Below are 72089 nucleotides of genomic sequence, written 5' to 3'. Positions count from 1 at the left end.
CCGTCTGCAACATGACGTACAATAAAGTGACGTGAAGTTCCTAACAATAGTCACGTGAGGAATATTCATGCTGAGGAATATTCATGCGAAAGTGAACATAAGAGTACATCTCCCTAAAAATTGTTCATAGCAATATGACTTAACACAATTAAGCAGGATAAAACAACTTAAAAATAAGAAAAATGATAATAAATATTATTACTGTTTAAACCATAAGCATCAAAACAAATGCATAACATTGGTAAAAATAAATATAAAAAATATTTAAGTCAATTCATAGTTAGATCAACAAAGAGAAATTTTATTTTAGCTACAATTAAATAATTATAAATTAGTATAAATATGTACTATATATATATGAGAGAATCATAATATTGTTACAAATCCTGTAAATAGTAATTATTGTAGTAACGTAACCTGTAAATAGGTTCCCGTAATGAATATACAACCCCTTTTCATTCGGCTAAAGTATACGACCCCCTATTTTCTTTTCTTTTCATTGATAAAATTTGATAACGGTCTACGCATTTCGAGAAGCAGTAAGAATGTTGTAGAAAGTTCTTCGATGTTTATAAAAGCGTTCTGCATGATAAAAAGTGGAGTTTCGATTGAGATTTCGAACTGAGAGCGTATTTGCTCTGTTTATTGCGAGGCATTTCGCTGTGTTGTTTTCGTATTTGGAAGTAAATACGTGTGTAAACGTTGAGTTTACGGTGTTGTGTGATAATTGCTTAATTGCTGATGAATAATTTAGCAGTTGTTGACGATCTTTCCTGTACATAGTGTAAATAAATTTCCTGTGTTTTTATCAAGAACTGTGTCTTCATTTCAAGAAAGTGGAAGTCGCACCTATTCCGTTACAATTTGGCGCCCAACGTGGGGCTACTTTAGGACTTTCTTGGAGTAAGTGTGACTTTGGACATTTTTTCATAAAAACTTTTTGAATTTGGACTTTTAATTTTATGGTGATTACTCGCGCAATGGATGAACAATTAAAATAACTTCTTGATGCAATCAACTCTGTTAAAAATGAATTGACGGCTAATCAAGACCAATTAAAAAGTGATTTAACTCAAGTTTTACTGCAAATCAAGAACAATTAAAAAATGATATGGCGGCTAATCAAGAACTCGCTCCATTTACGGAACGGCGTGCTACACCGAAAATGGGAATCTGATGACGGCAAAGCATCTAGGTGGCAGTTACTACTTCCCCGATCAAGGATTTCAGATGTTCTGAAAGAAATACATAGTAGTGCGACTGGAGGACATTTTGGTGTCTTGAAAACCCTTAATAAAGTTCGGGAGCGCTTCTTCTGGAGCAAGGTGAAGGATGACGTGGAGAAGTGGTGCCATTCTTGTGACGCCTGGGCTGCTCGTAAAGGACCGAAGAAAAGAAGCAGAGGGAAGCTTCATCTGTACAACGTTGGAGCTCCTTTGGAACGAATTGAGATCGACATCCTGGGTCCTCTACCAAGAACTGCTGATGGGAACAAATACATTCTTGTTTCCATCGACTATTTCACCAAATGGCCCGAAGCGTATCCCATTCCAGATCAAGAAGCTACCACCGTAGCAGAGACTCTAGTCCAACATTGGATCTCGAGATACGGAACACCTTTGCAGATTCATTCCGATCAAGGGAGGAATTTCATCTCTGCTGTGTTTAAGGGCCTATGTCAAATTTTCGGAATTGAGAAAACTAGTACAACACCACTACACCCACAATCGGACGGCATGGTGGATAGATTTAACCGCACAATCCTGAATAATCTCTCGCTTATGGTCTCCAGAAATCAACAGGATTGGGACAAGAAGCTACCTTTGTTCCTGCTGGCCTACCGCAGTGCTGTCCACGAGACTACTGGATTTGCCCCATCTCAGATGCTCTTCGGACGAGAGCTTCGGCTACCTTGTGATCTCGTCTTCGGTCGTCCTCCGGATGCGCCTGCATCGCCTGAGGAGTACATCCAGGATCTCCAGGACCGGTTGGAAGACGTTCATAACTTCGCACGAGAGCGAATCAACATCGCGGCGGAGAAGATGAAGACCCGATACGACACAAGGTCTACTGGACATGAATTCAACGAAGGCGACAGGGTTTGGTTATGGAATCCCATCCGATGGAAAGGTCTGTCACCCAAATTGCAGTCGCATTGGGATGGACCCTACAAAGTTCTTAAGCGACTAAATGACGTCGTAGTGAGGATCCAAAAATCACCAAATTGTAACAGATTCGGTGCGACTCCCACTTTCTTGAAATGAAGACACAGTTCTTGATAAAAACACAGGAAATTTATTTACACTATGTACAGGAAAGATCGTCAACAACTGCTAAATTATTCATCAGCAATTAAGCAATTATCACACAACACCGTAAACTCAACGTTTACACACGTATTTACTTCCAAATACGAAAACAACACAGCGAAATGCCTCGCAATAAACAGAACAAATACGCTCTCAGTTCGAAATCTCAATCGAAACTCCACTTTTTATCACGCTGGATGCTTTTATAAACATCGAAGAACTTTCCACAACATTCTTACTGCTTCTCGAAATGCGTAGACCGTTATCAAATTTTATCAATGAAAAGAAAAGAAAATAGGGGGTCGTATACTTTAGCCGAATGAAAAGGGGTTGTATATTCATTACGGGAAACTATTTACAGGTTACGTTACTACAATAATTACTATTTACAGGATTTGTAACAATATTTAGAGGCAAAATAGAAAATAAATTTAGTTAATAAATTAATGTATGAAAAAAGTTGTATTGAAAGTATATCCACTACAAAGTTAAGAAAAAAATATATTTAAACTTTAGTTTATGAATAAAAAGTATAATATTAACGATTGAAAATTTGGACTATATAAATATGCATAGTGAAAAAGTGAACTATTAGTAGGAATTTAAAAAAAAAAGATGATTTTAAGATTTTTATGGGAGGAGGAAAGTTTAATTGATAAAAGTAAAACTGTAACATTTAAGATATGTAAAAAAAATGAAAATGATAAAATAGTTAACTATTTTAAATTTTTTAACTTACTATTTTAATCGATTATTGTGAGAAACATTCACGTTTTGACCATGATACTCGAATGTTATTTTATAATACTAATTTTATCTACAATATATTTCAAACACTCAAACAAAAGATAATGTTCTAAATATTTCTCTCAATTTCACTTACAGTAGAATATTTTTAACACACATCCTTAACTGAAACGAACAAAACATTAAAAAAGTGATGTAATCTTTCCTGGAGTTATGGAGAATTAAAAAAATATATATATATTCAATTTAATAGCCAACACACGTCTTCATTTTAAAATTGAAAAACATTTTGTAATCAGAGTTCTTAAAACGTCAAAAACTGCTAGGATTTTCATTAAACTGGAATAAAACTTTGAGCATCAGTTTTAGTTGGATTACAATTGTTATTCGTGAACTACTTTGCTTTATTCTTTTACGAGGTGGATGAAATATCACAAAAAAAAAGTATTTGAAGTTATTTGCATTTGAAATCATTCCTTATTTTCATCGTTTGCATGTTCAAATTAAATTATAAGACAATAATTTTCTTAAATATCTCTTAGCACTCGATTTCTGTCTGCAAAGAAAGAATATTTTTGGCAAATTCGTATACAGTCGAGACCCCACTTACGCAACGGATGCGTTCCAAGACTCCTCGCGTAAGTCGAAATTTCGCGTTGTGGAAAAATATATGTATAAAATTTTTTTAAAGCATACCAAACTCTTTTAGACTTTTATAAACACTTCTCAGTATACTTTAAAGCATTCCTCAACTATTCACTACAGTTTTTTACATAAAGAACTAAAATTTTAGTGAATTTAAAAAATAAAAAACTGTTTTATTCAGCATGAAATACTTTAAGATGCACAAAATGAATGATCAACGGGAGAGAATGACATAAAATAAAACAACACCGTACGCACAGTATGTATAGTAATAGTAAACTGCTGCACTATAATAGTATTTGTGCAGTAAATACAGTAACATATTTATGAGTTAAAAAAAGAAGATAATAGTGATTTATGCTCGATGATCAGATCGTTATTCTTATGTTATACATTTTTAAATGCGGTTGCTTCGCCCTTTCTTTTATAACTTTTCAATTTGTGGCAACAGATCCTCTTCCTGTTCTCTTAAATCCATAATATAAGAGCAGCTTCCATTTTCATAATGTGTACTTTTCAAGACTGCTCTGCAAGCTTAAATATTGAAAATAAGTTCTAAGTCTTTACGAATATCTTTTTGTTTTGACTTTTTATTGTACGCATTTAAGATTCAATCATATTTATTGTCGCACTACCGTCGACGTTTTGTAGTTAAATCATCTCGCGAATCTTAGCTTTTTTTAACACGCTTTTATTAGCTTCACCTGTATGTATGTATTTTGTAACGGAATTTTGCAGCGCAAATTTCGCCCACTTCCTGCGATCGGATTCTTTTTGAAATTTGGCACGCGACCTCGGACCCGATGACAATGCAATATTCTATAATCAAATTAATTAATTAACTCTTTTAATTGTTAGTTTCCTGCAATTTTAATCAATATTTTGGCATAAATTCAACAATGTAAAAAAGGAAAAATTTAAAAAAATACATTTAAAAATGCTCGCAAAAATTTATTCCAATGATCCAAGATAATTAGAACAGGAAATATAATTGTTTTTAGCTAATTTCATGCCAAAATTTAGGTGAGCCTTCAATTTGAATTTCATTGCTGATCAGACCATTGTTGAACAAAAATGTTATTCAAATGCATCTCAAATTTTCAAAGTCATGTAGATATGATTTCCGCACACATACATCGATGACTGAGATGGATAGCTGGATTAGACAATTACTCCATAGGCAATTTAACAGCGAAGTTGAATGTTTTTAGAGCTCGGCTATTACACTTTAAGGGGTACAGTTGCTCTTTTTGGAGTTCGAGAGACCACGTTTCGAATGCCACCCGAGACCTTTAGTCGCTTTTTTTTTGGGCGAATTTCATGAATATAAAAGATTTTGAACATTGTTTAAATGAATATTTTTTCGTAAAACAAGTTAAACTAAAAAGAAGAAAATAAAATAATAGTTTAAAAAACTAATAAAACACGCTTTCGTAGCAAAATGAACTAAAAAGTGAAAAATAATCTTTGGATGATAGTAGTTGACTAATCACTTAATTTTAATGTACTACAAAAAAGCGTGGGGGACTTCTTATCAGTTGTCTTGAATTTCTTCCATTTGTTGTCCATGCAAAAATGTAAATAGACAGCACCCCACGTTTTTTTGTATTACATTAAAATTAAGTGATTGATCAACTACTATCATCCTAAGATTATTTTTCACTTTTTAGTTCATTTTGCTACGAAAGCGTGTTTTTTTAGTTTTTTAAACTATTATTTTATTTAATCAGAAACTTTCATTTTCTTCCTATCTTCACAAAGTTTAAATGAAGATACCACCAAGATACCAATATATTTCATCAACTTTAATATTTAGAATTAAAAAATAAATAAAATAAGGATGCTGAATGGTTATTTGGTGCACTAACAATTCGATGCGTAGATTAGTTTGATGTGGGAATTTCCGCTCTCAGTGATGCTTAGAGGAATGTAATGACATTCACGAAATATATATTTAGTAGCCAACAACAAAGCCGATACTTCCTTCTGAAAAATTCGTGTTGTGAACGAAAAATTCGCGTTAGAGCTCTAAAATTCGTAACCCGTGAAAAATTCGCGTAAGTCGATCGCGTTGTAGCGCGAGTCGACTGCACATAGAATGTACTCAAGTGAGTTCTTGACCAATGCTTTCTGACCCACATAGGTTACTCACATAACTGGGTAATAACGCCACGTAACAAAAATATTAAATAAGTTGAAATTAATAACATGCACTATCCAATCACGGATTGTATGGAATTGTCGAATGTCTAGTTAAGACGAGTCTATCTGAATGAAGGGGAAAATAAAAATTTGATGCACGTGTTCCACTTATTTGAATGAGACTTGGCTTAATTTTGATGCTGACATACATCTGCAAACCGCTGACATCCCCAAAAACTAATAGATGCGTCCATTTCCGCCTGTAAAACGGATGTTTGCCTTTCCATACAATCCGTGGTCAAACAGTAAATTGTCCAGTTTTAAAAACTTAAACTCACCTTCAGTAAACATCGATTAAATGCTCTATCGATTAATGCATTTTAAGGATGCATCAATAAGCACCTAATTTTTAATCCTCTGACATGAAAAAATTAATAGCATTTAGGGCATAAAATTTTGACTGATTCTTTTTGGTGAAGCCAACACATTTCATGAACATATCGTCGCCTCAGAGCAACAGTAAGACATCTTTAAAAAGACAAAAATGAGCTTATAGTCTTAATATTACCAAATGTGCCTTTATTTCGTGGAGTGTTCGAAATTTTTTTATTCATACAAATCTTTTGTGTGCAAATCATAACTTTGTGTTACAGAAGTTCCAAAATTCATCGTAGTTTAGGGCAACACTAGGTTAAATCAGATACCCTTATGTTTCACTAAAATATGAGCACCAAAATATTAAATTTGCTAATGTTGCTGTAACATATTACCGCACACTAATTTTAGTTTCTTTTTTTTTTTCATGATTTAATAGTTTTTTTTTTTTTTTTTTTTTTGCAGCAGGCAGGTGATAATTTTATTTCAACTATAAAACGCTCTTCTCTGTTTGAAGTTTTTCAATATTGTTCCTCTGTTAGGCATGATAGTAGTTAATGCCGATCTGCAGCAGAAAAAATTCTATTTGATCGAAAAAGTGTCACAATTTAAAGCAAAAAGTGTATTTGAATTTTATTTTCTATCTACAACTTCTGTTGCGTTCTAAAATTAGGAGTGAAAGAAATGCGGAGTTGGTGACACCATTATCAAAAGGTAAATATTTAGTCCAATTATAGCATTATTATAGAGTTCTATACTGCCATGGGAAGGTAAAGAGCAGTATCTGCAAATTTTTCATTTTTTTTTTCTTCATGTTTGTCATCTATCGTACTTGAGCCTTACTTTACAAGCTTGCTGATTTGGTTTCCACTAAACTAAAGCACGGAAAAAAAACGTCGAATTCTAACATTTCCCTATTGTTAGTATGGAGTTCCAAACACGTTTCTTCAAATATCTCAAAACCTCATTTTTGCAGATGCTCTGCTTTACCTTGCCACGGCAGTATAAAAAATCTATATATTTTTTAAAAGAAAGTGCTGTAGAAAAGTTTTCTATAGAACTCTATAGACGATTTTATAGAATAAATTCTTTGGAAAAGTTGTCAACAGAATTAATTCTATTCACAATTTTATGGAAATGTATTCTTTTACTGATAGAAAAAAAAAGTAATATTTTATTTTATATAGGGATTTTCATTTATTTTTGTGTGTGTTTGTTTAGTGGATATTTTATTTAAAATGATACTGTTTAGTAAAAGAAATGCGGAACACTTTTTCTGGCTATTTTTATATGCATAATATATTCTATTAAAATATGTGGGCATCTGTTTTTGTGTCTCTCTGTCTTTCTGTCTGTTTGTCAGTGTCTGTTTATATCCTCTTCTTCTAGTGTTATAACTGTAAAGGTGAACAAATAGCTGAAATTATATTGTAGCGCTCATTAGTTCTAATTTTGTTTTTTCGCAGGCGATAGAAAAAAGGATTTCATTTTTTTTTTCATTCTTTTTCGCGAATTCTGGATTTATGTATGTTTTAAAACGAATTTTAATTCTTTAGGATTTATATCTGGAATTGCATTTTACAGACGATCCAAAAAAGGGCGCTATCTTGAACGGGTTTATTTTAATGTCAGTTTCCTTTCACTCTTCATTTTCCCTTATTATTCTTTTTTCTCTTTTTGTTTCGTGATTCAATGTTTTTTCAGATGTAGGCAGACGACAATTTGGTTTTTACATTATTGACATTTACGATGATCGTAGTCCTTGATCTAATTTTCATAAGGACTGTTAGCTCTATTTATGAGGGTTTCACGGAACTGCTGTTCATATTCTAATCGAAGTTTTGGGGAAATATTATCTGAATTCGAATTTCGCTTTATTTGGGGGGGGGGGGCATTGTTTGAAATTTGATGATTTTTTTAATGAAAACCTGTTGACGTGATTTTCGAAGTTTTTTTAATCTGAATAAGATTTTTTTAGAACTATTTTACTAATCCTGTTCAGAAGAGACTCCCGAATTCAATATTTAACAAGACTTCTTTTCCTGAAAAAAGAGTATAATGCTCGTATAATTGACGTAAGAAGGAAAACTCAAGCAAAAAGAGAACACGTTCTACCGAATTCAGTTAATAGAGAAAAACCATCCCTTCCAGTCAAAAAGTAGAATGATCTGGTTTCCGTGAAAAATATGATTCCAAAGAAGCATTACTTCTTTACGTCTCTAAAGGGATCCACGACTAATGACAATGATAATAATTGTGATTCCGAATAATATCTAGTTTGGGTGTGCTTCCAATAAAAATATTTAATAGCATTAGACTTTTTTTAAATTTCTAAACACAACCACAAAAACCGCTTATTTTCAATGAAGATTACTGATGAGTTGGAAGCAGCAAAACAACAACTCTACATTTATCTTAGCCAGGCCTGCAGAGTCGGAGTCGGGCTCATTTTGTGGTAAATTAGTTGAAGGTTTTAAATTCAAAGTCTCAGAGTCAGGTCATTTTGCCTCAAAGTCCGCAACTCTACCAGTGCTGTCGGAGTCGATGGCTCTAAAACTCAAGGAGTTGGAGTCGGTCCTTTTCTCTCCGACTTCGCAGCCCTGATCTTAGCAGTGTCTTAATTAAAAATGATTTTTTTAGGTAAAACACTAGGATATGTTGCTATTCGCTTTTATATCCTAGTTGTCTTCAGAAACATTAAGAGCAACAGTAGGACAAGGGAATTTAATTATCTTCCAACAAGATTAATTGAATATTTCAGTACACCCCTTAAGATGTACTCAAAAGCTAGCGCAATTCCCAATTTTTTTTTTTTTAAATCAATGAATTACAACCTCAGATACTCAGCATTAAAAAAAAACATCAAACTTTCAAATTAATTTTACTAGAAACTCCCTTTTGCACATGTCTCACTCTTGCTCTGGGGCGATGATATATCAACTTCGTATTATACGTTTATCCATACCCGGTAATTTTTTCTCAGCAAACAGATGATAACCAAGCCCGTCATTCAGGAGACGGTTGATTTAGGGGGGTCAAGAGGAGGGTTATTTGACTTCCCTGTGACTTTCGAAAATTAATACATTAACATGTAAATGTTTTTTGCTGTTTTTCGGTACACTGTAAAAAAATTCGGAAGCGTTTTTTGGTATAACAGAAAGGTTTCCAAAATAGTAAAATCCATCATCCAATAGAGATTTTCTTATCTATTAAGAAAGCTTTTTGTTATTTTAAAAAATCTATGAAGCGGAAGTGTTGACGCAGTGCTTCGAAGCGTATTTTATCTTTCCAACACTGGCGCCATGACGTCAGAAATAACGAGAACATATTTTTCCTTTATCCATAATTGTTGCTGTCAGCAACTGTTTAGCATTGGATTGCTTGTTGTTTCATGTCTAGAGAGCAGTAATATTTGTAGAAACTATTTTAAGCCTTTGCATTTACGCTTTGATTTTTTAGACGATGTCTGTAACTATTATGTTAGTTAATTACGGTTAGCTTCTTTACAATATCCAGTGCAGCCGTGATCAGACATATTGTGTGCACAAGCGTGAATAATTTCAACATCCGTGTAAATACTTTATAAAACAAAACCGTTTGGATTACTTGTGCAGTTGTAATGGAGATACTTATATTTTATTCCATTGATGTTCACTTGTAAGTATTAATGGATATTTTAAAATATGTTATTATATAAATTTATATTTCTTGTTGTTATGCATTTGACGGAGTTCCAATTGCAACGATTTTTGTATTTCTCGAATTACTTTAAAGTTATCTTTGCTGTAACCAATTGAAACTGATAAATTACGCAACAGAAAAGTTAGGATTTATATTTTAAAAGCAATCACATAAAAGTTATTCCGAAATACTTGGAAACGGTTTGGATATACATACATTTATTCTAAAAACAATTTTAATTCTTTAGTTCATTAAAAAGATGGTAATACAAATGTTTACTGGTATTGTAATGTGCTTCATAAAAATGTACCAGTATTTTTTTATCATTATTTATTATTATTTGTTCATTCTCATTTAAAAATATTTACACCATTAGAAAGTACCTCAGTTATCTATTAATAAGCAACATAGTTATGCAATTATATTCATCTGCTTATTCATTTTATTAATGTGGTTAACAGTAAAAAATTGCTTAGCATTAGTTTTACCGTAAATAACATTTTCTTTGTGGATATGCTAGTTTAATATGGGACAGTCAGGAGGAATGAATCAGTGGCAAAAATGGAACAGCTGCATTTACATGCCGAAATAAAAAGAAAAAAATTATTTCAAGCTTGTCCCCTACAGTCATTGCTTTTAAAGTGATCATTTTTTAAATATTATGTTATTAATATGCAATGTACATATGGGAAGAAGACGATAGGGTTCACCACGCCGACTGTGCCATTAACATTTTTTAGGGTTTGCTTTTGTAAAGGAGGGGGGCTTCATAGCATTTTATGGGTGCACTATCACCCTAGTGGTGGTGGGGGGGGGATTCTCTGATATATGAAATGGAGATGATCATGTAAAACCTATTTTGATATTGATTTTTTTTCTTATCCAAAAATAAAACATTTTCGAAAATAAATCTATTTTTCTATAACTTATTCTTATTTGAATTGTTTATTGATCACCTGTTATAAATATGAATAGGACCATCCATAGCAACCAGTAGCCATGAATGGACCACATGCTAAAATATTTATTTTTAATTTTCATTCTTTATTGTGTATATTTATCATGAAAGTGAATATTATTATTAAAAGAGAAATATGCCGATAAATTGTTCCTATAAGTAACGTGAAATTTGAGTTAGATTTCCTTTTTAAAAAAATCGAAAACTGTTATGTGGTTCATTGACGGCAACCTTCCCCTAATATACACTAGTAATATGCATATAAATTGTAATAAAATAATTATTTACAAAAAAACAGCTGGTGAAATTAAATGTTTCAAAATTTACGGTATTTTGTATGCTAATGCTAATGTTAAATTAAGGGGTCGTTGAGCACCCTCTTAAAATTTGAGTATGAAGCTAAACAGAAGTAGTAAGTTGAGTATGAAGCTTTTGAAGCTTTTACATCATAATCCTATTAGTAAGTCTAAAAAAAAATAAAGGGCGTCCTGTGCTCCAGCTGAAAAAAGTTTCTTTGAACCACCCTAATATATAGAGAGAGGTGCGGTAATTTTGCAAACAAATATTTGCTCACGAAGTTGATGTGATTAGCGATTGGTGTATTAAATAAAACAATTAAAGACTACGTTATTAATTGGAGTAATCGAGGAAAATATCCAAACGTTTTACATACTCAATCCGTCAAACCCATTTTCGGTTCTCATCCGTACCGGATTAAATCTCTTAGAATTTCACTACAACAATCAGCAACAAATTCCGCTGTCAAAGGCAAAAACTGTGATTTGAAATTAACCCTTTGTCCAAAATATTACACGAGGTGCTTTAATGGTATATCTTTGCCAGACGCAATGCAATGACCTCTTAATACGAAAACTCCCATTTACCAGTAGCCTGTTTTGGTTTTTCATCATGGGTCCGGGTCGTGATCTTGGATTATGATTATTTTCGTGTTGAAAATGAATAACTCCAATAATCGTGAAGTGAGTATCTTCAAAAACTGATTTATCCTGCGGACAAGATAAGGTTTTTCTTCTTCTTGTAGTTGGTTCATGTTACTTCTTGTGCTTGCTTTCTCCACCCTCATATGTTTAGGATTAACTTTCGGTGCACGTGCTGATGCCATTTTGCTTCGATCATTATGATGTTGTGGATTTTAATACACGTAAAATACTGCTGAGCCATACTTTTAAATTAACGATTTATTCCGAGTCGCATTTTGAAAACGATTTCTAAAATATGGTACGTTTTTACTTGAAATTATTACAGTTCACGTCAAAAGTGTTTACATGCACGATAATGAATGTTGGCATGATACTTTTTAAATGGATTAATTGTTTTTTTTTTTGTAATACTTTTAAAACGTTTTGAGAATATCGTGCTTAAAAGTAAAATTGAGCATGCAATTTAATACATATCTGCTCCATTAATATTTAAATTGAGTAACTATAAATATATATAGAGACATTAATTCGGTGTTGCCTGAAAGTTCTTAATTTGAATATTTTGAGCACTTTTTTTTTTTAAAGGTTTAAGGGAACAATTTCCCGTCAGTATATAAACACATTGGGAATGATTTTAAATGCTGCATGACAGTGTATTTGAATGATGAATTATTTGTCTATCGTATTTCAACAAATCTTTCAGATGATACATTGGAAATCAGGTCATTAACTCAAGTTCCAGGTTTAAGTCTCATATTAAAAAAAAAGTCTGATGACATCTTACATACGTAGTACGTAAAATACATATTTTTACGAGAAATTTGCTGCGAAATCACTATTTGACAACAAAGAACCCCCATTCAAACTTAACTAACCAGATCTGCCACGGTTGCCTTTTTTTTCAATAATCACCATCTGGTTGGTGATTAAAATACTGGGTGAATGGCATGGGTGCCATTTTCAGGCATTTTCCCCTAATTTTTTCTTACCGTATGATAATTGACTTGAATTATGCTATTAATTTTGACAAAATATGACACAGAACAAATACGACCGATTCAGGAAAAAAAATCTCTTTCTACTATTTAGTAACTTCAGCATTTTCTGCCACAAAAATTTGTGTAAGATTATGTAATAGTTAGCTTGCGTTTTAAATAATGAAAGTTAATGAATTACAAATTCAACAAAATGTTTGGACTTGATTTTTTTCAGTAAAAACATGAAAACTTGCAAAAATATAAAAAAATAATTTAAATGTTTGTAGCATCGATAGCTCTTTTTTTACGCCATAAAAGCAAAATTACAACTAAAAGATATTTCACCGCGGGTTAAAACTAAATTTAGAAGAAAAATACTTAAAAAAAATTCAAGGAGAAATAACATTTTTACATAAAACAATGAGTTGGGAAAAATGCTATATTTTCGTAAATTGAATTGCATTTTACTTAAACAACTCACCCGAAACAGTTTACCTTGCAATTTCAGAAGAAAAAAAAATTTAATAAGTCCATACTGAACAATGAAATCACCGAAACGAAATATGCATTTAATGTTTATTTTACTGAAAGATATTTTGAAAATGTTCGCTAGATGAAATCAAAATACAAATTTAAAGAAAAAATGCAAACGATTTTTGTTGCGTTCAAGTGGTTCTTTTGTTTGAATAGAATTATTTGCGGACGTAGTAAATAACATTTATTATATTTGAAGCGCATGCATATTTCTACGAAATTATAGATGTGCTTAAATCCCTGAACAATTGTTGAGTAATATCATTTAAAATTCACAACATCAAGCGTATGATGTTGTTAACTAAAAATTTTATAAACAAGATCCACACAGGACCGGTTCTAGTAGTTCTGCAGTCCCAAGCGATATTGGAAAGTGCCCCCCCCCCCCCATTGAACAATGATAATAATAATAATATAAAATAATAACATATTAATCAAATAAAAATAATAGTAAAGTGCTTAAAATTAAAGTAAGTTTCTAGTTAAATTCCAAACTAGATTTTGTTTATCTAAGCACTGGTACATACTTCAAATTATCTTTTTTTACATTAAAATAGTGCATCTTTTTGCACTAAACCATATATTAATAATTTCACGATTGTATTGCAAAAAATTGACAAACACATTCTGAATGATATATACGATACGATAATCGGTTGTGATGGTTACAAAAAAGTGTTTCCCGGTGAAATTAAAAAAAAAAGTGTTAGAATAGCATTTATTGAAAAAGACTAATTCATGAATTCAAGAGCCACTTAAAGGGCATATTTTTTAATCGTATGTTACTCATGACAAATTGTATTAATATCCTCTCTGATTCCCAGATACATTGAAGATTGACAGCTAGTCAAAAAAGGAAAGAAAATGACAAATGAGCTTATATACAGTTTAAAAGTAAGGCTTAGTTTTTTCGCCATTAAAATTTTTTTTACTTGAAAATTTCATGAAAAACAAGTACTGAGAAGTGAACTACAAATGTTCTGGAAATATTACTTTGACAGAATGTTTGAGTTACATGACCAATATTTTTGAAATCATATTCTAATGGAAGAAATATTGTTTGGAGTTTAGATTTCAGTAAACATTGAACATCAAGATTTTTCTTTCAGAAATGTTTACATCCTTGAAAGTTCACCAAATTTTAGTTCTAAATTATTTTCAGGCAAATTTGAAAATGAAACGGTGTAATTACTTTTAGCATATTTATAGATGATGAGGGACCTTGAAAAAAGTTATTTAGATATATTTCAACAGGAAAGAGAATCCATTTTTCAAAACAAAATGTACCAAACCAACCAATTAGCCATTTCCTTGCAAACTTCTGCATTTCTATTACACCAATAATTAAGGGTATGTAAAGGATCTTTTTTACTTCGATACAACATTTTGCTATGCTTTTTAAACAGATAAAACGTATCATACATTGAAAAAGGAAGCTGAAGCATTTTAGATCATTGAGTTATGTTTAATTAAACATCTTGGACGCAATTTCCTCCATTTAATACTTGTGTTTTTACATCTAGCCTACTGGAATTCAAACAGTGGACATCTTCAAACAGAATCCTAACAAAGGAAATAACGATCAGAAATGCTATATATAAGGGAACAAGATAAAGGTGATGGACAAACGAAGAAGCAAGAAAAGAAAAGGGGTTGAATTCAGAAAATAGGTATTCTATAGAGTAATGTCCATTTAATAGAATTGGAGAAGTCCATTTATTGTGTTTAAACAAAATTTTAAGACGCATTTCCTAAGAGATTTCTCTACTCAAATAAACATAAAATACTTTGAACTTCACATATTTCCGGTCATTAATAACTCATCCGTAAAAGAAATGTACCTAAGCCTATAAATAATATAATATTACAATTCACGATTTTCCTTAAAATTAGATTTTTTCCCATTAAGCTTTAACACAAAATTTAATTCTTTTAGTATCAATAATTTCAACTAAGAGTCTAACTTATTTTAGTGAATGAAATTACGAATATTATGCACATAGATTGCAAAAAATGCACACGCATACACACGCGCGCGAATGTATAGAGTGTCCACGCTTTAGCTACGAGACCTCTACCTTTGCTACCATTAATCCAAGATGCATACTTCCAATTGCAAAAACTCTCAAAATAAGATGCAAAGTTAAGATATGCAAACTTTGAAGTGAAAAAAAAATAAGAAGGAAAAAAATGAAGGTCCAACTTTTTATATGGTCCCCAAGTCTCCTACCCTACTTTCAGGGAAACTAAAAACATGAAAAAATAATTCGAACACAAAAAGTTTCACAATAATATTCACCGATAAATGAAACACAGTGATTTTTGACTTACCTCTTTTTACACTCGCAGTTAATAACACCTTTGGGAGGGAATATAGTGAGTAACAAGAGTTTAAAATTAAATATGTGCATACATAGTGTGTGGATTTTTTTACTAGTTCGAACTTTTGTAATGTGATTATGTATCATGGCATAACATTTGTATTTATTTTTTAATAGCTATGAAAAAATGAATATTTTGTTTTTTGATTTCGACAATCTGCATTTCTTCTAAAAGGGCGACCAATTCTAATCTCGTCTCTTGCATGCTACCTTAACAGTTTGAACTTAAAAGTAGCTCTTAGAGTTTTGATCACAAATGTTTCCAACTCTTTTGGTTGGAATTATTTTTCAATGAAGATTCTTTCTCTAAATATAAGTTAGGATACCTGAGATTTGTATATAAAAAAATTTGTATGTTTTCACTAATTTTTAATTTTGCTTCAAACTTTCAATATCTTAACTCTGCACCTTATTTTGACGATTTTTGCAGTTGGAAGTATGCATCTGGGATTTCATTTTGCGAAAACAGAAGCCGTTCAGTTTAAACTCCAGTAACTGTATTTACTCTGATCAAAAGTTGTTTAAAATTTAATATCTTCTCGATATTTTCTATATGTGATTTCATGCAAATATAATTAGGAATGTTAAATTCCCTAAAGGTTATAAAATATTAAAAAATTCTATCGATTCTTGCAATCTAATTGAAGTAATTTTGATCGACAAAAATAAACAAATTCATTTGTGATGTTTTCTAAGTTTTTAAGTGAGATATACAATTCCCACTGAAATCTAAGGCAAAATGTATGAACAGAAAAAAATATTTGAGGAAAAAGAAATGTGAGGAAGTTATTACTTTACAATACACAAATTTTGAATAAAAAAATTATAAATGAAAAAAGTGAGTTCTTACTACGTATTTGTTCAAGAAACAGCATATTTAGCAAGCACCTTGACATCCTTTTAATGTCGAGGTAGAATTTTCTTGCAGAATAGTAGTTGATAAAAAAAATCAAGTTTTGAAGAAGCGTAAAGTACAGAATGATGATTTGAAATAAAACATCGGAAAAATGATAAGGCTCCATTTTCAATTAATTGTTTTTTTTAATTAATATTGTTTCGAATACATTTTTTAAATTTTCACGCAACAGTAGTTTTCTACAGCAGTGGAAAATAAAAGTAATCCACAGTTGAGGTGCGTGGGTGGAAGAGAAGGAGGAGATTCCTCAGAAATATTAAATAAAATACCATACAAAGCCGTTTAATATGTCACATATTTCTATAGGTTTTTTAATTCAGCTACAGTAAATAACCTCAACGCTTAGCATTTTTAAAATAGAAATTACATTTAGGAAAAAAACATTCTTTTTGAAAACATCTCTCGAATCTTCCGTGTAGAGTTCCTTCTACCGTGAAAAAATTATAATCTGCTCATATATTGTTAAATTTTGGAGTGATGAATAATTGATTTCGCGAAATATCATTTTTGTGTTTGGCAACAGCGTTCATTCATTTCGGATCCATAAATTTTCCCCTTTGCCTGCTTGAACTAATGAGATCAAGAGAAAAAAGAGGAAACACAAAAGAAAATTTCTCATTTCAAAAGAAAGATGGTTTTACAGAAAGAAGTAATATTTACTTTTGATGTATTTTTTGACTTCGGAACGTTAAAGATTTTGTTGAATGCGCGCCTTTAATTAGAAGCTATCGATATTTTTCTTGCAATCATTATGATGAACACTGAAATTTCGTTTATAACTTGACCGATGTTAAGAACAGACAAGAAGTTTCATCAAGAACTAAGAGAGCATACTTTCCGGCGTACTAACATTTATTTTCGGGCATCAGACTAATATTCTCTATAGAATGCGAAGTGTTTCAAATATGCATACAAATAAATGAACAAACAACTAAAATGAAGAAGACGCATATTTTTAACAATACAAAAGCAACTCCTCTGTAAAAAAGTGTTAGTCGTTTGCAGAAAAGGGGGGGGGGGGATTTGAAACATCAAAGTAAATATTTTTTTTTAAATCTAAAACAAGATCGTTTTCAGTTTTTTCTTTTGTGCAAAAAATGAAGTACTTCAAATTTGTCTTTCCTGCTGCTAAATTTTTTTTAAAAAACCCTCAACAGTTTGCCTAAGTAAATAAATCTCATTAAAAATATTCAAAAAAAAAATCTGCTTCTAACTTTTGGGTAAAAAATAAAGCACTCCAAATTTCCTTTCATTTTTCATGCCTAAAAATAAAATTTTAACTAAAACTTTAAAATAAAAAATATAAATAATTGAAGTTAAAGTTACCATTACATATTTCATTTCCTAAAAATTTCGAGAAATATTCCGCAATAAAAGCCATTGTGCTTGAGTTCACTTTGTTTTGATTCATCTTTATCTCTAACTTACGTTACTACTTCAGTGTTAAATCTACGGGCATATTTCTATTTTTAATTATAACTCTTTCTCTTTTTTTGAATCCAAAAATCAAGAATGTCCAGAATCTGTACACTTATCTTGATTATTTAATGCTAAAAAATTAATTTTTAGTACTTTTGACTTCTTAGATAAAAAGGTTTGAAATTCCCCTGTAGTCGTTAATCTTACTTTTTTTTTAATTCTTAAAATATAACCTGAAAATATTCAAATTCAAAACTTTTTTTTTTTGGGCATGTTCTTAATCAAGAGATCAATTAAGAGAACTTTAGAGATCCATGTTAATTCCAACAAAGTTTGTTTGAAGGAAACCCACATTTATGTTTGTGAATATTTGCCTTAATATCCCTCGTTAATACAAATGTTATTATTATTTTTTAGCTATTCAAAGTTAAACAAAAAATTGTCCAAATCAAAAAATGAAATATGGGATTGAGGTACTATCGCCGAGATTTTTCGAAAAAAAAAGAATTTTTTTTCGAATCGGAATTTTTTTTTTCAATAGTAATTTGGAAACTGAGAGGGGGGGATCAACAGACCGACAGATCAATAGACACACATTTTCTATATTCCAAAACTAATGGCTATTTTACTAAATAGCTATTCAAAATAACGAAAAATTTCTCCAATTAAAAATGTACTAATGTGGGATTGAGGTGTAGCTGAGATCACCCGGAGAAAAAGATTGTACAGGACTATTTTCTTAAAAGCAATTAATGGGAGGGGAGAGGGTTCTTGTTTTGTTTGGCAACAAATGAAAGTTAAAACTGCTTTTTAGATAAAGTAAAATGATAGATTTTTTATATTCCTCTCAAAAAAATTTAAGAACCACATCTTTCCATGGGAAGGTTAAGCGCAATACCAACTATTTTTTATTTTTCCTTTTTTGCATTTTTTGTCATCTATTATACTTTTGTTTGATTGTACTAACTTGCTTATTTGATTCTACAGATACTGCACTTTACCTTCGCACGGCAATATTATAGTTAAGCCAAATCTCGTTTTAGCAAAAATCTTTCTAGGAAAAACTTTGCTCTAACGAAGGCTTCTAAGATCTCTAACCTATATTAACATAGAGTCTTACTAATTTCGGTATAATGAAGTTTAGTCACAATGAAACGTCTTCTCTGGTCTTTTCAACTTTATAAAACGGGATTCGACTGTAATCTTAAAGAAAGAAAGAAACAAAAAACAGTTCCCCACCCCTTTTTATTTATTCCGTGTTACAGAAAAGTGTGTACTTGATTTAAAACATATTAAAAACATTGATGGTAAGCCATTCTTAAAATAGAATGCTTAGCAGTTTTAGGGAATATATCTGTCAATATTTACATAACAGGTAATATTTATTTATTTATTTTATTTCTTTTTTCTTTCTTTCTTTTCTTTTTTTTTTTTTTTTTGAGAGGGAGAGAGAAAGATAGGTTGCTAGTTTTACAAACGCGATACTTTTCACTGTAAGTTAGGTTGTATCAGCTCTGGGTGAACTTCTTGTTCAGTAGTTGAGTCAAAGCACTACTAAATCCTCACACAAGTTTGCTACTGTTTGCTTTTTTCCTTCTAAATTTCTCTTTTTAATACTTGTTAAAATTTCAGTTAGGTATGTAGAGAGTGCTGTAGTTGAAAAAAGAAGAAAACAAAATTAAGGGATTTACCCTTGAGTTTGGAGGGACTCATAAAAAGAAAAGGTGATTTAAAACAATTTTCTGTTTCATTCGCATTAATTTTACAATATAAAAAAAAAATATTTCGGGGAGGAGCGGACGTCCCTAAACGTCTCTCCGCAATACAGCGAAGCATGTCGAGATGATTGCATATCAATAAAAGGGCGCATCGGAAAACAAAAAGTTTTTTTTTGCTTTGTCTTATAAATCGAGAGAAAAGAAAATCAAAACAGATTTTTTTTTTTTTTTTTTGAAAAGATTCGAAGCAGAAAACTCGAATCCCAAAATGAGGCTGTTTATTCCATTGTGACAGCAACACATTTAGAACGCCAAAGTTGGCGAGAACCTTCCTTCATCCGCTCCAGCAACCCTTCTCATTGGAACGAACCATGTGCTTTTCCAGAAAAACAGGGTTGTATTCGGCCAGTGCCTTCAGTAGTAACTCGAACACAGAGGTGGCAAGATAAGTTGTGAATTTTTGCTTGCAATTCTGACAGGTTTCCTTACGTAATCGTCCGTGGGATTGTTTGAAAATCTCTAGGCGCAACCAGCGTGAAATTCCACGCCGCAATGTGTTTCCGAATTGAAAAGATGAAATTGAAACATAAGATTCATTAATTTTTTGTGAATTTTGAGAAATTCTAAGAAAAAGTTGAATTATTTGGAGTGTTTTGCGTTTTTCGCCCCTACGAAGTTTTGCGGGAAAATAGTCTTTTGATAGCTGAATTTAGAGAATTAGTGATACAAAATGCCGAGGATTATTACTCAGTGTGTGCTAGTCATTGCCTTTTCAGGTAAGATACTTTTTTTAACCTTTTGTTTTAATATTTTTGCAATGAAGACATATCATGCAAAAGGGCGATTCACGAAAAAATGGTCCGTGCGTAACGCTAAGTTTTTTTATTTTATTCAAGTAACTATTAATTAAATATGGGATCAGCTGTTATGCTTTGATAGTGTATTAAAGCATGTATTATTAATCAACAGCATTATTTTTCAAAGGCTTTGGTTAGCTGGAAAAAATAAAAACTTATCGTTACGCACGGGGCATTTTTTCGAGAATCGCCCAAAAGTGTAAATGAAACTCTTCTCATCATCATTCAACAAATTAATAAACCAACAAATAATAAATGCATAAAAATGATTAGTTTTCGGCCATTAAAACACCTATCACTAAAAAAGCTGGTTTAATATGGTTGATTGTTTGTCTTTTTCTATCTTTTTAAAAAGTACGTCAAAAAAGTTGCGATATCATTGCAAAGGAGAACTTATACAAATACAAATGTGACGACCAGCAACAGGCTCTGGGCCCAGCTAGGCTGGTCCTAGTCAATTAATTAGTCCCCAATGAAGATCAATGGCCCTCTTAAAGCTATCCACTCCCTTGCTCATTACCGCCTCTTCCGGTAAGCTATTCCAAGTGCCCACGACCCTGCTAAAGTAGTAGTTTTTCCTGATTTCAAAGTTAGCCTGAGATTTAAATAGCTTAAAACAATGACCCCTTGTCCTGCTTTCCCCGGAAAAATTTAATCCATTTACATCTTTCATTTTGATAAATTTAAATAACTGACTCATGTCCCCTCTGACTCTCCTTTGCTCCAGGCTATACATGTTAAGCCTATTAAGTCTGGTATCATAATCTAAATCTGAGAGTCCCCTTACTAATTTAGTTACCCTTCTTTGAATCCTTTCCAATACAAAAATATCTTTCTTCAGATAAGGCGACCAAAACTGAACAGCATAAACTTGAAAAAGCTAATAATTGCTTTTCCATTTATCTTTTTTACTGAATAGAATTCAATGCAAGAAAAATTCTAGGGTTTGAGTAGAAGCAATAAGCTACTGTTTTGAGTCAAAGACAGAATTTGTCGAGGAAAGTACAATGTTTTTAAGGAACCAAATGAAACATAACAGTGTCAGACACATGTAAGATTATAAATATTCAGGATTAACATTCGCGTTTGTAACGAAATAATCCGTCTGTAATACTTGGAGAATTTCCGAACTTCGTAGGTGTTCACTACTCAAGTTTTCACTTACCGTTGCTGCTGTGACTTCACTGCCAAACTTTTGTAGCTGGGGGAGAAAAAACTTATTGATACAAATTAAATGACTTGAATTGATTAAAAAAATAATACATTGTGCAAATTATTTTAATGGTCGAAGCTTTCATCTTCATTCCAGGTTAAAATGTAACGTGACATTATTAAAATGTCATGGATAATGAAAGCATAAAACAATTTTGAAGCAATGCGCTGCAGCATTCCCCAATATTGTGAAACCTGAATCATTCATTCCGAATGTTCGGACACATACCACAAATAAAAATTTAAATCAAGTAATTAATATTAAAATAAGCAATATTTTTACAAAAAAATTTTTATTCGTCAGTCATATGTGCGTGAACTTACATTTTACTTACAACTCAACTCTTATTGTGTCGATTGTTTTTTCTAAGTTATATAATTTGTTTGAATACTAAAAATCCTTACATAGTGGTTATTAAGTCATCGCAAAAGAGGTCAGTGGGAGCTCAGGGGGTATTCACTGGATACGACCTTGAATTGACGTAACTTACAGATACAACTCCAATCGGTCACAACTTGCATCTTTTCACTATAAACATGGTACTTTTGCTACGGTGCATTCGCAAGGTTGGGGCGAAAAAAAGTTTTTTTTTTTTTTTAATTTTGGTGATGGGTAGTGCGGAAGAGATGTTATTGGTGGGAAAAAAAATGTATATTTAATAAAAGTTGAACTTTTTTTGGACAATTTCTTAATCCGCTGCAATTGCGTTAAAGTTTCGACCAAACGCTGCTTTTTGTTAGTTTTTGCAAAATTAGTAAAAAAAAACTGTATGCTGTATTTTTCCATCTTTGATAATGGTTAGTGCGTAAAATAGCGACAAGGGGCATTAAATTCCCATGAAAATTTTGAGGTAATTCCTTCCTTTTCCAAAAATTTGTAGAAATTTTAGCAATTTTCTGATTTTTAATTTTTAAATAAATTTTGTCAAATCATGAAAGTTCTGTATGTGACATACATGCTTGAAATAAGTAAATAGATTGTCACAGATGATGCATTTTTAGATGCTTTGGGTGTTGTAAATGACTACTTATTGCTTGCTTATAAATTTTAACATTTGAAATATGCTTTTAGAAAACTTTGTGCAACTATGTTTGCTTTGCGTTCAAAGCCAACAGGAACAACTTGGAACTCACTCCTAATCACTGGTAGATCTTTTTAAATAAGAACAAAGTTACTGTGAAATCTCCTTATGCACCGGTCAAAGGGACCAGCAGAAAAACGTTCATAAAAAAGGGCGACGCATAAGTGAAAAAGTCTATTCAAATGTCTAAACGCAACAGAAGTTATAGTGCGAGAAACATGAGTTCTACATAAGAATGCTTTTTTTAATAATAAAATCGGTCGATATCAATAATGGTTTGGCAATAACAAATAATAAAGAGAAAACAAAATACATAACATATTTTTTTAAGTTTACTTTCTCTCAAAATAATCCATAATATACATTGTTGTTTAGATTGTTGTTTTTGCTGATGGATTTCGAAAACCGTTTTTATAGATCATACACCTAAGAGAGGAGAATTTCAGTAGCTGAATTAAATTGAAAATAGTCCCGAATAGTATTTCTAGTTTTTATAGCTTTCATGTAATTTGGAAACAATTTGTTAGTCCCCGTTCAAGTTTCTTCAATTTTCTTCATAATAACGCTCACTTACGCAGAATTTCGCTATTTTCTCAGTTGAGAGACAACTCTTAAATGTCGCACAAATAAAAGGTTGCTGAATTGTAAAAGCCACAAGGAAAGACGAAACAAAGCTGCAACCAAGTTTTCTAATAGCATATGTCAAATTTTAAAACTTATGAGTAGTTAACTTATAACACACCGAGCATCTAAAATTCATCATGTGGGACCAGCTATATGATAATTTCAGATGAATAAGGCGAAAACAGCATGGGGTGACGTTCGAACAAATAAAAACTTACGTTAAAATCAGGAAGTTTTCAAGCTTCTACGCATTCGTAGCAAAGAAAGGAATTGTTCCTCAATTTACCTTGTTCACCACCTTCAGCAATTATTTTAAACCATATCTCAGGGTTATCAGGATTTTTTTTAATATCAAACATTTTATTCGGGTTTTCTTGGTATGAATAGCAACAGTGAAAATAAAAAAGCACATCTCGACTTTTTGACAGTCAATAAAGTTTCCAAAATCAATAGTTAGGGGCCATTCATTAATTACGGAAGGATGATTTTAGCAATTGTTGACCCCTCCTCTTCCCATGTAAGGGTACCCAAGATTTTTAAAACCCCTCCCCCCTATTCTTACGTAAGATTTCACTTCATTTTTTAAAAATAATAAATACGAATCTTATATCACTGGAATCAAAATTAAGTTTTTACTAAAAAGTTGGAATCTAGACTGTTATTCTAATTCTATGTGTTATTCTAGACATTTCTTGTACATGATGTGCAACTAATTAAAAATAAAACATACCAAACAAAGTTAGATTCTTTTATTATATTTTACCCTATTCATTTTTTGTAAAACAAATAAAAGACAGCTCATTCTGATAGGATTTTTACCTACCAGACGCAAATGAAATATAATCCCTGTCAAACCACTCGACCGCACAATTTTCTAATGAGAAATATCTACTTGGAAAATATTACGCAAGAATGGGTTTGGACGCCCCTCCCCAAGTAAGGGCATATAAAGATTTTTACAACCCCCTCCCCCTCGGGACCCTTACGTGATTAATGAATGGCCCCTTAGTACATCTTAAGCGTCAATCTTAGTATATTGAATTTTCGATATTTGACTCAGTACGAATCTGTAATAGCTTTCTTCAGGGAAACATTAACCGTTTTAGAACCGTAACTATTGTACATCTCCAGACTTAAAAAGTAATTGTGGAAAGTAATTAAAGAAGTAGTTTTTGTGAAGAGTTAGATAAGGTACAAGAACAAAAAGTTTCCTAAATCAACAAAAAATAATCTTCTCCTTTTTTATATTTAGAAAAAGTTTCTGAATGAAATAAATTCTTCTTTAATTACAAATTAATTTATTGCTAAAATAATTAATTTTGATTGATGTTTCAAAAACGACCATTTATCTTTTAACAAAACCCAAGCGACTTCCCTATTGAACATTGATTTTTGTTTCTGTTAATATTTTGTATTTGGGAAGAAAAGTTTCTTCAAAGCAACACAGTGGTTTGAAAAGTTTTCGAAATTGTTTGCTAGTATAGTAATTCTAAAACCTATTGAAAATAACTACTGTAATCGAATTTTCCAATACTTTCTCAAGTACCGTTCCACTTAGCGAAATTTCGAGAAAACAATTACGAATTGGAGACCACAAATTGATTCGTTTTTCGTTCTTATATTTTTGTATCCTCTTGTTGTCCTGAGTCCTGCTGAAAATAAAATGAGGTACAAACCTTAAATGCAGTAATACTGTTTGGAATTTCCTCTCTCTCTGTGTACAATTTCAATGTGTCAAAATTCCTTTTATCCGAATAATGGGTGTCGAAACTATAGTCGAAACTTATAAGCAGAGTTGCTGAGTCGCGGGATAATGAGACTCCGGCAATTTTAGAGTATTCGACTCCAACTCCTGTACCCCAAAATCAGGCCCGACTCGGACTCCGCAAGCTCTTGCAGAGTTGCGAACTTTAAGGAAAAATAATCGACTCAGACTCTTGTAATGTTAAACCTTCGATTCCCGACTCCTTTCCCCACAAAATCAGTTTGACTTAGACTCCATTTCTGCAGCCCCGTTTATAACTTTTGTGAAGCACAATGTATCTGTGGGTGTGATGGAAGTATATATCGTATGATTTTTTTTACCCCCCCCCCTGAAAAATCTCTTGTACTACTGATCGAATCACAACTTTTTCTATTTTACTCAGCCTAATGTGAACAATTGCGTCTAATGTTTGGAAATGTATGCGGTCGGAAGTGCAGATGCACTGTTCCGGTGCTTTTCTGCATGGTAGAACGCTGTTCCGGAATTTTTTTTTTTTAAAGTCGAAATGTTTTTAAAATGAAAGTCTCTAAAATGAGCATTTTAAAAAATATCTTCAACCCAACAAAAATAACGTCATTTCAAAATGCGTAAGATGATCGTAGAGTACGAGTAGGAATAGATGCAAAACTTTGCTACTTGTTGATTTTGTAGGCATGCCATTTCAATACTGTTCAATTTGTAACCAAAACGTAACATAATTTTTATGCATCTTTTGAGTGTGCATTTAAAATAATTAGGTAAAAATAACTTTGTGCAATTGCATAGGATTTCGTCCTTTTGCTGTAGGCTCCCCCTCGATCGACGAAGAAGATCCAACAGCCAACAACAACGTTGGCTAAATTAAAAAGAAATAATAATCATCAGCCTTGCGTGCCAGTCAAAAAAAAAAAAAAAAGCACTATTTCACTGCTGATGAGAACCACAAAGTTTAATATCATTTCAAAACCTTCTTTTAACCTAATCACCAAAAAATATTTGTTCAGTACCTATTTTATTCATTCTTTATAAACACACAAAAAAAAAAAAAAAAAAAAAGAAACCTAAATGTGTGAACGAAAAATGTCATCGCCATTTTCGAGTTCAAGGAAAAAGAAAAGTCTTTCATTCGCAGATGAAATATCGGCTTTTCCGTTCTGTTAAACGGATCTATGAATAAACAATAAAAAGGGGAAAATACAGTATCGTGTTTCCAAACTAATAATTTATCACCGAATGAAAGAAAAATCGCTCTACACAAGCATGTGTGAAGATAGGTACTTCCTTTTTGTACGCGTTACCGCTTAGTCGATCATACGTAAAGAATTGGTTTTCGGAAAATGGGGGGGGGGGATTTGGACGAAATTTGTCGCATTTGCATACACGATAAGTTTTGAGAATGGGAAATTGTGTTGAATATTTATGATGAAGCTTTATTGAGAAACACGTAAAATGACGAATGGTTTAATCATTTGAATTTAGTAAAGATTACATCATTTTTATTGTTCGTTTATCTTTGAAATTATGAAATAGAATATTTCACTGATTGTTTTGACGAGATATGAATAAGTTTTACGGTAATGAGTAAAGTAGTCGAATGCAAACCTTTTCTACTTGTAAAAAGTAGGCTTTGTCCTTCTTTAAAAAAATATTTCTATTTTGAGCGTGTGTGAATTTTTCCCGAATTTTTAATTTTGCTTTTCAACATGCATAAAAAAAAAATTCCATTAATAATTTTGAAGGGGGACAGTATAATTTCAAATGTTTTCTGATGAAGCATTCCTTTAAAAGATAAGTTTCAGACTTTTAACCATTGAGAAACTTTTCACCCGGGTAAACAGTTGTACTCTGTCAAGTTTGATTTCACCAATTACGTAATATCAGACTGTTTGTCGCAGAAATGCAGTTTTACGTCAAATAAGGCAAAATGATGGAATTGCTATTGATTCTGAAAATATTTATCGCTTAATGTACTACACCCAATGTGTTAAAAGAAAATCATTATTATTCATTTTTAGTTTCTCTTGAAACAAAATTTTGTAAATCTTTTTTTCGACGCTTTTTTTTTTTTTTTTTTTTTGGCCATTTTTCTGTAAGAAGTATTAAACAATTAAACTGCTTTTTAGAATCATATATAGTAATTTATATAATGCAAATAAATAATTATTTCAAGCTATTACAAGATTTAAATTTCCACGTAAATGTGCTTTGACTATTCTATCACACATCCACTGAGTATTTAGCTTTATTCACCGTTACTAATTCCTATCCCTATAACAATCTTCAAATTTGCTTCTGAATATGCTGCTGATTACCTTATGGAACTTTCATTACTTTGCCGCTTAGGCACAAAAGATCCTCATCTTGTTCCAGCATCCACACAAACGCCGCCTTCGCAGATCCCCTCTTGATTGCAGACTAAGCCAAGAATAAAGACTTTTCTTTGTCCAAGATCTTCTGCCAGGGCCCAATGAGGTTTAATGCCTGACATATAAAGTGGACTGCCCGTCAATTCCGCCCCTAGAATGTGGATTAGCGTGAAATTAAGAAACAGGAGACGGTATGGATGGAGCGGTTTCTGAATCTTGGATTAATTCTTATTCAAAAAATTTCGCCTCGCCGTCAGAATATGCATAATTTTCTGGGAAATTAATTTGAATTTTTAGCGATTTTCATCTCGTGTGTCCTCCACAATTAAGATCTCGGCGACGAGGAAGAGATTTTGCAGATCGTCTTGCGTTAAAGTTCACAAATATGCTGAATAGTGTTAATATACTAGGTTTTGAATATTTCGTCTCCCGATAAAAGGTAACTGAATATTTTGAAATTAGAGAATATTGGCAAAATATTGTTGCATTAAGTTGTACTTTATGTTCTCATTCAAGTTCTACTCAGGATTATTTTCCCACTTATATTCCTTGACTCGATTCTATTCATTCTAGTTTCTATTCCTTCAAGTTCAGTTTAAGTTATATTCATTAACATTGAAAATTTGGTTTTTATTCTTGAGACCTGAGTGTTTAATATTAATGAAATGTTAGCAATCATGGTTTACTTTTCTTTCGTTACTTCTGAAATTGCTCTTTTATTTAAAACCTTCTTTCGAAGCAAGTTACTGGAAAAAAAAACTGACTCCAACTGCCTCTCTTTTTGTATTTCCGGGAGCACAGACAACATTAGAAATTTACGTTTAGGCATTCAAGCTTTCTTTTTTATATATTTAATTAAAACTAAAAGTGTGTCCTTTTCTCAAAATTTAAACAGGAAGAAAAAGAAATATGTGTTTAAGTAATTATTAGGTTAAGAAAGATACTAATGTGTTTCTTGAATAAGAGGCATAATTTTGCCTAATAAAAGCTGCTTATATTCGAAACTGTTTCTTACCATTTTTGAATGAACGTAATTCCGTTGTTTGGGCCTAATTATTACATCGCAATTGGGTCAAGTTGATATCGTGTTATAATTTACCTCACAAATTAAGTGTTTTTTCTTGTTTCGAAAATGTTGGATTGGTTCGAAAATGGATCAAATGAAGGATATTTCCATTGAAAAGTTTAAAAGAGCGTATTTCGAAGAGAAGATAAGAATATTGATGTTTGTATCAACTGGGAAGTAAATTTACGTTCATTAACTAACTCGAATTAAGGCTTTAAACATTTTTTTAAGACTCTTCTTTAAAAACAACTCTGAAAAACTTAACTTCATTGCTCATTATGTCAGCACGATAGTTTATTAATTAGTGTATCAACTTCTCCCACGTTTGGTATAATTTATACACATAAAAAAATTAACATTTTTTTTTTAATTTGGGAAAACAAAAGTAATCAAAGATGTTTAATAAGAAAAAAGCAATAGTTCTACAGTAACTTTTATTTTGGTACGTAATATTGATAACAAAAGCTATAAAAAGGCAAATATAAAATATATATCAACTATTCCCTGTCCCTCTCTCTCTCCCTATATAGTCCTTCTTATAGAGGCTTTCATTATTTTCGTCGCACATGTGTACATTTAACCATCTATGTCAGGTTTAGTTTATCTGACACGTATCAGCGACAAAATCCACACACAGTTGACGTATGCAAACACAAATAAGGAAGATGAATTGTATAGAATTCTGGCTATGGCAAATAGAGGGTTTGCAGTCCACGCAAGAAAACGATTCAAATCGTGAAAACGTAAAAGTATTCTTTATGTTACCCCATGTTATATGTTTTATGAATTTTAGTTAAGCTTCAATTTGTTGTGAGATTTACTAGTAATAAAGCTGAAAGTCTCTCTGTCTGGATGTCTGGATCATCCATTATTTGAAAATGTACAGAAGAACCAAATGGCCTAATAATTTTCTACGGGCAAAGCCGTGCGGGTATCGCTAATTTATAATATGAGAGGGCTGAATGCTGTAGTTGGCAAATTGAAAAGCTCCCTAGTGTGAAGTAAACGTAGTTTTTTTTTTTTTTTTATATTGGTGCTTTTCTTAGAAAAAGTATGTTTTCCCTTCTGTTTGAAGACATTATTTTTTCTATTGCTTCAACTCTAAATTTATTAATTTATAAACTCTTAAAGAAGTTATATATCATTCTGTTTGCAACGACTGCACAATTGATGATTTCCAATTTAAGAATTGAATACCTTTGTGCTTTAAATTAAAAAAAAATAATTAAAGCAACTTAAACACACATGTGCCCGCGATAGGGACACATGTGAACAATTGAAGACATTTTGTATTTAAATACCATAAAGCAAAGATATATATTGTTTTTTAATCTCAAAGCTTTCAATGACACAAAGGAAAGATGATTCAGCCGTGGTGACATTTTTACGCTGAGAGACTGATAACATGTTTGAAAAATAAAGAAAGGAAAAAAAAATCACTTATGCTCCCCTTTCCCCTACATTAAATTTTACTCAGTTTGGATTTTTAAATGCCAATGTATGTTAAAAAAGAAAAACCACTGCTTTGAAATATCTTACTTTAAGTAAGCAATAAATACCTTTGTGCCGAGGAATAGCAGGAAATATCCAAAAGTTTCATGTCATTTCTAATTTGTTTTGCTTGAGCTTCACCATAAGAGTTCAACATAGAAAGAAAACCAAAAATTAGAATTTTCTTACGCTCCAACGTTCAATTTTTTGCAATAATTAAGAAACTCTTCGTTAACCCCAAAACACATTCTTGCACTTTTATTCAATTTAGAATTTTTTTACAATGATTTTCTTACTCGTTATAATTTATTGGTTGATTAAAACTACAACATACTCGAAAATCAACCTGCTTGAAAAAGAAGTTATTTTCGCATTTAACTTGTTTCCTAAATTCATTGTTTCACTTTTTCTGTTAACGAGTGGGGATAAATTTACTGATTTTACTTGCGAGATCTTCCTAACTTACACTTGATAAAGAAGAAAAAAAAAAACTTCACTAATTAAGTACAGCTACGTTTTTTGACGCCGTAAAGGAAAACCCCATGAGAAGAGTTCAACTCTGAATCTAGGATTCATTATCTTCCCAAAACCTCACATCAATTACCTGAAACTGATAGCCTAATCGCGTAGATGTTGAAGCTTCACTGTTTTTCACTTCACTTTTTTTCTCATCTATCCCAGTTAAATTAGACAAACACGGCTCTCAAGTTCCACTCCATTTAGCTCAGACAAGTCTGACACCAAAAATTCTTTGGGCAACTTTACATTTTTTTTTTTTTTGAACATAATCCTTAACAAGTTACGGTTACTGAGAGATGCCAAAAAAAAAAGAAAACACAGGAAAAAACTTTCTTTTCCTTATCCTTTCAACGCTTGTTGATCGAAGGGGCGGAAGTACTTGAAGTGTTACATCTTACCTGATACTTGAGCGAGGTGTATCAGGTGTTCTGCATCACTTGAGGGGAAAATAGTGGAAAAAGAAAATTATTTTTAGTGATGAAAAAAAGTCTTAAGCATGTTGTTTTTCATTCCATTACAAATTTACATGAATTTCATGTTACTTATAAGAAAACCACCTTCATAATTTGTGATTATTTTCTGTGGAAAAGAAAATAATATAGTTGGAGTGTTTGATAAAAGAATTAATTTAGAGAAAACATTCGGGGCTAAACAATACAGATAGGAGGCGATCACGCGTCAATGTGTTTGATGCCAACGGCGAAAAATAGCATGCTTGCAAATAAAAATATTATTGTTTACTCGAAAAAAAGTCTTATTTTATAGGTTGGTCTTCGTTGCAGAAACATTTAGAGATATGTTTCTTTTGCACGCACAGCGAATAAAAATCGGATTTCAAACACTTTAAGCGGATTGCGCATTGATCCTACAGATGATAGTTAATCATTTCTCTCGTTTCATTCTATTCTTTTTTTACCAGCAGTTATCTAACATTTACAGTGCGGGTTGCGCGCCAAGAAATATGATGATTGAACTAATAGAAACATTAATATATTTATTAAAGGACATATAGAATAGGGAGGAAAGCAGAAAAGACAAACTGCAATTTCTGAAAAAAATATACTTATGTCTATTGGAAGTGAAAGGATAAATTAGTTTTGTAGCACAAGTTCAAAAGTATTTGTTTTATTTTGTAATAAAAAACACAACTTTAGTGATTTTGTTCACAAAATGATTCTTTTGTTGAAATTGTCATGTATTTATGTTTTAAGTTTTAGCAGATTGGCAACATCGAGAGAACAAAGCACGTAACTTGATATTGGAAAAGATTAATTTTAAAATTGTACTGATCAGAATTGTTGGTAATAAAATCATGATACAATACTTAACATTTATCGCAGAAATAGATTTTACATTCGTCCAGACAAATCAGAACACTATAGTTCTTCACAAACAAGATCAGTGGAAGATTTTTATCCTTCGACTTTGGCTAAGGGATCAAATCGAGAAATAAATAAAGAACATTCAAGCATGCCAGAACAAATAGTTCACAAAACAAATGTCCAGCAAGCATCCGCGGAAAACCCGGTAAGAAGATCGTCAAGAGCTATTGTCAAGCCTCAGCGATATGGATACACTTGAACTGAATTCAATTATTTATTTATTACTGTAGAAAATATTTTAATCCTTTTTATTTCCTTTAAAAAGGGCATGTCATGTATTTATGTTTTAAGTTTTAGCAGATTGGCAACATCGAGAGAACAAAGCACGTAACTTGATATTGGAAAAGATTAATTTTAAAATTGTACTGATCAGAATTGTTGGTAATAAAATCATGATACAATACTTAACAGAAATCATTAGTTTTCTAAGGATGGATAAATTTCAGAGCTCTGAAATCTAAAGAGAGGGGATTTTTTTTAAGTTACTCTTTTTAAGAAATGAGTAAATAACTATGTACTAAAAAGTTTAAAAAAATCTAATCAAAAGCGTTAAAAAAAGCACATAATGTTAAAAAAACATTACAGACATGTGCTAGAACTAAAAAGAACTCTTCTTTTTCTCTGCAAAAGATGTGAGCAGGAGCGCTCTGAATTTTGATTTCGGGAGGGGAGGGAGATATTTCTAAGTTTACCAAATAAACTCGAATTTCTGATTAATGAAATACAAGCAAATACATTGCACACATACGTGCATCTAATGAAAAAAGCATTAGGTATCAGATTTGTTAAATCGACAGAAAAAAATTTGCCAAAGAAGGTCACTGTGACCTTCCGGCGGGACGCTCCTGGACTTAAACTTTTATGGCAGACAATACATTTGATAGAAACTTTAAAAAAAAAAGAATAATAATGTGTTACACTTAAATTGGAAACAGTATCGGTTGAAATTCTAAATGGTAATCTGATAAGAAGTTTCACGTACTTTGTACGTTTCAATCTCAGTGTGGATTTCCAAGGGGACTTTCAAAAAAAAATGTACTCTGTAGAAGGGAAAAAAATCGTTAACTGAATAATGCGAAATAACCATGTCTGTTGTTCATTGTACCATTTTTACGTTGTCATAATATAGTTGCTGAAATTCTAGCTAAGTGTTTACTTTTAAGATTGTTAAGTTTTTAAATTTTATTTATAATTGGCAGCAGAAGCAAATATAACTTTTAGTTTTATGTTCCAAAGATTTTAAAATTAACGAAGCAAGAAGCTACGAATTACGTTATGTTGGATAAATTAATTTCGATATCCAACTTGCGACATTTATAACCACACATTTGTATAGACTCATGTATAAATATCGAGGTTGATATATGTTTTCAGTATTAAAATTAGTATTAACAAATAAGTTTAACGAGTCTCAACAATTAATAGTAGTATACTAATATTTGGGATTTCGGAATTAAGAATAAAAAACTCCTCTTTTATGTATTCTTTATCACATTTTTACTTCCTTTTACAAAAAACGAAATATTGTATTCGCGAAAAAATTTTCACTCGAAAATCGACCTTAATTTCCATTATACTCACCCCCGAATGAATGATGATGTTTTTCCGACTCGACCACACGTGGCTTAGTGCCTAAGAACGTATAGACACGCGAAATATCCATTTTGACGATTCCCGAATAAATTAAGAGTTTTCTCGTGACGTCTGTATGTGCGGATGTGTGTATGTCGCATAACTCAAGAAGCTAGTGGGGTCTAGTTGTGCACCTCCCCTTTTGGTTGCATTCAGGTGTTTCTAAAGGGGTCTTTTGCGCCTTTTTGGGGATAAATTATTGTTAATTTTGATGTAAACTCAAGTGGTGTTATAATTTGGCGGACACTTGCGACATATCGCCAGTCTTTTGGTCGCCAAGTTTTGTCGCCAACTTGGCGAAACATTTGGCGATTTTTTTTTTAAATCTGGTTTTAATTTGGCCACTGTTGGTGATATTTAGAGATTAAACTATCGAATCACATTAAAATTGCCAGTAATGGGGAAATGACATTAAATTGGGGTAAAAGGAAGTCATGTGATGCACACATCAGCTCGTTTATTCATGGTTATTTGTGAACTTTGAATTGTTGTTTCGAATACTTATGCAGAAATCTAATCCTTTAACAAAACGTTTATTGTGAAGCATATTCTTCAACATGCTCACTATGTGTAGGTTTTTCTGTTAATTGAAGTATTGCATTCTGTAAAAAATAGCATTTTAGTGTTATTTTTTTTGTTTGACTGTAACGAATTCCAAAAATCCAAGCGAATCATGTTTTCGGGGAAGATTCCATTTGTTTTTAAAATATGCAGATAAAGTTGTAGAAGGAACCATAGGGTGAAACACAAATTACAAAAAAGTAAAAAAATTGACTCTGTTAGCAAGCACACGCTGCAAAAAGTATGCTGCATATAATATTTTATGGATGCATCCTTAGCATTTCAGAACGAAGAGTGTTTACCTACCTTTCAAAAGAAGTTTTCCTCCTGCGTAAGAAAACGAATAGAATTTCTTTGCGAAAGCTTTCTAAATCCAATTTTATTTCAGAATCGTATGACATTGCGAACTTGTCTAGCAGAGGATGAGCTTTCAAAGAATTAAACAAAAATTTGAAATGCAGAAAAGAATATTTAGCTCATCTCGTTTTCTAGAAAAAAAAAACAAACACGTGCGCTCAAGAGCTCCGACAAATATTTGATAAAGGAAATATGAGAATTTAAAAAAAAAATTAGGAAGTCTTGGGCGATTTAATTTGCTTTCAAAATATTTTCTTGGTACTTGTGAGAAGAAAAGCCTGTTTCAAAAACTTTTTTTCGAACAATTTTAACAAGAACGCTGTTACACATTCTGTAATAGCAAATACTGGAGTTAGCTGAGGATTTTTCATTAAAAAAAAAAGTAGCATTTAACAATATTTAAGGTGAGATTAAATCATATATTCTACAGGCAAATGCGATGAAACAACCTTCTTACGTTGTAAATTTCAATTATTTCAGTCTGTATCATGGAGCCCATATCTACCCAAGTTCAATGGTGCAAATTACCCTCCCTTCCTCCCCCAGTTTTTCTCAACCCTCTTTCCTTCCTTTATTTTTAGCTATCTTTTTTATTTTTTTTGATTTCAAAAAGTATTATTTTTTATTTATTTTTTAAAAATATTATTTAATTATTAATTTTTAATTGTTATTTTATTTTATTAGAAAAGTTCTGTGTTACGCCTATAACACACTACATACACACTAGGGTTTCCAACCCCGCACCGAATTCAGTCCCGCGGGATTTCGGGATTTTAAGGAGTCAATCCCGCTGGATCTCGAGATCCCGTGGGATTTACTTTATTCGCCTAAAAATTAAATTTTAATGTCAGATAGAAAAAGTTGTGCTTTTTAGGAAAGATTGCTTTAAATTACTTTAATGAGTAGTCTTCGTGAATTCCGTACACCAATTGTAGACCACAACAAAGTCAGATCCTAGTAAGCAATTATCGCTTGGTAAGCATGAGTGTGTCGCTCGAATGGGATAGGAAAGGATTTTTTCTCTAAAAATAATGCTCTTGATAAATACACGTGTTGTGGCTTCACTGCAGTTGGTTTTACTGAACTTAAATAATCGTGGACATTTAGAAAAAGATCCTCATTAACTTCATCACCTTCTGAACTAGGTTTTTCTTTTCTCATGCTTGGTTTTTGCTCAAGAACTTCAAATCTCGGACAACAACGATGTCCATTGGATATGTGTCTTGCTGTTCTCAGTTTAACTTGTATTCATACCCTTGTTCCTTCATTAACTTTGGTCATTGTATCAGTGCATTTGATTCATTGCAGCAAGTGGTGAAAGCTGCTTGGTTTCACCAAGTCGCAGTCTTAGTAAAAGGTTTTGGATAACTTCGCTAATTTTACCTCTCACTTTAAAGATACATTCAAAAACATGAGCAGCTTAACGTACTGCACTGTCATTTGAGTCATCCTGTGTTTCATACAAGTGTCTGTCGCCCCTTTAAAAGTCGTGCCGAATATATATCAGGTTTTTCATTGCTTTCTTCTTTGGAGTGCACTTTTTGAAATTTAAAGGTATTGAGTGCATTTCCTTAAGCTTACAGAAGTGCTCCAACACTGCATTCAGGCAACCCCGACGGGTTTCGGAATCTGTAATGCGCTTTCTCTATTTTTTCTAAAGCGTAATTTATTAGATTTTAAATTTTAGTGTTTTGGTTTTCGAAAATGCGTATAAATTTTAAGCGTTTTCGCAATTGCTGAACGAATGAAAATTGTAACCTCGAAGGAGAATACCATTACCAATTCATTCTCAGGAAAATGTACTCTATTTTTGTTATGTTCTTAAATGCTAAATCCGCCATCGATCCTACGAGAGACAAAGTTTTTCTTGATCTTCTTGCTGATATACGAGGAAGGTGATTCGAACTTCAGATGATGATTGTGAAAATAGTCGTATTATGAGTGGCAAAAGCTGGAAAATTCTTGCATGGAAAAAATTTCCGGTATTAGAAATCCCGCGGGATTGAGAGAAAAATCCCGCGGGATCAATCCCGCTTTCAAGTTTCCCTTGTTTCTTTCCCTCCCTCTCAACCACCATGGTACCCTTCACCGGTTAAGCTAGAAATGGCAGGTACGAAGGTATCATTGGTTTAAAATAAAAATAAAATAAAAAATATCCTGCGGGGATCAGGATTTCGGGGCTGGAAACCCTAATACACACGCAGACAAACTAAAATACTAAATGAAATAAAATATAAACTAATAAATATAATAAATAACTTAATTCAGAATAAATCAATAAATAAATTTAAAAAAATTAAAACAATTCCTGCCAAAAATATTGATGGCGCAACTTGTACCATCCCCCCCCCCTGTGGGCACCCCTGATCTGTGTAATTTATAAACGTTAATACTGAAAATGAAACTTAACAGAAATGGTGGGATGTCTTACACCCTAGAAGATTTCGAATTTGGAATTGAAACGTTCATAATCACAACCCTACTTGACTACAAACTTTAAGTAACTTTGAGTTCTAACTCCACTAATTTTGGTTTAAATAACTTCAAAAAATTACAAGGTGTACTTCAAAAGATGAAAAAAATATCCTCTAATTTTAAAGAAATTCTGATTATTTCTTTCTTGTTAAAAACAACCACGAGAAACACAAAAAGTGTAGGCTTCTAAACTAGTTTCCCTCTTAACCCCCTCCCCCCCCCCCCAAATTAAGAAATTTGAATTCGATTCAAATTGCTTGGTGGATTTTTTAATAACGCATTTCCAATACATCATAATCAAAACCGCATAGATGCCTTAGGAGTTTTTTTTTTAGTGCATTCAAGTTTTACTTTTTAGTATTTATTAAAAAAAATTATTTAACAAAAAGATTTTTTCTTTTCTTTTTCTTTCTTTCTTTCTTTCTTTTTTTTTTTTTTTTGCTAAAAGTTTCCAACTTTTAATACCGGTGGAAATATAAACTTTGTTTGCCATTAACGGAAGTTGATACAACACTTCTACATAATATTGTGATTGTTTTTTTTTTCTTCGTGTATTTCGTTCTTTGCACAATCTTTTTTTTTTTCCAGCATTTGCAAAACATTTTTGAAAAGTTTCCCGTTCTTTTCCTCTATAAAAGAATACAATGGGAACAAAGGATTTAATTCGATGCATTTCTTTGTCAAATTATGAAGTTGGAACTGTTTCTAAGCAGAAGAGAACATTCATGTGGTGTCATGAAACGTTTTTATTCGGAGAAGGAAATTAGATGATTCCATGCGTTCCATTTGTTAATTTTTTAATTGTTACTTTTTGACATGTTTGGTCATTTTGTCTTATGTATACTATGGCACTTTATTTGTCTGAGCTGTCAGAAAATAAACTTTTTCATTTTTTTTTACATAAGATGTTTTATCAATTTTAAAAATAGCCCAAAATAACAATGAAATTTTTTTTCAAAACTACTTTCCTTGGAGATGAATAGACACGCTTTTTTGGGGAGGGGGGGGGGGGGGCGGGGGAAATAAAAGTGATTTTCTGTGTCTCTGAATGCTAAAGTTCTTTTTTATTAATTTAAATTTTTAACAGAAAACGTATTGAACAATATATCTCCCCTTATGTGTGAAATTTAAGTAGCAAATTTTTTGGAAAAACTTGTGATTTTTGTATTAGTTACAAAAACAAAAAACTATATAAAAAAAATTACGGCCCATTTATTAGCCGAAAAGAGAGAGAGAGAGCTTTTTATTACTTGGCATTATTCGAAAAACATGATTGCTTTATTCATGTATCAGAAATTCTTTCATTATATATTGACTTCAGACATCAAAACCAACGTTATTTGAACGGTGACTAGAATTATACTCTGCTCATGGAATATATAGACCAAAAGTAAATAAATCGGTTTCCAGAAGGTTTGCCGCTATGCTACTTTTGGGGGGATATCTTTCTCTGGAATAAAAAAAAGTTAGCCAATAGGATTCGTTTCATCGTCCAATAGGCACCAATTGATTCTTGTCCAAGCCAAGCAAATGAGTGAGGTCACAAAATGGCGTTTTTTTTTTTTTTTTTTTTTTTTTTTTTTTAACACCTTGTCTATCTTTCCCATGAATGATTTTAGTTCCACAATGTACATTTTTTCAGTCTTTCTTCTTTCATGAAGAGAAACATATGCTTTGTTAGCATCTGAAAACAAACTGTAGTTACATTGTACACTTGCATTTGTCTTTTTGTATTATCAACATTTAAAAAGAACAATTTCATGAAGAACTACATATTGTGAAAATTCTAATTTCGTGCTTTTCTCGTTTTTTTTTCTTGACATGGAATTTTTGATACCACACCAAACTTACGTTCGTACCTATAATAAGTATGTAAATAAGAATGTTAAATGCATGCATTAAAAAATCCCATCAAAAAAGTTTTTTTATAGTATTTTAAAATATATTTTCATTTTCCTTCCATTGCAAAAAAGACTCAACTACTCACACTTGATAATGAACTCTAGGATGTGAACATTTTAATTTCTCGATTTTCCCTTATTTCCCTGACATGGAATTTTTGAGATCCTACAAAAGTGGCTTTTAAAATAAATAAGTAAATAAAAATATCAAACCTATTCATTTGAAAAAAAAAGAAAAGTTTTTACATAGTTTTTTCAAATGTTTTTTTCAATTTCCTCCCACTGCGTGGGAGACTCAACTACTCAAACTTGATAATGAACATTCTAATGTTCATTAACATGGTTCTGAACATTCTAATTTCTTGCTTTTTCCCTCCTTCTCTGACATGGAATTTTGGATACAGTGCAAAAGTGGCTTTTGCATTTAAAATAAATAAGTGAATAAAGAATTTAAAAACCTGTTTTAGAAAAAAAAAAAACCCTCAAAATGTACGAAGTTTTTTAAAATGTGGCTTCAATATCCCCTCGTTTCGTGAGACCCTCAATTACTCAAACTTGATAATGAACTCTAGGTTGTGAACACGTTCTAATTTCTTGCTTTCCCCTTTTTTCCCTGACATGAACTTTTTCAAATCCCACAAAAGTTACTTTTATATTTAAAATAAGTAAATTAAGATATTAAAAACATATTTTGAAAAAGAATCCCCTTAAAATGTACATTGTTTTTTAAAATGTGTTATCAAGTTCCCCTTCATTGCCGGGGGGGGGGGGATATCTAATCAATTTCCCCTAATTTCGTGAGACATTCAATTACTCAAACTTGATAACGAACTCTAGGTTGTGAACACATTCTAATTTCTTGCTTTTCCTTAAGTGGAATTTTTCAAATCCTACAAAAATTGCTTTTACATTTAAAATAAATAAGTAAATAAAGATACTAAAAACATATTTTGATAAAAAAAATCCGCTTAAAATGTACATTGCTTTTTTAAAATGTGTTATCAATTTCCCCCTCATTTCGTGGGGGAATGTTTAAGCAATATACGCTAATTTCGTGGGATACTCAAACTTATAACGAACTCTAGGTTGTGAACACTTTTCTTGCTTTCTCGTTTTTTCCCTGACATGGAATTTTTCAAATCCTACAAAAGTTGCTTTTATATTTAAAATAAATAAGTAAACAATGATATTAAAAACATATTTTGAAAAAAAATCCGCTTAAAATGTACCTTGTTTTTTAAAATGTGTTATCAATTTCCCCCTCATTGCGTGGGAGACCCAACCACTCAAACTCGGTTGGAAGCTGTCTTGAAATGTGACGTGTTGCGCCACTAACTTGTTTAGTCACCAAAAGGGAGGAAAGTAAAAAGCAAAAGGATAAAAATTCTGCCTTCATTTCCATTATAAAAGTCTCACAAGAAAAATACGCCTTTAATGCTGGGCAACATTTTAACGTCTTACCGTTAGGGAATGTTTTGAAACATTTTGTTGAAGGCGTGAATAAATATAATGTGCATTAGCATAGGTGGTGGATGCTTTTGCTCTTATGCAGTTTAAAGGATTTTAGTGCTTAAATAAAATAAAAAAGTTTTTTGGTTAAAGTTTTTCGGATTTCTGAAATTTTATTTTTTATACTTTACCCATTTATGCTAGCTTAGGAATGCTCTGAAATGCGAAATGCAATTTGTTAGAGGAATATTTTGAGACTATAGTTATTAAACTTAGTGGAAAATCTAATAAAGTCAGCAAATTTAAATTAAACTTGTAGCCAGAACCGTCATATCATTTTTTACTAATTTGGTTAAATTGAAAGGCACACGATACAATTTATCTGGAGTTGCTGTATCAGTAGAGTCGCAATGCATGTAAATGAGAACTTGCTGATAAGTGTGAAATTCTGTGACAGAAGACTACTTGCTATGTGCATTGAATGATTTTAAATTATCTATTATCATTTTTCATTAAATAATTGCCGCAAGTCTGTTTATTTTAACAATAAGTTCAAACTCATACCGAAATGCGCACTAAACTTTTTAATGTCTTCATGGAGAGTGGTGCGTAATTGCGCATGGTTTACTCGCCATTGGCAAGTGTTTTTCAGACTTGGTGAGGTTAACCATTTTGATGTTAAATAACTAGAATTTTTGTCAATAGCGAGTCAAAATTATAACTGATAATTATGTAATTTATATACATATATTTAAAGTTCCTCAGGGACTCACTTGCTCAGTTTTATCTGAGCATTGAAAACCGATAAACCGAGCAATTGGTGGGTGCGGGGGGTCTCTGAGGGTGTCAGGGGCCAAGTCAAGAGGTTAACCGTTTAATATGTTGTGTGAATAACTAGTCACATCGACAGAAAAATCGCAGTCTCTGTACTCGGCAGTACACAACAAAAATGAACGGATTTCAACCCTTATGAGCAGAAGCGCCCCAATAAGAGGTCACGAGAATCACTGTGATCTCCCAAAAATTTTCTTATTCGGCCAATTTTTCTGATGATTCGCCAAAATTCTCATCATTCGAAGAAATTTGGAGTTGCATTCGGCAAAAGTATCATCATTCGGTGAAATTCGGAGTTGCATTCGGCAAAACTATCGTCATTTGGCGAAATTTGGAGTTCCATTCAGCAAATTTAGAATTTCCACCTTCCCAAAAACTAAAGTTCGGAGCGCCCCTGCGTATGAATGAATAAGACATAATCTAAAAATGTTCCAGAAACACATGTAAAATTAACATTGAGGTTTTTAATCCAAAACCCTGCAAATTTGATTCATTTGTCAAAGAATTTCTTTATCGCATTTTAAAAATCGATTTAGTGCATTTATTTATTTATACACTAGCGGTACACCCGCACGGCTTTGACGTAATAGAAAATTAAAAGGTACTTTGGTTCGCCTGTATATTTACAAAAAATGAACGATGAATTTCTCGCCAATTTGCTGTGTTAATTTGCTCGCCATTGTTATGGTAATTTGTTTGTCCACGTTATGGTAATTTGCTTGTCCATGTTATGATAGTTTGCTCGGTAAAATGTTCTTACAAAATTGGAATAGAAAAATAAAAAATCTAATTTTTGAAAAATCGCTTCGAGGTGCGCACCCTCATGCTAAAAACTTATTTCGTACCAAATTTCATGAAAATCAGGCAAACGATTTAAGCGCTATGCTCACCGAGATCCGGACAGATATCCCGACAGAGATTTAGATATCTAGACCAACTTAAATTTTATTATTAGTCAAGAATTTTCACTATGCTTTCTTTTTCCTTTCGGGCATTTTTAGTAGAAAGTTTTTCTAATATCTTAAGTTAATGATTGCTAAACCTTAAGTAAAATTTGAATCTCAATTTCTCAAAAAAAAAAGTAATTTGTACAAAATTAGGGAAGAAATAATTTTGGTTTGACTCCTTTCTTTTTTTTTATATCTACCACGTCACAATTGTATAAACAATGAAATTTTTTTTAATCTACTTTAATTGGAAAAGAAAAATGTAGAAGCGATTTTTTTCTTTTTATGTTTCAAATCCAATAAGTTCGCTCGTTTAATTGCGTGGCTTTTTGTTTCTGTGCTTTAAACGAAATTTGGTTTTCAGTCTGAGCCTTTTTTTTATTGCTTTAACATTATTTCTTTGACCAAAACTGATTAAATGTCGGTTTGGCTCCGAGCTATCATCGGTCATTGATTGTCACACCACAAGGTATTTAAGCAAAAATGAAATGCTTTATCAATTCGTAGCAGAACATTTCTACTTTTTTGAGACGAACACTTTTGAATTAACTTTTTGCTCTTGTTTTTATTTTCCCTCGTTATAATGTTCAAATGAAAAAAATTACGTTATTGGATTTTTTATCGAATTGAAAGCATATTAAAAGGAATTGGCTACCTTAAAATGTGACTAGTCAAGTATTGAATGAATATTTGTTTCTTGAAATTGAAAGCTTCTTAAAAATTGTCACTCGTAATTTATTTCAAAAGTATATAAGTTCGGGAACTATGCAATGGGTACTAGTACAAAGCTGATCTTTGGAGAAAAACGCTGGCCTTGAAATTATTTGTTATTCCGAATTCGAACATCTTTTAGTTTCAGATAACGTTGTTGATATATTAATTTAAAACTTTAGTCTTCATTACATTAATACATGTGAAATTGTTTATACATTCTGCTGCAAAAAGAATTACGTTCATTTTAGAAAATGAAATGACAATGATTTTCTTTGCGTAGCTATATATATATATAACGTATCGAGGCTGGGTTTACCTACAAGCTGAACATAAGCTGTAGCTTGCGGTTCAAGTATTTGAAAATTTGGAGAAGTGTGGATACAAAGCTTGAATTTTAAAACTTCTAATGGGAGGTGCTTTTAAAATTGTTTGCGGGCTTAAAACCTGTAGCTTAGACTTTCATTTAAAATTTGTTTCAATTTAAAAAATCGCAAAAAAAGGAGAAATTCAGTAACGTGAATTTAGTAATTCGGTATTGTAAATAAGTATAGAAAACAATACAATGTATCAGTTTCTGAAGGTCCCAGCTCAATTAAAATTCATACTTGCCGATGTAAAATGCTGCAGTACATAGTCGAATAATAATTTTGATCGTTCAAAATTATGTACAGTAAAAAATTTAATATTTGTTATCTTGCATTTTTCTTTCGTCTTCTTTACTATAAATAAAGAAAACTTTCCACGTCGAGAGCTTTTCATATTGTTTATTTTATCATTCATCCTTTGTATTTCGGAAGTTCACGTATAATCTCTTGCCCTCCGAGAAATTATCAGATACTACCTGCTCCAGCTTCTTTTGCATTCCAAAAGTCTTAGCTTGAGGAAGACTTTTCGAATCATTACGTGAAGAAGAAGGTTGTTTTTAACTTTAAATGCTACCTTCCTTTCATACTTTCACGATTTAATCAGTCAAAAGTCATGACAAAGAAATTATGAGTAAGTTCCCCTAACATTTTTTCATTCTTTTCCAAAAATAAGGACAAAGCGGGAACCAAAAGAGGGCAGAATGAAGTTGTAGATTATTATCATAAAGCGGTAGAAAACAATGGCTGTTCTGAACGAATTGAGCAGCCATTTTAGTCCACGAAAACTGAATTTAGTTTACAGTGCTAGCCAAATTATTAGACTAAGACTGTTTTAAATGCAAATTCTTTATTGCTTACATAACTATAGACACATTAACGCACTGTGAAATAATTATCTAATATTTAGTATGCATTCCCTTGTTCTTGATGAGCATTTTAAGTCTTTTTGGCATATTTTTCACTAGGTTTTCACCATTTCTTAACTTTTTAAAAAAGGAGGTAAAAAATCGTTTCTACTCACTATTATATATACTCGCATACGCATACTCACTAATTAACTAAAACTAACTTAAAATATAACAGAACACTAATAAAAAGAACTAGTGAACTGTTTAAGTTGATTGAGGTTATGTTCCTGGTAGGTAGATAAACAAAGAACATAAACAAAGCAGACAGTGCTGCAACCTTCAAACATTAAATTATGCTAAAATAACGTAATAATCAGTGTACAGTATGTACTGTAATTTAACAGTAAAATAAATAATATTTTAGTACAAATAATGTACAAAAACAAAAAAAAACCTCTTTAGTCTAATAATTTGGCCAGAACTGTACGTCTAGTCTAAGGTGCTTTCGAAAACTGGAGCATTTATTTCTTGCTTAGTCCATACGGACGGGTCAACGACGATTTTGACTAAACTATTTGCATGATATTCTTACATGTATTTCGTTATGCATGTACTACCCCACAAAATTCGGACCCCGTTAGTCCGGATAATCCGGATCGATCGATTTGATAGATTTTTTTTTTTCAATTTGAGGAGCGATCGCAAATTGCAAATTTCCATAACATTATTTAAAAAAAATGTCTGACCATCTCACGGGCAAGACCGTGTTATGTCGTTGATTGAGTTCCCTTTTATTGACAATGCAACTTTTGAATCAATTTTGTTTTCCTCGATAGGGAAAAAATTGATTCAAAAGTTGTAAGATTTTACAGACTTTGTAATAACAAGTAAACATGTTTACTGTTTATGTGTAATTCTATGTGTTTTATATAAAGGTAATTTTTAGTAAGTATGTTTTACTTATTTTATTTTTTTCGTCTTCCGGATAATCCGAATTTCTGATATTCCGGAATTTTAATATTATTTGCATGTATATTAATGTGTAGTTTTAAGCTTTGGTTTTTAATTTTTATACATTTTCATATGCAGAACCATTATGTATAATAATATAAAATATGAAACTCTCTGAGATGCTTTTTTTTTTATTCGAAAAAAGGATGTGTACTGTCGATATTTTAACGCAAAACCCTACTCGAATTTGCGTATGCGTCAGATCTCTTCAGATTTTATTAAAACAGGGGTGATAGTCCTGGATCTGACAGCACTTCTGTAGGAAAGTTTGAGTAGGGAGATTTTTTTTTCAAAAATGCTCAGTAGGTGTCCTAGAAAGTATTTTGGACTCGGGTGGACATCCGCCACCTGGTCACTTCTCCCGCTATGACGTCATCAAAGATGGCGGCCTCTCGATCAAATAAATGCTCATATTTATTTTAATACTTAAATTTTTTGCATGATTCTTGCACATTTGTATACTAATTTATATTAACTAGTTTACTTTTGAGTTACAGTGTTAAAGTTTTCTTGAAAAAGTAGTTTGAAATCAATTTATTTTATTGTTTTTTATTTATTTTCCATTTTTAAAATTCATTCTTTAAATTTATTTTTTCAACTGTCAATCGTTGAATAACCGTATAAAATTATACGAGCAAGCAAAAACTGAATGCATCGGGTTTTTTAATTGGAACCGTTCGCAGCTGCTAATCGCGGAGTTCCAGAACAGACTATGTGTTGCGGGTGTGATTGTAGAATCACACCCGAAAGACGTGCAAATCCTTTTCTAAGTGCATACATTTTTTTAGAAAGTTGAACTATTTGCGTTAATGCATATACGTAGTTATTTAGTGCATATAACAGGCAAATAGTTGCAGAAACTATTTATGTTACTCTGACATGTATATTATTATGCATGTACTACTTGCATGTATATTATTATGCAATTTTAAACTTTGGCTTTTAATTTTTAATTCATTTGAATATGAAGAATTATTATGTATAATAATATAAAATATGAAACTTCCTAAAATGCGTTTTTATTTTTTCTTAGTGTATATATATATATATATATATATATATATATATATATATATATATATATATATATATATATATATATATATATATATATATATATATATATTTTAGAAAGTTGGTACTTTATATTCATAATGGTTCCTCGTATTCAAACATACAAGTCATTTCTTAACCTTCAACGTCTCTATTTTCAAGCAACGTTAGTCCTTGATGAAAACTTTCACTTGCATAGTCTTCCATCCAACCCGAAACTTTACGATTTTATTTAATTTTATTTAACATTAGAAAAAAATATTTGCAGAAGTAACGCCCTTTCTCCATTCAAAATTAGGTAACTCCATGTCTACAAACATCACGAAAATATGTCTAAGCATTTAGAAAACTTTAGCTTCAAAAATGTTTCTTGGAAAATCCCTCAATCCCCCTCCTTTCCTTCACCTATAACACCCCAAAAGATAACTTAAAATTTGACTTTTAAAACTTAAATTTCGAAAAATTCCAGCGGAAAAGCCACGAAAGCTTTCCTTAATAATCCCTAAAGATAAAGTATAATAGCGAACATTTTGCAGCTTTAAATGTGATACTTTTGAACAATTAATGAGAGATTCACCTTTCCACTATTTTTTTGCTTTAGAAAATTATTCCGAGGATAACGAAGCTCTTTTATTTAAATAGTTTTCAAATATTTAATAACCACAATGAGTTGTGTGCTCTCCATTGTACCAGTCCCAAGTCTTCAAATTCGATAAACATTTTCCCTTGCACGTTCATTAATTATTTATTTCTTCGAAACAAAAGCCGGAAACTAATTAGTACGAAACAAGAGCAATGTTCTATGACGCTCAAATAATGTTACTACATATTAACGAGAATATGTAAGTAAAGACGAAGAATTTCAACAATTCAAATAGAACGAAGAATGCGTTTCTTTTCTTTTAGAAAGGAGTTGTTTTCAAAAAAAAAGGAAAAGCATCCTGTAGAATAAATAAGAATGCAGTGTTACAAATGACGAGTAATAGTGCTTCTTAGCGTAACGAATACGTTTGTTGTACAAGGGAAAAGCGGCGATGCGTAACAAAATATTCGGAAGGTTTTGTGTTCCATTCGGAGGATCTTTTAAATAGATTGTTTGCCTTTATGTGATTTGTTTCAGCTGATACTTTCTACTAGATAAAACATGTATCATGTTTATCTGCGTAAGAATTGATGCATACTTCTTTTTTAACAAAAAATAATGCCTTTTAGGCGAGCACTGTACTGCCGTGGGGCAAAACGTAAAAAGCGCCAACTGCAGGTTTTTCTTTTTGTGTGTGTCTGTGTTATTTTTCCTTTTTTTTTTTCCCTCGATTGTACTTTAAGCTTTATTTTACAAGCTTGCTTTTCGGTTTAATCTGAAAAAAAAGCGCGAAAAAACGTGTTTCCAACATTTGCTTACTGTTAGTATTAAATCCAAAATGCGTTTCTTCAAATGGGGGGCTCGAAAACTCATTTCTGCAGATACTGCCGTTTACTTGCTTCCAGCAGTGAAGGTATCTGTATTTCGCTTCTTAAAAATAAATGTTTCGTATGTCAAATAACAATGTCCTCATTTATTTGAGAGCCTTTATTGTTTTTATGGTTATGAAAACAAGAATACTGTCTGACCACGGATTGTATGGAAAGACAAACATCGTTTTACAGCCGAAAATGGACGGATCTATTACTTTTTAGCGAAGCCAGCTTTTGCAGAAGCAGTCTCATTCAAATGAGCGGAATACCGGCATCAAATTTTTACTTTTCCCCCCCTCATTTAGATAGATTCGTCTTATCTGGAGTTTTGAAAATTCCATACAATCTGTGGTTGGACAGTGAAATAAAAGAAACTAACACAGAAAATATAAAAATTATACTTCAATTTTAAACCTGCATACGTGGAAGTTCTAAGTATCTCTTTATTACGTGACATTCACAAAGGGAAGATAAATAAAATAAGACTTTAAGCTTCAATTGTTCATAAGCATTAAAATGGATATATTTTCTGCACCATTTAGTGTTAAATTTCTAGAATTCCAGTTCCTGGAGAAATTCATTTCCAACTTCGTTGTGAAAGAAATGTTCTGTTGAATGCGTGTAACTTTTACATCTCTGCTGAATTAATTCTTTCTTCTCATCCGTTATAAACAGGTGATTAAGATTTTTGATGTTGCAGTCACCAGTATTAAATTTTCACGCACACACGCACAAATATCGATTTTTTATGCAGTGTAAAAATCCGAAGCCATTCTTCGAAAGATCATTCATAATTATTGGTTGAGCAGAATTGAAAAAATTAATAAATAAAACAAAAACAACCGAGTTTAAATTTGCAGTTTTTAAACAAAAAAAAGACTGATATTTGCTTTTTGCTGCGAATATACATGATCCTGATTGTTGATTGATTCGCGGATAAATTCACCCAGCGGATAATCCGCTCTCGGATGATCAGGGGTTTACAGTATTTATTTTAGAATATTTCTTCCTTGCAATCTATACCATGTACATGCAGTACATACCTCTTGCTCTTATAGCTTCCTTCGCGTTATTTGTTTTTAGTTGGAAGGGAAAATTTGAAAGGAATTACACATAACATGAGAGCTTTGAATACAAACTCTGAAATTAAGTCAGGTTTGATTTTTTTTCAAGCTTATATTCCGGTAAAAGTTAAAAGAATTCTGTCAGATAACTGTTGAGGCAACTCGAACAAAATCTCTTTTTCTCGGAAAAACAATGGCAGGATATATAATTCACGGATTTACATATTTAATTCAAATATTTTTCATTTACTTCAAAATAGCTCAAAAAGACGTAGTCTTTACTGGAAATATGAGTCCCCTTGAGTCCTGATCTAAGTAAAATATTTTTAATTCAAAGAAAATTTGCCAGTAATGACTTTAGACGTTCACTACGTTTCAAAAAATTTCATTCCTTTTTTTAAATTTTAAAGCTTTTGTGCAATAGTTCAAAAATTTTTGCTCCATGAAAGCATTTATTTTTTTAATTTTACCAATTTATCGAAGTTATGAAGTTTCTTAGAAATAGAGCGGTAAGTTTTAAAAAGTTTTGTGCGTACAAGTGTGTAAAATCACAAGCTTCTGCGTATTTTCACCATAAATGTATTATAATACGTATCTGTTTTGAACTGGAAAAGCAATTCTGTATATATATATATATATATATACAGAAAGTTATGAATTATTTTATGCACAGCTCTGTCTAAAATAAAGAAATGAGAAATATTAAGGTGCGCATAGAATATTGATGAAGAAAACCTTTTGCCAATTTGTTAATGAGTTGCCAAATAGTCGTCATGCGACTCCTACTAGGATTTCGTTTCATGACTTTCATTTTATGCTGAAATTTCACCTTCATTGGAGGGAAAAAAAAGTATAGCATCACAAAAAAAAAAAAAAGAAAGGGGGAAAAATCAGTCGAAATACAACAAGAAAAGCTTTACCTCAGCTCCCTCCGTGAGAACAGTCACGTCATGTTTGAAATACATAAAATGTGACTCAGTCATAGGTTGATGGTTGATGATAGCTTTGAAGTAAAAGAATTAATACTCTGTACTGAAATAACGAATGCTTCTTTCAAAGCTCATGCATTGCATGAATATAAAAATTCAAAAAAGAAAAATGTCGAAAAAAAATGTTTCTTGCATAGAAATGGTCTAAAAATGGATGTTTGAAATCAATTGAAAAGCTGAAGTGAAAGTAATTTTTTTAAGAAGCAGAAAATAGGCCAAGAATTCGCTTTGAAATCATCCGTCGGCTTCGTGTGGCGGGACGGAACCTGTTTATGCTCTGGGGACCGGTTTGGGAACAGTCGGGTTTCTCATCCCGTTACACAACTTTACTTTCTGTGGTTGCAGAGTGAAATTAAGATATAACAAGTGGAAATGATTTATGGATAAACGCGCCATTGTATTCAGCTGAACATTTGCTGATTCAATTTCAATATAGCATCGATTGGGAAATGTTTTTATTATCTTTTGTGCAGTAAGGAATGGGCTTCTCAAAAGTAACGGAAAGTTTTGACCTTTCTTCGTAGTTAAGAAAAATTATTTCAAGAAACTAATTAGCTCCTTTGATTTAATAATATTCTCCTATTTGATTCATACTAATATTTGCTAAATCTTCGGTTCTGTTTGTAGTGATAATATGCTACAAACGTCACTAATAAATTTATTTTAAAAAAATTAGTCGAGTTTAGACAAATTAGTTCTCCCAATCAAAGATTCCAGCCAAGTTATTTCTCCGTGTTTCTAAAAGTAAAAAAGTTATGTAATTTTCGGTGTATTTTTTATTTTTTTTTTTTGCTAAATATACAAAATAATACCAATAAATCATATTATTTTTAAAAATATACCATGATACATAGAGCAACCATCCAAAAAATAAGAAAATGTATGAAATTGCAATACTATGTAAGAGCTACTGTTAAAAAAATGTATTAATGTTGTAATTAATTTTCAAAAACAGTAAAAAAACCTAGTTATTTTTTAAAGGGACAAAATGACAACAAAATAATAAAGAAAGAATTTATTTAAGTAAATGTGTAAGAAGTTCTTAAGTTAGATTTGATTTAAAAATAATGATTTATATTTTACCGTATCTAATTGTTTTAAGTTAAATAATGTTTAATATTTTTTACTGCAAAAATAATTTTAAAAAAGGACATTTTCCGATACATTTGCATGTAATTTTCTTTTTTCAGAAAGGTCTATTTTCATTCGACTGTAAACAATCTAAGAATAAAAAATTCTCAGTCGGATACCCTTTTTTCGGTACTGTCATCAACTAACAAGAAAATTAACGGATACTGTACAGCATTCATACATTTTATTTACCTTTTTTGCGAGTATTGTTTACTGTCTCCTGCAGTCGGGACTGAGATGGTTATGAAGAGTAAAGTAAAGAGTGTTTATATACATATAATATATATATATATATATATATATATATATATATATATATATATATATATATATATATATATATATATATATATATATATATATATATATATATAATTTTTTTTCTTCATACCTAACTACCACATTATGACTCGCTAAATATGGGCCCAGAATACTCTTTCCTTTTTTAATCCTAATTATAAAATTCCCTATTTGGGCCTAAAAAATATAATTACTATGTGATTTATTATTTACTAGTGGTACCCGCACGGCTTTGCCCGAGTTGAAAATTAAAAGGTCATTCGATTCGCCTGTATATTTACAAATAATGGATGACGAATTTCTCGCCAATTGGCTATGTTCATTCGCTCTCCCATTCCACGTCATGATAATTTCGGAATTTACTCGTCCATCTTATAATAATTTCGCTCCGGTTAATGTTTTTAAAATTGAAATAGAAGAAAACAAAACCGAATTTGCGAAAAATTGCTTCGAGGTGCACACCCCCATGCTACAGACTAATTTTGTGCCAAATTTCATGAAAATCTAGGCGCTATGCGCGTCACAGAGATCCAGACATCCTACAGACATCCTTCAGACATCCAGACAGAGAGACTTTGAAGCTTTATTATTAGTAAAGTTGGCGCTTGCTAAATTCCGTATTACTTGCAATCAACTGGAAAAAATATAATACGTTTTTGTTTGAAGAGTGATCATTTGGGTGCCATCGATGGGAGAAAGTATACATAAAACATTGGTAGGTTTAGTGTTAAAGAAGTTTATATGAAGCTATTCTTTAGAAATGTGCATGAATTACATTTTACAACAAATCTAACGTGTTAATAATGTTTATGTTGAATGTGGGATAGCTGAGGTTTGCATTTCAAATCAATTTCCCATCGGTAAAATACCTACTCATATAATTTACCAGTGTAGAAGGTAAATTTTAAAATTTCTAAGGAAAAAAGGAATATAAAAAAGTGTTTCTAAATACCTAAAAAGAGATTTTTGCTATTAAGAAAGCCAAAACCAACGTCACTGTGAAAAAACAATCATGCAGTTGTAACGTGGTAGTTAAAAAGAAAATAATTTTTTCTTCTAATAAACTATTCATTTTCTGCGAAATAATGTACACCTGTCTATTGACGCAGTTCTAAGACATAATTTAAAAGAAAGATGAGGTAAATTTGCCAAAGCCAAGGGATAGCTTTTTATCTGCTGCTTTAACCCAATATAACTTCTAGTCATTTAAGTACCAATGCATGATTGTAACTTAAGTATATCATGAACATCGAAATATAGATTTATATAATTGAATTGACTAGTTCGTGATCATTTCAAAAGACAAGAAAGGGAAAATGGCATTGTTCGGAACATAAAAGATGTTCTGACATTACAAAAATGCCATTTAAAATTAAAATAAGAAAACAATCCGAGTAAAAGCGAACATAAACGCCTCGCAGAATATGTTTGTATACATTATTAATTTCACTGGAACAAAGAAGTGAAGCGAAAAGAATAGGACTAGATAAAAAGAACGATAGAAATAGAAACCGTCCAATGCTTCCCAAATCGAACTTCAGTTCGCCTTTTAAGTATTCGTGAGCTTTATTAATTTTCGGTCATTCCGCAGCAGCAGGATGTCTTACAAAAGCTGTCTTTGCAAAGCTGAAGGCAAGTCATTATGTCCTCCGCCCGTCAGATGAAGTCCTGAAGAAATGGTTGGATAATTAAAGCACACTAATGATTTTGGAAGGGGAGAGAGTGGAGTTGAGTAGCTTCGGGCATGGCCCTTAATTGATGATGGGCTCTTTGTGGTCGGGTTCTATGACAGTATGCCTTTGATATATGCTCTGAAGTTATGTTTCGATAAAGTCGTTACCTGGATAAGTCACTCTGAATTTCTAATTAATGAAATATTTGTCCTCATTTTATATTGTTTGGGACAGAAGGATGATTTAAAGGTTTGAGAATAAATTGAAAGTTTAGTTTTCAAAAAAAATGGACTGTATATTTTGCTTCGGAAAGCAACACCCAATATTTGTTGAATGTCTAGTTATTGGGATGCATACGAATTGCTTCATAATTACAACTCTATTATGTACAGGGTTAGCATAAAATAATATCCCGGTTTTAAAAATGTATATTTCATAGACTATTACACTTAGCATTATAAATGATGCATAAAAGTGAAGATATACTAAGTTTTTTTTCTCTCTCACAAATGCTCGATGTGTGCGTCTTTCTTAACGCGGCACATATCTAGCATACATTTTGGAGTATTTCACAATAAATTTTTCGTAGTGGTACACATATGCGATCCATTAAGTTCTTGCAATGTTGTAGGCGATGGAGGTGGTGTATAAAGACTGTATTTGACGGAACCCCATTTTTAAAAAAATCACATGGGGATTTTGTTTGGGGATCTGGTAGGCCAACGCATAAGGGTAAATCTCATCACCTGCACGGTCAATCCTGCGTTGCAAAACTTCAGTGGCGCAGCGAAGTATGGGGGTTTGGTGGTAAAAATACTCCTCAGAGGTCTTGGTTTTAACATTGTTCCCAATCCTAATACAGTAGTTAATACTCGTGTAAGGACTGTTGGGGCCAGAAACCTTCAACCCCATCGCAATTTGTACTCCTTCCACCACGAGGTTGGATTCTCCTTTTAAATTTAGTGTTAGTCACATCATTATGTGATTTCGTCCTTTCCTTATTTTTCAAGATATTGTTTCGTCCATTTTGTGTTTATCTTCAAATTGTTTAAATGTATTTAACGTTTATGTTTTTATCGGCTGCACTTTTTTAATACTAGTACTTGAAGTTTTATGCTTTCTTCAAAATATGCTTTTAGTTACTTGACTTTATTCTTGAATAAAAAATAAATAGCATCGAATAAAATATCGTTTGGCGCAGTATAGCCCTGAAGGGCTCTTGCGCCACAAAAATCAAGTCAACTAACCAGAAACCTCTCTCCAGAAAGTTCTGGAGTCCTGGACAGTTTATTTTTATGTATCTTTTATAGTGATAATTGTAATAGTTAGAAATATATTTTTTTAAAACCGGGATATTCTTCAGTGCTAACTCTGTGTTATGTTTCAGCCATTAGAAATGACTTTGAAATTCTTACATGGAATCCACGAATAAGTCAGAGTGCATTGATTAAAGTGGGCACATTTTCATTGGAGCTCAAGGAAGCTCAGATCCTGCAGTTATTTTCACTTTTATGTTTAATTTTGCATATTAGATGAGAAAGTCGACCATATACTTGTGCAAATAGGTGCTGAAGGCTTTGCCAGAAATTAAGCTCTGTACTTATGGTTAAAGCCTGTAAACTATAGCAACTTTAGCATTTCGAAAATATACTCCGGCGTTGCATCAAGACTTCATGTCTAGACATAATTTGTTATTTTTGGTGTTGTTCGATAAATAATTCCCTTTCCGAAGGTATCTTTCTGCAGTAATATCTAAGCAATTTAATTTCGCCTGAATCTGATGAAACGAAAAAGCAAAAATTTGGAATTCAATTTATCTCAAATAAATGAACTAAAGTGAAAAGGAACCAATGTAAAATCAAAATATACGTGCCAAAACAGTGAAGAGTTTGAATGATTTATAATTAGTTTACTATGTTAGATCAATTAATGTGAAACTTGATGAATGAATTTTTAAAATGAAAACGTATAAATAAATAACGCTAAAAGTCAGAACAGTACATCAAACTGCAGTAATCGACCGGTCTGTGGTTCTGTGGCGTTTTGAACTGAATCAATACCCCGACACCTAAATTTGTCTCTAATAGATGAGCTAAAGTAAAAAGGAACCAATGTAAAACCAAAACAAAGAATACAGTTAATAGTTTTAACGGTTTATGATAAGTTTGATAAGTTAAATGGAGTAAGGTGACCCTTGAGGCATGAATTTTTAGAATGTAGGAAAAAATATAAATAAATGAATATATTACGCTAAAATTTGGGGGGGGGGGGGGGTCGAATTTTCACTTTAAGAAGAAGAAAAGCATTTGAAACCACTTCAGGAGTCTTTCGAATGAAATGTGGTCGCACAAAATCCGGTTTAATGAAAACTGAAGGAAGAGTTAATGAGCCAAGAAAATTTAGGATTAGATTCCCGATCCTTGTAATTAGAACCATTCTTCGAAACGTATGCAGAGGACATTGAAATGAGAACACAGTCTTTTCTAATTACTTCGAACAGTTTCCAGAAAATTAAAATGGCCTGCTATGTTAGATTTCCTTTTATAGATAGCTCTTTTCTGTGTATTCTTTCTGCCTAGTAAAAATCTGAGCATGCCCTTAGGTTAAAGCGTCCAATTAGATTGAAATATGTGGAAACCCTCTAATTTTGCGATTTGTTTCAAGAAACAAACAATATGAATTCTAAAAGTGCTGGTGTGGATTATTGAGATAGATAAATTAAAATGAAGGTTTTAATTTGGTTAATACGTTTCGATTCAATAGCTTAAATTATTCTCAACAGGGCCGTAGACTGGATGGAGACCTCCGGGACAAATCCTCCCCCGAAATTTTAACCTCTCTCTAAAAAATAAAGAAACGAAGACTATCGGACAAAAACTTCCTTCTACTCCTCTTTCCCTTGACCTTGTTATACAAATCTTCTTTCAGTCAGACCTTTTCCCCTTCTCACCCCTCCACATCCACATAACAAAAAAAAAAAAAAAAATCAAAACGCTCTAATCTTTTTGCACCTTGATTCGTCACAGAATATTATTGACTTTTATTTATTACGTATAACATTTTAAAACATTCTTTAATATATACTTCAGCAAGACAGATTTATCTGATCAAAACTAATTTTCAATCAATCATATTTTTGATTAAATGCTTAGAACGCTTAGTTTTGCAGATTTTAATAAATTAATGCTGGTTAATACGTTTGTAGCATTTGAGATTTTTTATTTATTTATTTATTTTTATTTTTTATTTTTTATTTTATTTATTTATTTATTTATTTATTTTTTGGAGTGGCAATTGTAGATTACTTTTCAATTGTGACTATTTTCATTTATTTGCCAGAAAACTATTCTAAAAGCCTCGTCGCATGCATTTGTATTTGTAAATAGGTAATAAACTCTGTATCATGTATTTTAGACCGAATAAGTGCGGAGTGCAGACAGTCCTCTTGTTTAGTTAAGTCAAAATATATTACGAAATTATCGAAATAATTATTAAAAAAAATTATTTGATACAAATTTTTTAATTGCATTTCAGTTTAATTTTTGAAAACAACATAATAAACATAATTTTTAATCGCTATTTTCCCCATTACATGTCTGGAACCACCTTTGCCTCCGACCTCCCCGAAAAACTATCCTGGCTACGTCCTTGAATCTCCCAGTTTGATAGCCTTATGATAAAGTGCAAATTGTAATTTGGTTGCTATTTTTCGGAGACAAATACCGAAGAAAATAACGCATTTAGGTGCAAGTTGCTCACTGTGCACATGCTCGTGTTTAACAAGTGCACGGATTCTATAGATCTTCTCAGTTTGTGAAGCATCAGTATACGCTATGTAATAAAGTAACTAAACGAAAAAAAAAAAAACTCACCTGTAACCAATGTCATAAGCAACTGATAGACAATAACTTTAACAAATAACTGGTAGAGAAAGCTACTGGAAATTTTAAAAGAATTATGAAATTAAGACCTTCTTGCTTTGTTAAAGGTGTCAACGACCCCCAAACTAATAGTTTGGGGTATGATGTGCGCTAGTGAGAAAATATCACTTGTTTTTGTTGATGAAGGGATAAAGATTAATCATGAAACATACCGCAAACTCATTTTGGAAGATTTTGTCTCACTCTTGTGGTTAAAATTCTTTGAAAACAAAAGACACACCTTCCAACAAGATTCCGCACCTGCACACAGAGCTAAAGGCACTCAAGATTGGTGCAAGACAATTTTCGAACTTCATTGGAGCTCAAGAATGGCCACCGTATTCCCCAGATTTAAACCCAATGGATTATTCTATTTGATCCATCGTAGAGATAAGTTTATGTTAAATCTCATAAAACTTTGGCACCTCTAATGAAATCCTTATGCAAGGCATGGGAGAAGTTAGGACGAGGGGGGGGGGGGGGTCCATCTAACTGCAGTATTGAAACGGTCTGCTCTTTCAGAGGTGTTTCAAACTGTACCAATATCCAAATGTATTTGATAATATCAAGGAGACTTAAACGTATAGACTCTAGAAAACTATGAAAGTTGTAGCAATAATTTAAAAATGAAGTAGATTCTTAATACTAAAATGTCCATTTTTTTAGAATTGACACATAAGTTTTGGAAAAATGAAAGATTAATTTCATATTCTTCAAGTAAACTAGGCTGGTCATCACCAAAACATTTAATCTGACTTTAGACACAAGTGCAAGTGACTTTAGCACAAGAATGGCCACCATATTCCCCAAATTTGAATCCAATGGTAAAGATCCATCGTATCTGTTGGATCCATTGTAAAGACTAGAGTTTATGCTAAACCTCATAAAACTTTGGCATCTCTAATGAAATCCTTATGCAAGGCATGGGATAAAGTATCAGTGAGGGAGTTGCGACCCATAGCCGAAAATTTTGTGACACGTTTAAAGCTCTATATTAAGGCTAAAGGTAGCCACTTTGAAAATTTGTAAACATATCAAACGAAATACTTTATCCATATTTATTTCGAAGTTTGGTCGTAATATTTTCATTGGAATTAAAAGTGATGGTGTTCAAGTTATTTTTTGTCACCCTGTAATTTTGTACACTCTGATATCCAAAACTAAATTTTATTTATTTTTCTTAGTCTATAACTTTAGTCAAAGAGGCATAACCGCAGATTTCATAGTCCATTATATAACATTGTCAATCATTAATGTTTTCGAAATTGAAAAAAAAAATACTTTCACGATTAATTTATATGCGCTAAAAATAGCTGGTTGTATAACCGAAAAAATGTACCGGAGTACTATACTTAAGTTTCTCCTCTAAAAATGGAATGAACTATATTATTTGTTGCATAAAAATGTATATTTAAAAAATATTGTGGTCTTAAGTTTAAACTATCAACAAAATAACTTGTTACAGTTTCAATAATTGTTGTTAGTTCTGAAAAATAGATCAATCTTTTTATGTAATTGGAGATAGAAATGGTCGGGGGGAAAAAAACCTCGGAAATTTTGGGAAAGAAATTTTTTCCTTTTTTTCCCGCGAAAAGGTTTATTTCTGCCCGGAAAAACTGAAAAATAGGAAATTTTCTAGCTCTTATTATTGTGCTCAAAAATTTTGCATATTAACATTCCATTGTTTTTTTTCTTTAAATATTTATGTTCAGTATCCCACATGAAAACGCTAATTATTTCAGGGAGCTGTAAGATTTTAATGTTTCTGTATATCAGGTTATATTTGCTATTTTCTCCCAAAATCTGCAAATTTACATATGCAAGACATAAACACATCAATAATGTCACTTAATAGAAAGAATTAAGTTTAATCTAGTCCATTAAGTGCATAAGTGTATATGTACACACATATGTAAAAATGCATGTAACAGACTGGAAAAAAACAACTTTATCATCAAAAACTTAAATTTATTTATTAAAGAAACCCCTTTAAAATACTGTCAAAAAGATTGATTTAGCAAGTACAAAATTCACATCCTTTCGCTAACTAATGGTTGAATGGTGACTTGTTGTTTTGGTATTTTGAATGAGGAAAGCTATTGACATTGTGAAACATAAAAGATATTTTTTTAACAGCAAACGCTGAATTTAGAGAAAAGGATTTTTTCCTCCATAAAGAAGAAAAGTATATAAAATAAGGATTACATACATTCTAAAGTAGTTAATATTTCATGTTTTCCGAGAAAATATAACTTTTTAAAAAGTTTTGTTTTGTAAAAGTCATTTGTTTTTCATTTTTCCCAGTTTATTTCGTAAAAAATAACGTGTGCACAGCAATGAACAAATATAAAGCCTCATAAGTCGATAGATTCACAAATAAATCGATGAATGAAAATGAGATGCCATATTTATAACTTAACATGAAGGGGCCCCCTCCCCTTCACGTCTCAGGTCGGAGCAATCTGAGAGCAGGTCAGTTGCCGCCACCCCCCTCCCCAGATTTTGGAAACTATATAATTTCCCTGTTTTTCCCTATTCATACCATTGAATATCTACCCTTCACCCCCTTTAAGGAAAATTTTAAAATTAAGGACCTGGGTGAGGGAATTTTTTTTACTTTTAATCTTTTTTACTGCGTCTGAGAAGTTTCGTGCATTGCGCTGTTCGTGCACTTTTGTAAGATAAAGATTTTTTTTGTGTGTAACGTTAGTGGAAAAGGTGAGTGTTCTTAGTGCTGTTGTTCCTTGAATTTCCTTCAAAGTGGCATTAAACCCAATTATGCATTGATTACTTTCACTTTTCAATGAGCTCACAAAGAAGAAATGTACGATTTCAAAATCATTCATCAAGTTCGTAGAACCGAACGCATCGATGAACTTAGAAATAAGAAGGGTTTTTTATTTTAATTATATATATATATACATATATATATATATATTGAATTTTATTTATTTTAAATATTTATTTTTTGGTCTATCCTTGCCTCCCCCTCCCCCTGCATACGCCAACGTATTCAATAACTGAATCAGCATTGAACTATTCCATCCTGAACTTCTGATTTATGACACATAGCAAATTCAATCAGACAGGACGACTAACTAACCAATCATCATACCGCCACGTCACATCTGTAAGAACCATCCAATCGGAAAAGACAAGCAACACATCATAATTCAAATTTTCATGCCACTGGATTGGAACGTCGAAAGCAAAGCCACGGAGTGAATACTCGATAACTAAGCAATCTCTTGAGCCTTCATTAGACCCGGAATTTCCCTCCATGTAATGAATGTCGTACGTAAAATGCGATTCAATATCCATTCTCTTTCTAGAAAGTCCCTTTTTCGAAAGAGGTTGTCTATAATCAAATCACATTCGAAGCTAACAGAAATCTAATGTGGATTAAGTTCAAAATGATAGCGAAACCCACTTTCCAAACGCATGACCGTTTTCATGAATACCAGAAATCGGATGCATTGAATGTGGCTAATGCCATGCAGATTAAGATTACCGTCAAACATTATATCTACCATATATTCATAACCGAAGTAGATAAGTAGTTTCATCTATGTAGTTTTGTATGTCTTTTAAAGGTAAATATGTATTGTTAACTCAACTCTCTTTGAAATACTGTTCATCCTGGTTTATTAGAATCTTTCGTAACAGTATCTGTTTATGGTTCATGTAGAATATTTAATGTCTTGTACCCTTATTTCTGAAGCATACTGCGACGATCTGTAATCCGCGAGGAAGTACCTAAAATCTGCTGAATTATGTTTACGTGTAAGTTTTGTATCTACAAAGTTTTACTTTACTTTTTATAGTAAATTTTCGTTGAAGCAAAATAGATAGTTTGAGGATCTATAGTTGTGTTTTAAATACGGATGCGAACTTTAAGTTATAGGTAACATCAGTTCCCAACACGGTTGCAAAAAGAGGATTTTTTTTCCCCTTCTACTACACACGCACAAGTTCTGGTTGCATTATTGGTCAGCAATAGGCTAAAATAAAAGAAATAATTAAAAAAAAAACATTGTCTACTGAGGACAGTTTCTAACATCATGTAATACATGCTTCTAATAAGGGAACGTGAGGGAAGGTGAAATGGTTAAAATCACTTACTTTTTTCAAAGTGAACAAGTTGAATACTTATTCTGAAAATTGTGGTACATCAAGAAAGAACAATATATTTTACAATAAACTTTCCTTTAAAACGTTTTTTATTTTTGGTAGCAAAACTGTACCTCCAAGAAAAGTTTGAAATTTTTCACATCTTTTTTTCATAGGGCAAAGTGAAAAATAAAATATTTTTGAAATGTTTTCTATTCGATAACTAAAGATATTTTCAATCAAATAATTGAGTAAATAAACGAATAAAAGAATAAATGAAAAGGAAATGAAACAATTAATAAATAAGCTAATAAATGAGAAAAAATAAATCAGTTAATCAAATAGTGAAAATAACTGAATGAATGAGTAAATATATGTAAATTAGAGTGTATAATTTTGTGTTGTGAAGTTTATTAAAGCTTATTAGGAAAATCTATTGAGTCAAGGTTCATCAACCAAATATTACAGGCCACTAAAATATAATCGGCCGGCACCAATACAAATAAGCTTATTATTAAGCAAATAAGCACTGCAGTAAATATAAATAGGGCTCAAGTTGTATTTTAAATGTTAATAACAAGAACTTTATCATTAAAAAGTAGCGAAAATAATTTTTGACTTACAAAATTTTACAATATGAGTATCAATTTTTGAAAATTGCTCTGAAAATCGAATTCAATGATTTTCAGAGCTATTTTTTTCTTGACTGGAATAGGCTACATGTGTTACTGCATCGTAAAAATATTACTAGATAGGTGGCCATAAAAGCAGAATAAATATTTCACCATTTCACATTGCCCCAAATTCCCCTACTTCTATAGTCAACTTTTTACCACCAAAGCATTGCCTTATAAATTTGTTTCCCCTCTTGAAGTTTTTTTCATCAGTGCTAAAACTATTCAGTGATCGATTTCGAATTCTTATACAATACTCAATTTTCTCCGTTTCCCGAGGGCTCTTTAGAAATAGAACAATTTTAAGGGTTATAATAATTACTCACAAAGTATTATACAGAAATTTCGTGACTTTTATCAACCATTCCTAACATTTTCCGCACATTTTAGTTCAGACACTGTATTCAAAGCTTGAAGTTTAATGTCTGTCTTTAGCTTGTTCTGAGAAAGAAGTAGAAAAGAGTGTGAACATTTTATCGTGTGAACTCTACTGTAGCTTACAGTAATTTTCATTTTAGCTTTTAAAATATTAAGGTTTCATTATGTGAAGCTATTGTAATGCGTCTCATATATGGTGAAATTCTTCGAAGTATTAAATGTTGCTCTGTTGCATTTCCTTTTTACCACAAATGTTAAATGATTTCTTTACTACTTATAAACGGAAGAAATACATATTCAATCATTTTTCAGTCACAACATTTTCCTCTTTTTTTTTTTTTTAATTCTCCCCCCCCCCCCGTCAGATTTGATGAAATTGACATAGAATTATTTGCAAGACTAAGTGTCGAGTCTATAGAAGTTTTTCCTGTCCTGTAAGATGTATTTTTTTAAATACAAACGGTGTACTGAAATCAACCAGAATCTTGTGTGTCGATGGCATTACTTCGTCCTCTAAGAAACAAGCTGATTTGCGGAGAAGAAATATTACTAAATATTTTCCCTCGCATCATGCAATAAAAAGAGTTGTCTAAAGTCCAAATATAAATAACAATTTTGAGCTTTTGGAATACGAAAATTCTATGAACTTAGCAGCAGTGATAATAATGACAAGTTCCTGGGATTTGCTGACGATACATTTGCTAAGACATTTATTTAACATTTCGGGTTTCGCTGTCCAAAGTATGTTACTAAATCAATTAAATTGATATTTTCTCTCTGTGTGTCTTCCAAGTATTTTTCTCAAACTTAAGTCTGATAAATCACGGTGCATCTTATGGTGCTAGTTCATCTTAAGGGCTAAGGAAAAAAGGATACAGATGGCTTTTGTAGAGATTTTTTGTCTGGCTTATACTGAATTTACAGTGCACACTGAAAGGAATCAAATTTCAAAAATGGATATCTTCCGAGTATTGAATATATCTGCTACTGTGCGTTACAAATACCAGTTTTTCATCTTATTTGTAACACTTCTTGGTTGGGCCACTTATAGAGCTTTAAATCATAATTGTACTTATATCCAGCCCTCAGCCCCCCAAAAGCAACGGTGGACCCCACCACCCAATATCACGAAAAGAAACCCAAGTTGGGTGCTCTCCCCCCCTCCCCCTCCCCAAAAAAGAGAACAACCCCTAAAAATTTACAGTTTGCGTCATGACCCTAGGTGGTCGCCCATGTCTGCACATAACTTTTGGTTAATAAATTAATTTCTATTTAAGAATTCCCCAGTATTCACAATTATTTATTGCTATTCATACATAGAGGACCACAGTGTTATTGCCTACAAATATTTTGATTCGAACGTTTCTTGTTCAGTGCCGGTTTACCTCCTGTACCTTATGTAACATGTATTAGTTTTGGGTGCAATTTGTCCCATTTCTCCTTGTATTCCAGAAAACAGCTACTCTACAAACATTTGTGTACTGAGGAATATCAAACCATTAGGAGCAATTCAATTAGGGATTGTCGTGATGGCACAACAAATACTTAATCTCATTTCTCAAAGCAGAGTCAACAGACCGGACAGCCTACGACTCTCAATTAAATGTTTTATCATTAATAAATTATCTAGTCCTTGATTGTCATTTAAGAGGGCCATTATAAACTATGCAATACAAATGGTAAAATCAAAACAAGAGCATTTATTAGTTCACCACTAAATTAGCTGATCTTAAATAAACTATGATTTTTTCTTTTAAGATACCTCATTAATCTGTTTGTATGAAAGCTTTAAATTTTCGCTGGTGGCGGTACAGGTATGATATAAATCGTGTGTCATGAAATATAATACTTTTCATCCTTGAATCTAGTTTCTTTATTTCTGCTAATTCCCTCACTTCTAGCAATACTTTTAGTTTTAAATCAAGTTCAACTATAATTTTCGAATGATTTCTGCGTTTAATTTTGAGGAATACTGATAATAGATTTTGGGGAAAAAAAATGCTCCACAGTAAGCTCTGTAAATTGTGCAACATTGAAACCAGCAACATAAAATGCTGCTGATTTGATGTTCTAAAGACTCTGGAAATATTTAATTTTAGTTTAATCAAGCAGGATATACCACATCAGAATACTTCCAAAAAGTAACGGGGGTATCCAATAATTCCTGGTAATTGACATTTTTTTTACAAATTCAAAAACGCTTCTTGATCTCAAAAGTTACACGCACAATATACCCCAAAAAAATAAATAAATAAATAAATAAAAATGTATCAATAGAATCATGATAATCTGTATTAAGTCCTTTGCATTTTGTATTTTTTCATAGAGTACAAGTTGAACACAAGGTAAATGACTACATTTTTAATTTAGTTACCTATAATGCAGTAAATTAAATTACATGCTTTTGCGGCAGATGCATTGTAGTGTAAAGAAAATTTGATAATATGGTACCTTAAAACAACAACCCTTTTTACTAACTAAAGTAGTTTTTGAAGAACGAAATAATTGAATTTGAGGGTAATTACATTAAGCCGTACACGCCAAAGAACTTGGATCGATTAATCGAAACATAGTTTAACACAGCTTGGAAGAAAATGTTTGGAATTTAGAAACGAAGCAGTTTTAAACTGTTTTCTTTCGTTAATCCTTTCATTAAAAATGCAGGTTATTAATCAAGCAGTATTAAATTGAAAACATAATTTTAAATTAGTTTTTTGGGAAAAGAACATGTAACAGGGGTTGAAATGAAAACTTAATTTCTTGTCGAGTAGAAAAACTGCAACGAAGTAAATTAACTTTCAAACTTAATAATACAATCTTAGATCCATTTAATGCGGTGAATTTTTCGACACTTACTTTTTTTCTTGTTCCATGTTGTGTAAAGAATGAAATCCGATTTTACTGATGTTTAATATAAAAAAAATCAAAAATTTAAATTTCTTTGTGTGCGAGAACTTGATTTTTTTTTTTGGATTTTGTTTATTTAAGAATAATTTCAACTGAGAAAACGTTTCTTGTTGCAAGTTTTAAGGATGTTTTTAGAACACAAAATATGTTTTGGCGATGATTACACATTTTTTGTCCAAAAGTTCGCTTTCTCTCTTTTTTTCAACGCCAATCTATTTGAAAGATTTAACCATTTGAGGACTATGAGCTCTGTAGAAAAATATTGAACTTTGGGGGGTTTAGCATTTTTAAAACAGTATATTTTTTAACTTACATTAATAATGTGAGGTCTCAAAAACATGGAAAAAAATATATATACATTAGAAATTATGTAGATTCGATTATTTATAAGATAAACTTGAACTTAGGGGGCATATCTTTTTCCCAGATGGGTCCTTAAGGATTAAAGAAAACTACTTAAACTTACTAGATTGCTAGAAACATGAAAATAATACGTATTAAACCTAGGACTAAATATAAATGGATAATATAAATCACAAGTACCTCAATGTAAATAAAATATTTTTATGCATTATTTACGATAATATCATTTAGTAGTTATATAATCATTGCTTTTCTTAATCAAATTTACCATTATCAAAACTTTTCACTTCATCGCTTTGACTTTTTTAATTTTTCCTACTTATCTTCATCTTTAAACTCAACTTCATTCTTGGTGATTCTTTATTTTTATCGATTTTAGCGTCTTCCGTTCATTTGAAAAATAAACAAGAAAGATTTTTATCGTTTGAATTTAAGAAATGTGGCCACTTGCCGGAAGCTGAAAACAAGAGACAAGTCTTCTGATATATTTTTCGTGTCAACACTGGATATATCTCCTAGTCTAGTATATTAAATTTTCCGTCAAGCCTTCAGAAAAATAAATTTTGTTTCGTCTGGGGTCCTCTGAAATGAACTTCAGTATTATTGAATATGGTGTGATAAAATAAAACTTTGAAATGTCCTAGAAAATACTACTTTGGAAATATTTCTTTGAAATGTCAAACTTTCTTTGGGCTGTGTTTTGCTTATAAAGTTATAAATGAAATCATAGGGAATTATTAAAACAAAAAAGATTTTGTTTGGTTAAATAAAAATAGATGGTGAGAAACATTTTCTTTGAAGACATGTTTTAATTTTATTCAGAAGGCTATCCAATTTATTGATCATATAAAATAGTGGCGGTTTTGAGAAGCTGTTTTAAAAGAGATTGAATGATGAAATAAGGATTTAGTAAAAAAAGACTTCACAGGGGGGGGGGGGACACATCTCTGTAGTACTTACATGTTTGTGTTAATTCTTTAATAAAATATTAGAAGGAAAAAAGTAACAATTTTCAGATCCAAATACTAGTATTTACGCATAACATATCACACCTGACAAAAAAGTGACACAAACTCCAAAAAAAAATCTGAGGAAATCAAGGTTTTATTCAATAGTTGTTTCAATTGAATTTGTCTTAAATATTATAAAACACTGAAAATCATTAATTTATTTTTACTGGTTATATTTGTTGTCTTATTTAATGTTGTGTACTTAAAGATCAAAAATGTTTTTTTTTTTTTAACTATGAAATTTTAATCATGTGTCATTGCTGATTATATCTTTTTACGCCACCACGAACAGTTATGTAAGCTATCTTTGTACGTGTTTTGGGGTAAGAAAGAGCTATAGTTTAAATTTTAAATCAGTAGCTAGTACGCTTTTCCCAAATTTTGAGTTTTCATTTTCCTTGCTGGAGTGCGATAGGTTGAAGATGATGCATAAATTGATTGATGCATTTTGAAGATGAAACTCACACAAACTAAGAAAAACGAATGTTTTTTGTGTGATAATATTTCTACGTTTGAGCAAAGTTTTTTGATATTTTTACAGTGTAATACTAAATTAATTTCAGAAACGGTGGATTCATTTGAACTGATTTTTTCATTTATATATACTTCCAATTCAAATCCAGCTATAATAAGCTGATGATTGTTATTTTCTTACAATGACGAAAACTCGGAATTTCTGAATATTCGAATATTTATTCACGATCAATAAAAAACGAACATCCGGCCGTGCCTTCGAAGAAAGATGTGGGCTAAGAAATGCGCGCATCAAGAATTAAAAATAAAGACGAATAAAAGTAACTGAAACATTAAACGTCAGAATTGCGAAGCGGAAAGTGAATCATATATCTATTGCCAAACGAGAAAAAAAAGTTTTTTATTGCTCCAGTGCACCGGAATACAGGTCGGAAAAGGAAAGTCAATACTGATAGCAGTTTTTGTCTCACTCGAAATGGCATCAGGGATGGAATTCCCATCCGCCCAAGTAGAAATGATTTTGAAAGGAAAAGGGGCTGTGTTCTGTGTAGGTAATACTTACAGAAAATAACCATTTTCGAAAAATGGAACTAAGCATGGTATTTTTGCTTCTTGATTTTCAAAGGTGAAATTAGAAAGCTGAGCAAAAGTTCTGCGTTTCAGAAACAGGATAGAAGTTTGAGCCGAAAACAAAGTTTCAATTTTGGATTGGTTAATTTGTGATGCAACTTGAGAAGTTCATGTATTTTTATCAGGGATAGCTGTGTTTAAAATGTACTTCACATCACGTGTTGGAAAACGTAAGATATAAATTCTGCGAGATATTTTAGCTCGAAATGTGACGCATAAGAATGGATGTAAATATTTTTTATTGCATGCCACAGCCACAAAAGCTAGCTGCTATATCGCAAAAACGGAAATAATACTTAAATTAGTAAAAAAAATTTCTGAAGAACGATATTGGGCTGTCTTCCGTTTTTCCAGACGAAGCAAACATGTCACGATATTATTTTACTGCTTTGTGAGTAATAAATTGATACCATTTCATGCGAGTTTTAGTTTCGAGTAAAAGAAATTAAAAAAGTATGTACGGCATCTTTTATTTGTTTTGAATTAGTAAAGATACATAAATGGGCACTTGAAATTGTTACATATTAATCAAACTATTTTAACGAATGTATAAGAATATTTTAAACCAGGATTTATAGCTAGTTTTTTACAACTCTTTAACTAGTAGAAAAATGTCGACTTCAGTCAGTAACTAATTTTAAATGTAAGATATAATTATGTACTGATAATTAAAAGAATGGTCTTTAACTGGGTTTTTAACGAGGTCGAATCACAAAATGACCCGTGACTCTGACTTTAACCTGATACACACCCAACACTGTGGAAATTGTATTTCGCCAGTGTTTCACACAACTAACAATTCATGATTGAAATTTTTTTTTAACATTAGTTTTCTAAATTCAGTTAATCTAAAATTCCCTTTATTGGATTCAAAACTCGACAGCTGATTGCATCACTGCTGCGATCTTACCTCCTAAATGATATGAATATTTAACGTCACTACTTATTCGAAACATGAGGATCCTTACCGCCTAGATCTTTCCTATTTCGAAGCCCCTCCGGAAAGTTCCCAATTTTTCCATGCGATAAAGAATCCCTCATAGCTGTTTGTATGAAAATTAATAGTTTTATTCACAGGTCCAATTAATCGATATTTTTTTTTTTATTTTAAAAATTTCATCTTTAAAACCACATTTTCACAAACGATCGTGATTTATTACACTGTCTTCAATTAGAGCAGATAAATAATCAATTCTATTTTGTTTTGCATAGGAAGTCTATTGCGACAAAATCATTTTCCAGATTTTGCAAAAATTGCTAATGCACCATTATAGTCGACAAAATCCAGCTCAAACGACGACTCTGAAATGTTTCTAACAAGGTAATACGTAAATATGTATCACTGAAAATCTACAAAATATTTTGGGAAAAAATCTTTGGTGAATCTAAAGAAAGTATAAATCGAATCAAAATGAATATAAAACCTTAAGATATGTTTAATTTGTGAAAAGAAAGCGTACTTGTGGATTTTTGTGTTTCGTTGGAGGCGCTATATCACAACCAAACTTTGAGTCTTGCAAAATGCGTCGTGCTAAGTTAAATTTTCAATGACTGATAACATTTAACTAACACATAACATTATCAGTTATTTTGTGCATGGAATAAGATTTTGTTCATTAGTAAAAATGTATAAAGATTCTATTTAAAAAAAAATAACGATATTTTTATAGAAGTTTCGTACAATATTTTTGACGAACACTGGACGGTACAGTTGCTGATGTATAACATTTTGCAATTGATGTCCAATTGCAATTTAGCGTTAATAATCTTGAAAACATATTCAGTAGTTAAAATGCTGCATTAGTTTTCTCAAACTCATACTGAGTTGATTTTGTATAAATTTATTTCTTAAATATCTCTCATCCCTTACAATGTTCAGCGTGTTTGACTACATACCATATTTCTAAATTAACTTTCAATTACAAAAATTGAGAGCCCAAAGTTTGAATTAACAGACAATTCTGGAATCATTAAATCACAGGTTATGAAGGTAGTATATATCTAAAGTGGTACATCTTTGATTTGCAATAGTTGTGCCAGTTATGCCTGATATTGTCTTCTGTTTTTCTTCAGTAGTAGAATGTCCACGAGTTTCCAATTAACGAAACATGATAAGTAGATAAAAATCTGTACAAACGGAAACGCATAACTTCGTTCCTTCCGTTCCGAGTAGAATCGTCTGCTTTGACGAAATAGAAAAGGAAATACCTTCTGAAGGTCGCGAAACATGCCTGCAAGTAGGGCGTGACATAGGATTAGCTATTGTTGTTTCGAGAGTAAAACTGCTCGCGCGTATTGTCCTTTCCTGACACCTGTTGCGTATTCTGTGATTGTTAATGATTACACGTGCAGTTCTGGTTCAGCAAGGAGTCTTATACATCTTTGTTTCGGTTTCAAATTTGTCGGGCAATTTTTTTTTCTTTTTTTACATCTTAAAGAGTAAAATTTCTTTCTACTCTTTTTTTTATTTGCTGATTCTTTCTTTTTTTTTCTTTTGCTTCACTTTTTTCAAAGTGAAAACTTAAATTATTATGAATTGTGTAATTATTATAGTAAATATTAAAATTAATGTAACAGATGCAAATTTCATATTGTCGGAAACGAATAATAGTAGTACAATTCAAAAATTTCACAAATTGAACTAAGGATAGTCTGTGCTTTCTTTGTAGTTATTCTATTTTAACACATCACCCTATATCTGATGTAATACCATAGGTTTTACAAATTGTACCTATCGGTATAACACAATTGGTACATTAAAAATATACCAATTGTGTGAAAAAAGTAAAATAAAATATATTGCCCACTGGCGACGCTCAAAAATTATAGACTAAGTGAAATTTGTGCCGAACGTTCTTACAAAACCTTTAATTACTCCGAACTATGTCAGGATGACATGCAATATACCAACTATGACATCCAGGGATCGTATCTGTGATATCATAACCGAGATGTAGCCGTTGCCTGTAGTTTTGCCCTGGTTTAAGGGCGGTAACCTACTACTTTATGTCAAGTTGATTTGTTTTACTCATGATAAACATGACATTCAATAAATGTGTTAGTTACATGATCAGAAATGTGAACCAAGAGCCTTAATAAAATCTCAATGTCAAAGCACATCTCTATTTTTCATTTTATCCTTTCATCTCTTCTGACAGTTGATATGCCATAATCTCTCAAGTAAAAAGAATGGCAATTTTTTCCAAGTGTATGTATTCACACTATTCATCCAGAAATTATTGACGAAAAAGGACTCCCTTCCCCTTCCTTCCATTATTTACCCTTAAATAGATTCCTACTTTGTGGCTGAACGAACAACGCGCTTTTTCCTTATAGCTGTTCACCAAGTTATCCCAGCCTTAACCTACTTCTGTTAATAAAAGAAATCAACTATTTAATTTTATGTATTAAAAGCACTTAGTGGCTCTTTCTTTAATCGATAAACTCTCTCTTACGCTTCTGGCACAAGTTACGTAATTTTCCAAATTAAATTAATCTGAAGGGGAAAAGTAAAAGGACAGAAGTACATGAAATCTACTCAACTTAAAAAGCATTTTCGGCGAAACTGCTCCCCACTCCCCCATTCTTCAAGAGGTCAAACAAAACCGTTTCCATGGCAACGGCAAACTACAACATAGAAGACAACAGGTCAATTTCAAAGTAAGACGAATGAGACACGGCTTAGCTTCCTTTATTTGAATTTTCAAGTCACGCATGCGTGTTTGCTGCTAGCGAATCATCAAGAGTTTTAAAGATTTTCTCTTTTTTATTTTACTTTAAATTTATTGGGTTGTTGCCACGATTGCAAGAAAAGAATACACAATGGGGAATGTTTCTGCTTGTAGCCATCGGAGTACTAGAAATGGGTGGAGGAAGTTACATGGACTAGATTTTTTTTTCCACCATGCTCCAGCTTCGAGAATATAAATCAGATTAATATCGACTTTTTGTTTCAATTCAAGAAGTTTTTGCCATGTGTTGGCATCATTTTTTTTTTCTTCCGGTAGATTTAAAGAACGAAAGAGTGGAAAATAAGTAACTTTAAATATTGTTGTATTATCTTTAGAGCCCATTTTACATGTGTTGGATTAAAAAACCGCTCAGTTTTCAGTAATAATGTGTCAGTTTAAAAGTTGATGAAAACAATTTTTACACAAAAGCAATGCAATTACAATTAGTATTTGCTCCAAAACAAGTATACTATTTACACGAACGTAATGCTGATTCCCTTGCTGTTGGTAAAGAAAGAATTTTAATGAACTATTGAAAATGAAGAAGTGAGAAGCAAAGGGATGAAAGTGGCAAAATTAAAGATTTGGAGATAACCAGTCCAAGTGGTAGGTGAACCCCTCCTCTGTATTGAGGCAAGAGTTAGTACTAGTAGCCTTGGTAGGTGCTGCTGCACAGCATGGTTTCGAAAAAAATCAATGAAAGTCTACCTAGAATGTAATTTTTTTCGCGTTTTACTTAAAGCTTGAAAATGTCCACTTACATCCCTTTGCTTCTCATTGCCTCAAATGGACATAATGCCGTAAAAAAATTAGAATAGTTGCAAGTTAGTAATAGTTCTAAAATAGTTATAATGTGTTTTCATTTGGTTTTGTGATGAGAAAAAAAACCCCTCATTTACTACTAGAACATAATTATTATTTGTCATCAATACTTTCCTTGAGTAATACGAAAACTGGATTGAAATGTATAAACATCCTTTTCTTCTCCTTCCTTAACAAATCGCAAATAAATATACAAGATTAAAATTATTAAGCTAATTTAACTAC

This window comes from Uloborus diversus, chromosome 2 (genome assembly GCF_026930045.1).
Source record: "Uloborus diversus isolate 005 chromosome 2, Udiv.v.3.1, whole genome shotgun sequence".
Taxonomy (NCBI): domain Eukaryota; kingdom Metazoa; phylum Arthropoda; class Arachnida; order Araneae; family Uloboridae; genus Uloborus; species Uloborus diversus.
This window is presented reverse-complemented; position numbering follows the sequence as displayed.